This window comes from Odocoileus virginianus, chromosome 24, assembly GCF_023699985.2.
Source record: "Odocoileus virginianus isolate 20LAN1187 ecotype Illinois chromosome 24, Ovbor_1.2, whole genome shotgun sequence".
In the NCBI taxonomy this organism is placed as follows: Eukaryota; Metazoa; Chordata; class Mammalia; order Artiodactyla; family Cervidae; genus Odocoileus; species Odocoileus virginianus.
This window is the reverse complement of record NC_069697.1, coordinates 18,484,544-18,556,632: the sequence shown is the minus strand read 5'-3', so window position 1 is coordinate 18,556,632 and position 72,089 is coordinate 18,484,544. Positions and strand designations below refer to the sequence as shown.

General features: G+C 37.0%; 1 long non-coding RNA gene across 1 annotated transcript; it reads right to left on the bottom strand.

Annotated features, from left to right (window-relative positions):
• Positions 1–19,378: 19,378 nt before the first annotated feature.
• Positions 19,379–46,973, bottom strand: LOC110136221 (uncharacterized). Its single transcript, XR_002313574.2, has 3 exons — positions 46,811–46,973; positions 41,769–41,911; positions 19,379–19,433 (listed from the first exon to the last, which is right to left on the bottom strand). It is a non-coding gene; the product is annotated as an uncharacterized lncRNA (long non-coding RNA).
• Between the last annotated feature and the right edge of the window lie 25,116 nt (positions 46,974–72,089).

The window sequence follows — 72,089 nt, the reverse complement described above, 5'->3', positions numbered from 1 at the left end:
CAATAGTAAAATTCATTTCAGTAATATAATTGCAATCCATTTTCTTTCTCTAAAAATTCAGCTAGATAGTACTGGATATTTACTAGATAGATTTTAAAATCTAGGTCCAAAGATGCACGATAATAAATATTTTCATATCTGGATCCAAGGGTTAGATATTTAAGTCTGTGTATTAGGTAGCTGAAATAGAAAGGCACAAAGCAGTGAAGAAAACAATTTATGCGTGCATTTTACATCTTGGATGTTACCTTTCTCTCATGGTAGAGAAGTATATAATCTTTCTCGCTTGCTCGCTCTTTTTTTTATTTGCATGAAACCCGCTTTGCAGCTCCCAAAGCTGCAATCCAATCAGAAACATAGAGTAATTCCCTGTTTCAATGCTTCTTCCTTTAGTCTGGTTCAGAATACAAATGCGGACAATATTGCTTTCCCAGAGGCAAGCCAGAAAAATCTTTTTCTTTCTATAATAGAGGCAGAGAATAAACATTTCAAGACTGAAATGCACTCATCTGTAAACAGAAATGACATGGCTGACATTTACTGAAAAAAAAATAAGCAGAGATTATCATTTCATAGCCTGCAGTAGACTGAAACTAGCTGAAAAGCAAATACTTCTTTTAGCCTACCGTTTCCTCTGCTTGATAATGGGTGTTGATCTTTGTGTTGCAGCTCTGCTAATTGCTTTGCTTTTATTTTTAATGAACCTCCATTTCACTCACTCATCAGCCATATATGGGTGAAAATGGATGGTGATACACAATCATTTACAGGTGCACTTTCATTAAAGATAAAAAGCCTCTGGGACTACAGTCATAGGAGGTAAATGGTTTCATTCTTCCAACTTCTTTCAGCTGAATCTTTCAAGTTCTATAAACCTTCACAAAAAAAGGAATCTACAATGTGCATAAATAAGGATCCCCTGAGTAATTATTTAATTTGTATGAATACTCCTAGGAACTGAGCATATTGATTGTGTCTGTGTCTTCATGCCCTGAAAATTGGGGAGGGTGGAACCGAAAGAGTAATGTAGAGTTTGGGGCATGTCATCAAGTATCTGAGTTACCTGAGAACAAAAGTTATCTGTGATTAGCTACTTTCAAAAGGAAAATAGAAACACTCTGTCCAGAGCTTGAAACCATAAAAATCACCCAGCCAGGGTATCAGAGAAACAACCCGGATGAAACCTTAGAATGAGGGATAGAACATATGCTCTAGAGTTCAAAGATTGGAATTTGAACGCTTGCTCAGTTTGGTGAGAGCTGCTTGACCTTAAGTAAATAATTCTGAGCCTCAGTTTCTTCACATAGAAAAGGGAGGCACCAGTACTGTTTGCTGAGCTCACTTCAACAATACCACAGCTAGGATTAACCAAGAGATTATAAATGAAAACCATCAGAATCTGTGGCTGTGTCCATGAGGATTTTGCATAAAGGGGACATTTCACATCAGTGAGGAAAGGGTGCCTTATTCAATTAATTTCACTGAGACACCTGTACATTTAAAGGAAAAAAAGAAATTTAGATCCCTAGCTCACACTTTTCAGAAAAATAAATTATAATTGTATTCAAACTTAAATGTACACATCTTAACCCACAACATACTAAATACAATAAATATGTTTATGAACTTCAAGTAACAAAAATCTTAAATCAGATACAAAATGTGAAATCCTGCATGAAAAATATTTGTGATATATAACAATTTTAACACGTGCATATTCAGAAATATAGAACTATAAGGGACATATCCTTTGAAAATAATAAAACATCCCAACTGAAAATGGATGAATAGGTGAATGCATATTTAATTGGAGAGGAAATACACATGATTTTTATGCGTAATTTTAACAAAGTTTTAAAACTAGTTATTATTAATGATTATATTAATAGGAGATGAAGCTGTGGAAATGGTACTTCTATATTTTTCTGGGGTAGTGTAATTAATACAGCCACCATGAAGGATAATTTTAATCCATAAAATTTAAGTGACACTAGAGAAATACCATATAATTATATAACAAAGCATATGTATGGGTATGCATCATACTTAACTTATAACAGCAAAATATTAGGAAAACCCAAAATGTTCATCAAAATAATGGCAAAATAGCTACTTTATGTCAGTTTATAGACTATGATGCAGTACCTGAAATACTATGTTAGTTCCACATATACCAACATGGGAAAAACTGAGAGTTACCTTATTGAATATAGAAAGAAAATTACTGAATGAAATATACTCAGTGGATAACATCATTATATCAGATCATGCACAAGGCAAGACAATTAAAGTGAGCCCTATAGTTGCTCCAGATTATTGCCTTGAGAATTTCCAAGCAATGGCTCAGAAAGGGAACTCAGTATCAGGCAGATCTGGCTGAGTTCAAAGAGATAGAACTAAGGTCCAGGAAAAAAGGAGATTTCACAGGATAAAGTAATGAAAAAGAGCTTAACAGAAATCAACAGAGGGTTGTCTCGAGGAATCAGCAGAACACCAATCAGTGCATGCATATGAGAATACTACCTTTAGGAGAAGAAAGCACTAACGAAAAGAATTAGAGGGAATGGTATCCAGTGCTAATACAAGGCTGAGAACAGTGTGCATTCCAAAAATCCATAATCCATATGGGAAAACTTCTCAACTCATGGTCATCGGTTAGAATATTTAAAAGGGGTTTGCTTGAAATAATTAGGAATAATTAGCCCTAGATTAATGCTGCTCTGGTCCCACCAACCAAATATTAAAAGACCTAAATGATCAAACTGTTAGGATGCCCTTCTACTGTGTCCCAGTATACATATATATATATATATATATATATATATATATATAAATGTAAAACTATGAGGTTGCAAAGAAGGTAAAGTCCACAGTGCTAGACATAAAATCAAAATTTTTAAGACATGCAAAGAAGCAGTAAAATATGAACCATAGTGAAGACAAAAATTAGTGAACCAAAATTTATCTATAACTGACATAGATGAAAGAATTAAACACTGATATTAAAATAGTCCTTGTCATTGAATTTTATGTCTTCAAAAATGTGTCCACGAAATTCTTCAAAGTATGAAGAAGAGCACAAAAATAATATTACTTAAAAATCAAAATATTGTCTTTTTACTTATTATTTTATTTCTTTATACCCCAAATATTTATTGGGCACTTATTCCATACAAAGCTGTATGCTAGGCAATGGTCATTCAGTAGCAAGCCCAGAAGACAGTGGGCTTATAGTTTAGACTAACCAAAAATAACGACAGTGTAGTTTGGGGTTTATAACATATATAGCAGTAAAAAAAAAAAGAGGGGAATTATGAAAGTATACTATTTTAAGATTCCTATGCTTTACATGATATGATATAATACCACTTGCAGGTAGATTATGATAAGTTAAAGACATGGAATCTTAACTACTATAGCAACAAAACAAGGATTTTTAACTAATAAACCAACATAGAACATAAAATGTATCATAAAATATACTTAATCCAAAAGGCGGCATAAAAAATGAGAAAAAATCAACAATAAAGAGCAAATGACAAGCAAATGAAAACAAATGGCAAGATAATAGACTTACACCTAATCATTTTCCTAATCATATCAAATATAAATAGTTTGAACACCTCCATTATAAGGAAGAAATAGGCATAGTGGATAAAATAAACAAGATCTTGTTATATGCTAAAGGAAACTGAGTTTAAATATAAAGACACAAATAGAAAAATAAAGGAACAAAAGTAAAAGAATAGAAAACAATACGCTTAAACTCATCAAAAGAAAGCTGGAGAAGCTATATTACAACAACAAAGTAAGCTTCAGAGCAAAGAATATTACAGTGGACAAATCATTTTATTTGGTAATGATAAGGGGTCAATTCATCAAGAGGAACCAACATTTATTGTTCATGAAGTTTTGATGATGGCCATTCTGACTGCTGTGAGGTGATAATCCACAAACAATAAATGCTGTGGAGAAAAAGGAAAGTTCCTACCCCATCAGTGGGAATTTAAATTGATACAGCCATTATGGAGAACAATATGAGTTTCCTTAAAAAACTAAAAATAAAACTACCACATGATTCAGCAATCCCACTTCTGTGTATATGCTGGCAGAAAACCATAATTCAAAGAGATACATGCACCCCAATGTTCACTGCAGTACGATTTACAATGGCCAGGAAATGGAAGCAACTTATGTGTCCACCAACAGAGGAATGGATAAAGAAGATGTACATATACATACATAAAAATGAAATTGCACACATAAAAATGAAATTGTGCAATTTATAGAAATGTGGATGGACATAGAGACTGGCATACTGAGTGAAGTGAGTAAAAAAGATAAAAACAAATATTGTGTAATATTGCTTATATGTGGAATCTAGAAAAATGATGTAAATGAACTTATTTTCAAGCAGAAATAGACACAAATGTAGAGAACAAATGCATGGATACAGGGATGGTAAAGAGGGAGCAGGATGAATTAGGAGAATGGCTTGACATATACACACTTGTTTAGTCACTCAGTCATGTCCCACTCTTTGTGACTTCATGAACTGCAGTACACCAGGCTTCCCTTTCCTTCACCATCTCCTGGAGCTTGCTCGAACTCATGTCCATTGAGTCGGTGATGCCATCCAACCATCTCATCCTCTGTTGTCCTCTTCTCCTCCTGCCTTCAATCTTTTCCCCCATTAGGGTCTTTTTAACAAGTCAGCTCTTCATATCAGGTGGCCAAAGTATTGGAGCTTCAGCTTCAGCATCAGCCCTTTCAATGAATGGTCAGGGTTGATTTCCCTTAGGATTGACTAGTTTGATCTCCTTGCAGTCCAAGGAACTCTCAAGAGTCTTCCCCAGGACCACAGTTCAAATGCATCAATCCTTCGGTGTTCAGCCTTCTTTATAGAACTCTCACATCCATACACGACTACTGGAAAAACCACAGCATTGACTAGATGGACCTTTGCCGGCAAAGTGATGTCTCTGCTTTTTAATGCATGTCTAGGTTTGTCATAGCTTTTCTTCCAAGGAGCAAGTGTCTTTTAATTTCATGACTGCAGTCACCATCTGCAGTGATTTTGGAGCCCTCCAAAATAGTCTCTCATGGCTTCCATTGTTTCCCTATCTATTTGCCATGAAGTGATGGGACCAGATGCCATGATTTTTGTTTTCTGAATGCTGAGTTTTAAGCCAGCTTTTTCACTCTGCTCTTTCACTTTCATCAAGAGGCTCTTTACTTCTTCTTCACTCTCTGCCATAAGGGTGGTGTCATCTGTATATCTGAGGTTATTGATATTTCTCTCGGCAATCTTGATTCCAACTTGTGCTTCATCCAGCCCAGTGTTTCTCATGATGTACTCTGCATATAAGTTAAATAAGCACAGTGACAAAATACAGCCTTGATGTACTCCTTTCTTGATTTGGAACCAGTCTGTTGTTCCATGTCCAGTTCTAACTGTTGCTTCTTAACCTTCAGACAGATTTCTCAGGAGGCAGGTAAGGTGACCTGGCATTCCCATCTCTTTAAGAATTTTCCAGTTTGTGTAATCCACACAGTCAAAGGCTTTATTTTATGGGAGCCTATAATGCTAAAGATATAATTCACAAGATCTTTGAAAACTTTTTAATTGTATAGTCATTCAGTCAACATATTTCTTAATGGAGCACAGAGCAGATATTGTCAATTACCCACCAATATCCCCTCAGAACTCACTTGCTAAAGGCTGCTACTGAGAATTTTTGTCCTGTCTAGTTTTTTGTTTGTTTGTTTTTAATTTAATTTTTTAATTCTCATTTTGCCTGAGGAGCATATAAGCCTTCACACAGTGCAAACTGACATTAAATAGAGCTAACTTCTTGGAAGCAGTCCTCAATAAATGACAGAGTTGATAAATAAATACCCCTATTTATAAATAAATAAATAAGAGTTTTGTGGTTTGCATGGAGTAACTGAGGCACGTTCTGCACTATCTTTCATGTTGCACCATGGTACTGAATTCCCATAATGCAGATTGACTACTGCCTGGTGTCACGCTGTTTTTGACTTTCTTCTGTTCCCTGTCTCACTTCTTTTGTGTTTGGGAGTGTATTTATGATGTATCTATGGAGAGAGATGTACTCCATGTCCACCTACTCCTCTGCCATCTTGGGTCCCTCCATATCTCACTTCTTAATCCCCCTATCAGTTTTCTTGCATCACTTCTCAAACTACAGATATTCTAATCCTTGCTTCAAGATCTGGGGAAACAGCAGCAAAAAAAGAAAAAAAAAGGGATTTCCTGACCTTGTAAGTGTCAGAAAATTTATTTACAGCTTGGAAATAGGCAAAATTGATTACTGAGTGTCCTTTCAGTGCAGCCCTTGGCTTGACTTACTATCAAACTTGGTTATTTTACAACTCTGTTGGAGCGGAGGTTAATTTGCAAATTTTGTCCAGTAGAGATCAAATAATTTCTGTCCAGTGAAATAGATAGTGCCAAAGGTTATATTTTATTTCCCTGTGAGACATTAATCAGTTCTGTGTATAACCCAGCAATTCTATCTTGACATTTCTTTATTAAAAATGCCCTGTTTCACCCAAGCTTTCAAAAAGTATTCAATATCATTCTGGTTGCCTTATTTATAAAGAAATGCATAACATTTGGAACATGTTTTAATTTTATATTTGTCTGAGATTCATAGTTTATACACTTTGGAGCATTACACTTCAATACAAATGACAATAACTATATACATATATACATACACATATTAAATAAGTCATGTCCTAATGAGTGCTATAAAGAATAAAGCTGGGTAGAGGTTAGAGATTGATGATTTGGAGGGAAAGTACTATTTTATATAAAGTGATTGAGGAGGCCTCTGAATGGAGACAGGAAGAAGGGAGATAGCTGGTCACATGGATATCTAAAGCAGAAGCACTCCAGGCAGGCAAACACACACACACATACAAACAAACAGAGCGAATGTAAAAGCTCTGAAATAAGACTGTGCTTGAGAAATTCAGGTAACAGAAAGAAGATCACCACAGGGATATTGAGTGAGTTATGATGGAGGAAAGGGAAAGGGAGTGACAAGTGATGAAGACAAAGAAGTAATATGGACCAGACCACATACAACCTTCTATATTAGTTCAAGGACAGTGGCTTATACTTTAAGTGAGATAGAAGGAAACATTGGAGAATTCTGAAAAAAGTAAGGTGACCTGCTGTTTCCAAAGGATCATATGAGCCACAGAATTGAGATTAGAGGCTAGGGCACAGGTGAAGAGACCAATTCTTTTTTTTTTTTTTTTTTTTTAATTTTGGCAAGAGACTTTGGTGGCCTAGACCTGGGTGATGGTGGTAGTGAGATAAATTTTTAGGTAAAACCAACATTAATTCTCTCTGATAATTAAATGCAATTTATGACAGTGAATATCAGTCTTCATTTACCAATTCTTCACTTTTTCAAATATTTAATGCAAGGTATTAGGTTAAGCATATAATGTCAATAAAACAGCTTCTAAGATTCACATAGACTTTTGCTGCAGGCCTAACAAATTTGAGATTAATATGGTCATGTCACTTCAGAGACATTTTAATACTTAAAACTGCCACTTTCAAAAATGGTGATAAATGCATCAGCAAAAAAATCTCATCATAGTAATTTAAACACAGGTTATTCTGACATAGTCAAACTGAACCACATTCTAGTTCTCAGAGAAGATATACATATGAAGGAGAGTCAGGTTTATTTTACATTAATAGAGCAAAAATGAAACTCAGAGTATGGATCTATTTATATTAATTTTAGAACTGTGAAGCTTGGGTTGTAAATTTTAGCAATTTGTTTTTAAAAATGATATTAGTTTCAGAAAATGACAGCCCATCACTTAAAATACCCTGAATTACTAGCTTCTGTAGTATTTCTGCTTGGTATTGTTTATGATAGAATTGTTCCTAAACCAAAGGAGTTTCATTCATGTCACACTAAGAACTGACTTGTAAATTTTTCTGTCTACTGATTCTTTTATCTTTCAATAAACAAGTGTTCATTTTTATCTTCAACACTCTACAAACTGATCTCTAAAGCAAGATGTGCAAGCCAGAAATGGAGTGAAATATAGTCCATTGAATGGAGGAGAAGAAATTAGATCGCCTGCTAATATTTATTACTTTGTGTATGTGTGTGTATGGAATTTAAGTATATATTAATGCAGTAATACTTGGAAATAATTCTTAAATAGCAAATATACAATAGGAGTAAATATACATAGGAGTATATTTATAATTTTTTTCTTAGGAAGACACAGTAAAGAAGTTTGGACATATTTATAACATTGATTCATTGGAAAAGACCCTGATGCTGGGAAAGATTGAGGGCAGGAGGAGAAAGGAATGACAGAGGATGAGACAGTTGGATGGGATCACTGACTCAATGGTCATGAGTTTGACCAAACTCTAGTACATAGTGAAGAACAAGGACGCCTGGCATGCTACTGGCTATGGGGTCACAAGGAGTTGGACATGAATTCGAGCCTGAACGACAATATCAACTACAGTGTAATTACTATGAATGGTATGATTTCTTTTTATTGTTTTTATCATTCACTGAGGTATCCCAAATGGGGGGAAAAAAATCTGTGCTTAGTTCACAACAGTACTTAGTACAATAAAGTACATGTTTAATAAAAAAGATGGACTAACATTTATAATCATGTCTTCTATATTTATTGAAATGAAATCTGAGGAAGAAAATTTCCTGCCATGTAATCTGGATACATATGTACATTGTAAAGAAAACAAAGAATAAAAAAAGAGAAAGATATTAGATACTAGTTTCTGGATATCAAATACTCCAAGGTTTTACACTGGTATCACTATGTCTATAAAGAAAAACTCTAATAGAAGGCAGTATCCAACAATGGGCCACACAGTGTAGTGAAATAAAAGTAATTTGGGGTAGTTGAAGATAACACTGATAATAGGGTCACTATTGTTTACTTTGGGCCAATAAATGAAAAGTAGTATTTTTATGGATATTGTGTTTTTATCCCCCAAAACTACACATAATAGATGATTAGTAAGTGTTTATAAAAAATGAATTTCCTCTTTCAACAATCTTATCAAAGAAAGATTTTTTTAGACTTTTTCAGATTACAACATCTAAGGCTAGAGAGGTTAAGACACTCACCTCAAATCACACAGAAAGCATACATAAGTCCAGAGTTATATCAAAATCTGAGAAGAAAAAATAAACTCCTAACCCATATGGTTGTCTCTGTTTTTAATGGAAAATAAATATGATCATTGTGCAGAGATAAGTTATGTGTGTAGTATTCTATAGACAGATTAATAGATTGAGTGTGCAGACTTAATAAATCAGTTATTTATATAGAATTTATCCTTGGTGGCTCAAATGGTAGAGAATTTGCCTGCAAAGCAGAAGACTCAGGTTTGATCCTTGGGTCAGGAAGACCCCCTGAAGAAGGGATTGGCTACCCACTCCAATATTCTTGCCTGGAGAATTCAGAGGAGCCTGGTGGGCTACAGCATTGCAGAGTCAGATACAACTGAGCAAATAACACACTTATGTATAATTCTCATTTTCACCAGTCTGAAAAGTGAGGTTTGGAGTATTGAGTATGGAATAGAGTCATAGGAAAAGTAAGTGGATGATCTGCAGATCTAACTAGTGCCTAACAGATGATTGGGAGCTGTTTAGGAACTACAGAGTGACTAGAAACAACTGCTGACTTAAGCACCCTTAAACAACTGGTTTAAGTGTAGCAGAGGACAGATGAAGCTCCTGGGGAAGTAACTGTGTAATCTACAATGAGGAATTCTTACTGTCTCTACCCACATGGGGCAATGCCATACCTAGGAAAATCAAAATTTGGACCATTATTCAAATGAGGCATGAAGGGGTAATGGGGTCATATAGAATGAAGGTCATATAAAACTTAAGTTGAAAGAAAACAATTCTCTTGCCAGTTGATATGGATAGAATCTAAGAACTGAGCATTGTGCACCCATCCTCAAGTTAAGTGGAAAGAATTCCAATGCTAAGCTTCTCTGTAATAAAAGTAAAATTTCCTGTTGAAAGCCCTCAGTAGACTCTTACATGACTCCTTTAGCAGACAGAGATAAAGATTAAAAGAAAAAAAAAAAAAACAAAACAGTATGTTTGGGAGGTACCAGCCCAGGGAGATGAAGGTAAGAAAAGAGAAATCAAAGAGTAACAAGGGAATACGCAAAACTATGAGATGTCATATGTCACTGTTCCAGCCATGGCTTCACGATAAGCCACAAAAGGCAGAGAGGATCTTGCAGCAGGCTTGTTTGGTCAGCATGTGGGTCCTCCACAGAAAGGATGCAGGGAAGAACTTCCACTCAGACTATTATGAAATAAACTAAGGGAGAGAAATGTACCTGTTCAGCATCCTTGTTTCTTTCACTTTTCACTGGTCAAGATATATTTCCTAAACACCTGAGTTGCATCTCCAGCCCATTTGTGGCTAACAAATCGGGATCTATGTCATGCTTTGAAGTTTTTTATCAAAGATCAAGAGAAGAGTGTTGGCCCAATATGAGTAGTGCACCAAAAAAAATAAATAAAGGAGAAATTGAAAAGCTCAGAGTCATTAGTATCTGAACACTAAAGAAGACAGTTAAAAAATACATTACTTCATCATGCCTCTTTATCCTCACCTCATAGTGCTAGGAGTAAAAGAGGGAAGACCTCATAAAACAAGAAATTTGCCCTAACATTACCTTATGGCAAAATAGAAGTGCTTGGAAGAAAGCAAAACAGTCCAGTTCAAATAAGGGTGTGGCAAATCCAAGTGAAATCTGCATCAGTATCTACATCCTGAGTCAGATTCAAGGGTAAACTGATGTATACACTTGAGAAACTCTAGAATAAGTCAATGGGTGCTGTGAGTTTTTAAAGGAAGAAAGTTAACAAACAGGTTTGGACCCTAGGAAAAGGACTACCTGGAAAAATGAGCACGTATGAGTCCATAGATACAAGCAGAAGGGAGTCAAGCATACAGCATTAACTTCTCAGTGAAGTTTTTAATTTTAAAAATAAATACAATAATAATATTAACTAACACTTAGTTGCCAAGCTTTACAGAATCTTTATCTCTCTATGAACACAGAGTATTCTCTCCTTGGTATTTATGAAGCATGTACAATAATTAATCCATTTCATAAGTGAAAGACTATAGGACACAGTGAAGACAATGAAATTGCACCGATTACATAGCTAAAGTGAGAAATAAAGCCAGGCTTTGAACCCAGGAAGATAGGTTTCATGTTGTGCAAAGAGATGGGATGCTGGCTGCCATCAGCATTATGGAAGGACTTGACAACTCTAACTTCATGGTTTCCAAACGGGGAAACCCTATGTTACTCGCCATTCCTCAGAAAGCCTAGCAAAACAGCCTTGGATCATAGTCTGTGCAGAGTTGAGTCTAGGATTAGAAAATATGTCTCTCCAACTCATTTAACATAAATTCAATACACAAATTCCCAAAGTGACCAAATTTAAAATTGAATGCCAATTTATTTTAATGACTATGAATTCTCAGAATTTTCACATTGAAGTATATCAGGTATGAATTGAAAAATGTCCAATACTCTTCACAATCACAAATACTTATAACAAAAAATAGAAGGAAGTGAACAAAAGAAAATCTCCCCATGGCTTAAAAATTCTTATTACTCAGGCAAGTTGAAGTAATCAACAACTGAGGAGAAATGTGAATTTTTCTTACTACACTTAAGTAAATACTTCACCATCACAGGGGTGAGGCTACCATTTTATTTCTTTCTTCTCAAAGGTTTCACTGTCCCTAGGTTTTTGCCATGAGACACTACGGTCTCTTTTACAATAAGGACATCGGTGGAAATTATGCTACATTTTATATGATAAACCATTGTAACTTTGCTGGAATGCTTTTATCCAGGTAGGAGACATCTTTATAGAATCAAAGTGTCTGTCATGTAAAAATAGATGCATTTATATGATATTGTTAAAAAGAAATAACCATCCAAAATGGAGTCACTTGTGCTAAGCCCACCTCACCAAAATGAGACTCATGCCTAATCTAATTGCTGTTTCAGCTCCTTCCAGTAATGTAACTTTCTAATCAGTCCATCTAGAATTACCTGGTCAGCACTAATGAGGTCATCTGCCTAAGAGATCCCCTCCATCCTGCAAAAGGAGAGGACTTGCCTGAAACAACACTCTTCCTATCTTGCCCCTTTATTGTCTAAAAAAGGCTTCTATTTTGTACAGCTCTTTGAAGTTCCTTTCTGTTTACTAGATAGGATGCTGCCCAATTCATAAATCATTGAACAAAGCCAACTGGATCTTTACTCAGTTGAATTTTGCCTTTTTAACAGATTTACTGACTGTGGTGGAATTCCAAGTAAACTTCTGATGGCTCTTGGGGACATGAAACACAGGCAGTACCCTGCAATCCTTTAAGTTTACTGTCTTTCTTACCATTTCTTAGGGTGGTAGGTAAATCCCTCTTTGTTCTGAGCTCTGCTCTCTGTGTTGAGTCCCTGATGTAATTGGCTCTTTATACTGAAACTCCCTAGAAATCCCAGGCCCTGACTCTGTCCCTAGGCCCTTGTGGAAACCGTTAGTGGCAGCTCACAGTTCCTTATTTATGTGGAGCCCCCAGTCCACAGTCCCTATTTGTTGAAGTCTGATGGTTCAGCCCTATCCTTGGGCGCTCAGTTCTATATTGGGAATGGCTGGAGGTGTGCACAAGATCTTCAGCTGGCTAGTCTGCAGTGACATCTAAATCCTAGTTCTTGCTTATGTCCCCACATTTCCACTGGGAAATGCTGATGTATCTGCAGCTCCTCATTTGTATGTACTCAGCCCACAGTCTCGATTCATTGGAGTCTGCTGCTGCTGCTGCTGCTAAGTCGCTTCAGTCGTGTCCGACTCTGTGCGACCCTATAGACGGCAGCCCACCAGGCTCCCCCGCCCCTGGGATTCTCCAGGCAAGAACACTGGAGTGGGTTGCCATTTCCTTCTCCAATGCATGAAAGTGAAAAGTGAAAGGGAAGTCTCTCAGTTGGTCCAACTCTTAGTGACCCCATGGACTGCAGCCTACCTGGCTGCTCCATCCATGGGATTTTCCAGGCAAGAGTACTGGAGTGGCGTGCCATTGCCTTCTCCGTGCAGTCTGCTAGTTCAGTCCTTTTCCTAGTTTCTACATCATTGGTTGCGCTTCCCTGGTGGTTCATTGGGAAAGAATCCACCTGCCAAGCAAGAGACACAAGTTTGATCCCTGGGTCAGGAAGATCCCCTGGAGAAGGAAATGGCAACCCACTGTAGTACTATTTCCTAGAAAATCCAGGACAGAGAGCCTTAAGGGCTAAAGTCCAAGGGTTCACAAAGAGTAGGTCATGACTTCACAACTAAACAGCAACAATAATAACAACTTCAGGGGTTACTGCTTATATGCCAATGTGTACATGAGGTAAAAACTACTGAGAATGGGGACCTCAAAGCCAAAAAGCCACAAAAATTGATTGGCATATTAAGCATTCACAAGCTGTCACAGTATTCCCTACCTAACCCAAAGCATCTTATGTTAGGATAAGTAGGTCATGAAACAGGTTAAAATTAACACTATGTCACCCGCCAACCTCAAAGAAACTTCCTATGCAACAGGTTAGATTGTAAAATACCACACAGTTTCCAAGCCCACCACATGCTCCTTTTAAGCATTAGTTTGGCTCTGAGAGGCTCAAAAGTTTAGCTAAAACAAAGATGATCAGATCTTTAAAATCCATAGATTACTGTGCTCTGCTCAGCTGTGTCTGACTCTTTATGACCCTATGGACTCTCAGGTTCCTCTGTCCATGGGATTTTTCAGGGAAGAAAAATCAGGTGGATTCTATCCCACTGAACCATTGGGGAAGCCCTCCATAGAGTTAAGTGGGTTGCTTTCCTGCACATCTCTTTGTTTAACAGCCAAGGTTCTGGAAGCTGTAGGTATCTATGAAAAATGGCAAAATCTTACTAAAGACATCCCTGAATTGCAGTGGCCATTATGGGGAACGTTCCACTTAAGCAAGATATTTGATTTAAAAATGTACTTGAAAGGATCTGAATTAAACAGTAGGGGATATCTATGTTGGTTAGTATGCAGAAGCTTCCAAAATGCTTTAAGATTCCGAAATAGTTTTATCAAAAGGTTGACTGCAAAAGGCTGATAAAAAATTAAAGACACCAAAGGTATCTAAAACAACACCTAGGCCTTCCTCATGGTACCCACTTAATGGTTCATCATTTTTACACTGGCCAAGGAATCAATGTCTCAGTTGTAATTAATGTGGGTATTGAAAAAGAGATTGTCTTCCAAGGCCCTGTGCAGAGTCTCCAACATCAACCCAAATGGTCCAGGTCTAACTTTAAAGTAGGGCCCCCATATGAACCCCTCCCAGAGTTGATGAGACTTGGGGGATGGTAAAGTGCTATGTTACTCCCTTAAACTGCTAAGAAAAAACAAAGTTGAAATTAATGACAACCTTAACCAATTCCTGGTAGATACTGGATCTACACTCTGTTTCAATCTCACTGGGAACTTGCAGATGGGATCCTGAGAAAACTAGCAAAAGCTGGCTAAGGATGAGAATTCTTACTAGAGTCAGCTCTTCTGGATCTTGGTCTGTAGTATCTGAAAAAGAGAGAAAACATACCTTTTTCATCCTCTTTGCTTAGGACGCCTCCTCAGTTCGAGGAGTTATTCAATACTGCAGAAATATTTACCATTTGTCCTGGCTGAAAACTGAAAAGATATTTTAAAATATTTTAAAGTAACTTTTACGGTGAGGAATTGGCCAGGAGTTGGAAGCTGATATTTACAGCATAATAGAAAATCCTTTAGACTTTCTCCCTGAGTTAAAATAAAACTAGAGGGAAAGAAAAAAAAGGGGAAAAAAAAAAAAAAAAGAAAACTTCTAAGGCCCTTGTAAAAGGATTTATGGGTGAATCAACCTATGATGCCATTCAGGCTTCAACCCAATTCTCTGAGGTACTGGGAGCAACAGCACTTACATTACCAGTCTCTGCCAAACTAGAAACGCAGCTCTAGGGGTAGTTCAAGGTTTGCCTGTTTATTTTTCCCAATCCCCAAGCCTCCTTTATTTATTAACAGGCTTATAACTTGTATTTTTTCGCTGTGCCTTTGAGAAATGAATTTAAAGTGCAAACTTCAGGGAGGTAATTTTTATCAGAAGAAAAACAAAAGGGGGAAGGTCATTTGAAGCTTAGCTTTAGCCATTTCACCAGGTGGCCTTAACTTACCCCAGAATCAACCAGAATTACAACTTAGATGCAAATTCTTTTGTAACTAGTAAAATGGAACCTACAAGTTTTCTGTTTCCATCTATGTGTGTGTGCATGTGTGCGTGCATCTGTGCGTGTGTGTGTAGATACACGGTGTTTTTCTGCCTGATATTGACAAAATTAATTTGTAAAAGATCCTTACTTAATTGACTTAAAAAAGTAAATGCTTGTATAAATTTAATTCTCTGAAATATAATAGAAACTAAGCCAATGTCATAGGATCCTGAAAAATATTTAGTAATGTGAAGTAAAATTCATACTTTATAGCAAGATAAGAAAGATTTAGACATAAAAAAATTTCTCTGCCCTTTGGCCTTCTCTCTTCTTCCTCCCGTGCACTGTGTATCTGTATTGACCAAACCTCCCCCATTGGCAGAAATACCTGCTCAACCATAAACAGCAACATTCTCCTAGCATCAACAAGACAACTCCTTAAAAGATAACATTCCTTCTTGATCTTGTAAGGGGTCACAATGATGCTTAGATCTAATTGTGTAAACTATCAATAGTATATCATTTAATGTACACCCCACTGTCTCAGAAAATTGTGACTTGACTTCTAACAAGCTGACCAGTTTTCAGAGCTTTCATCTTGGCTTATAATCTTTGGATTTGGCTTGTATAAAATTCTTTATTTCCTTCTTAGATTGACTGATACATTTTTATTTGATGATATAAAAGCCAGTTTAAGGTTGTTGTTTTAATTAAAACAGGCATATCTATCAAGTTATAAGCATTAAATATAAAATTTTATTTTACCTGAGCTTACTAATCAAATAAGTTCCTGCTATCTCTTATGAAAACTGCCAGCAGGAAAAATCACTTATCATGATGACTGATCCTATCTATTGCCTAATGAAGATTTTGTGGTAATCTAAACATAATTATTAAGAACAAGTAAACTAAATAGATTTAAGTAAAATAAAAAGTTTTAGGTGAACAATTTAAGTAGTTTCCCCCAAACTTTATGGTAACCTGAAACTGTAAAACTTTGCTAAGATAAATTAAATGATGGATAGTCATTAAGTATATAGATCATTTCTAAGTAAGAGGAAACACTGACCAGTGTTTATTCACTTTGGGCTTCATTCCACAGAGAAACTAAAATATACTTGGATCTATTATTAAATATGTTTTGTGTCACACTAAAAAACTTACTATGATAAAGTATATTTTTCTGGAAATTATAAAGTGTACTCATAAATTTGTCAAGCCACAGAATGACAATGTAGACACTTCACAATTGCTTACTTCTTTATTTTCACCGAAGATTAAAAAGTCTAATATATGTTATTGAAACTACTAGAAATAAAAAGAGAAATATTTCTATATGTAGGGAAAGTAGGATATGTGTTTTCTGTAAAAGAAGTTATGAGAAATGAAGATACGTTTTTGTTGAGGAAAAAGAAAATAATTTTGTTCTGACGTGAAACTGGTTATTTCAGAATGGGAAATAGAATAAATAACAAATCAAACAGAAAGTTGAGAGGAGAGAGACAGAATATTACCTTGTATAATCAAGTTGTCTAAAATCCATTGAATTTACTATGCGTCCTAATTCGCTTCATGGACTGTAACCCACCAGGTTCCTCTGTCCATGGGATTCTCCGGGCAAGAAAACTGGAGTGGGTTGCCGTGCCCTCCTCCAGGGAATCTTCCTGACCCAGGGATTGAATCCGCATCTCTTACGTCTCCTGCACTGGCAGGTGGGTTCCTTACCACTAGTGCCACCTGAATAACCAACTGAGCTATCAGGGAAGTCCGAATATACTATAAGGGATATAAAATAAAGATTTAACATCCATAGAGCACTTATGCAAAAATAAACCTTAATAATTTACATCTGTTAAAAGAACAAATTTTCTTAGATTATCAGTCTATTCTTATAAGAAACTTACAACTACTTAACTTTCAGTATTTGCCTGTGAAGTCTTTAATTGTTATCATGCTTAAGTAGATAACTAAGTATTGTTTCAGTGACCTATGATCATATCTGATCGAGTGTTTTAAAACCTTTCGATGTTCTGACAAAGTTCCCCAAATCTAATTTTAAGTGAAGTCTTTTTGACCCTAACTAAATCTGGAATTTTCCAGATGACCTTTGGAACATCTCAAAAGGTTTGTTCTCTGCCTTTATAAAAAGAGAGATATTAAACTAGGCTTATTTGATGTGTTAAATTACATGTCAAGTAGAAAGTTATATATTGTCTTTTTATTTTGTATTTGTATAATTCTATAAGTTTTCCAGAAATTATATGAAATTCCTAGAGTCTGGTTGGTCCAGGTATATCATTATTAGTCATAAACCCATGTATTATATTAAATGGTTATGTGTCACAAAATAAAATTCCCTTGTCAATTTCCACTTTTAATGAACTCTCATCAGATGGCTTACAATGAACAATTTTTAAGTCTTCTTATAGACAATTATTGTTTTACTTTGACATAAGTGCTCCTGCAGAAGTATTTTATCTTCAAAGAGATTCAAGGAAATGTCTTTTGGAAAGTATAGGTTTTCTGACAACTTTAAAATCATAAAACTGAGCTGGGTAAGCAATTTCAGAACTAATGGAAAAGCTGTATTAACACAGAATAAGTATTAATTATATGGGACTGGATGAACTGATGAAGAGGATCACAATTTTTATGATGTTTTGTCTGAAACACTTATGTTCCTTAATGTTTTATTTTTCCAGATTTAAAGAAACATTTTCTCTTAAGCTATCTATGACATACATCAATTTCATAAAGCATACCTTTGTAAACACAGATGAAACATTTATTTTTTCTCCCTGCCTGCTGTCTCCAGAGTTCAGAAACTCTTAAATTTTATTTTTATGGCAATATAGTTAGTTGCATAAGTCTGATGAGAATCTGTTTTGCTGGTAATAGGACACAATTGGAAATACTGGCTAGATAAGCAAGACTTTAACTAAACTGTCATATTTGAGAGACATGCATATAGACTCAAAATGACTAGACAGTTTTAAGGAACTAAAGTTGACTTTATGGAGCCAGTAAAGCCCCTTAGAAAAAAATGACCTGGTATCTTGCTTACAAGGTTTTGCCAAAGCAGTTTTAAAAAGGATTTATATGGTCAATTACTATTCTTGCTGCACATATGTAAATAATCAAACCATGTCTAATGTAAACAAATTAGTTTTACTGTGATTATCCTTAGAAAAAAAGGAGTGGGAATATTTGTGAAGAGAAAATTTATGTTTGTATTTTTGTCTATTTCAGATTTTGATCCTGCTAAGTGTCTTTGAAGTTTTGTTATATACATGTAAACTTGACTAAATCCTGAGTCTTTCCAATTTCCTTAAATATCTGGTTACACCTCTCTAAATTAACCTCTTCAATTTTCTCCCACTCTTCTGATTTGGAATCACTGAGAACTCACAGAGTCGGACATGACTGAGCAAGTGAACTGAACTGCAAACAAAGACTGCCCCGATCTCCTTAGAAGAGACTGTATCAGATCCTCCTCACTGACTAGATGATGGGCAAATTTCAGAGAACTGAACCTTGGATACGCATCTCACAGCTGAAAAAGTCTCCAACTGACATATGATCCCGAGCAGATGTTGGAGACCTCTGAATCAAATTGATGAGGAGAAGTAGCTGACAGAGATATAGACTACTTCCTCCTAAGATACCATATCAAGACTTCATACTTAAAATAGGAAACTTTTTTTTCTTTACTATGGCATTGGCCTGGAAATATGCCATCATCTATATCCCCAGGCCATTATTAAGGGGGATAAACTTTCAAACAAATGGATCTGTCTATAATGCTGAAATCCATTAACAGTGCAATGTTAGTGGGAATGGTTTGGGCCATTCTTTATCTGGAGTGGTTCTCACTCTCTGAGAGCCTGTGAATGCCTAAATGGTTGGTGCATAACTGTTGGTGCCTCTTAGATAATTGGACTGGCTCCTGATTTCTCATAAACAATCTAAGATACCTTCTTAGTAGATTCCCTGAATTTATATCAATGAGTTAAAAAAGGACTTACCAGGATGGGCTCATGATTCAGAATTTGCTTCCTTTGACAGGATTCTACTTCCCTGGTGAGGAATAAGTGCAAATAAAGATATCATCAATATTCTCTCCTTCATTCTTGAAGATATTACAAAACCTGCTGCTAAAACAATAGCCTTTCAGCAGAATTCTTTAGACCCTCTGGCCAAAGTTGTTCTGGATAATAGAATAGCCCTTGATTATCTTCTAACTGAGCAAAGAGTTGGCTGTACTGTGGTCACTGCTACCCGCTGTACCTGGATTAACACTTCCAAGGAAGTTGAAACTCAGCTGCATAAGATCACTGAACAAGCCACTTTACTTAAGAAGTGACTCATTCAATAGGATCTTTTTTTTTGACTTATATAATTTTGACTGGTTTGGGTCTTGGGGACCATGGCTCTTGAGTGAACTCCAGACACTAGAATTATCCTCCTTATGAAAATCATAGTAATCTCCTTGGTGTGTTGTGTTCTCTCAAAAGCTTTAAATGCATGTTCACAGATGCTAACCACCAAGTGAATTATCTCCCTAAGACTGGAATGTCAAAGAAGGAAAAAAGAAAATGATCAACTAAAACAATTGCGCACTTGATGTCATGACTTGTGAAAATTACGGAGATTCAGTAAAAACTTTCATGACCTGTGAATGTCTCAAAAAGGATCAGAAAAGCTGTAAGAACTACAGAACAGTAGCTGAGAGTGGCACTAATACCTTACATTTTGATCACAGATGTCAGTTAAGCTGAGTCTGATCAAGAGGGATAGTTGTTAGCAAGAAGTAACAGGCCCAAAATGGAGTCACTTGTGCTAGGCCCACATCACCCAACCAAGACTTACTATGTAACTTAAATATAGCTTCAGCCCCTCTTAGGAATATAACCTGATTCATGCATTGCTGAATAAAGCCAATTTGATCTTTAAATTTATTCAATTGAATTTTATTTTTAACAATATTTAGGATTTTCTCTCTTCAAGACATCATACTGAGACCAGCTATTTTAAATATTTCTTGAATAAATTTAAAATAAGATAGGAATATGCTTTACAGAGACCTTGATTTTGATAGCAATTAAATATAAATTAACTTTTTCACTTTCACAGTATTATTAGGAGGCTGCCTGCAATTTAAATTTCATCAAGGGTTGATTTGAATATTTAAACATCAAAGCGTTAATAATCACTTGTAAAACAATCTTTACACGTGTTTTTTTCTCTTATACTTTGAACAGAAAGAGTATTTCTCTTTTGAAGAAAATGCTTTAAGAGAAAGTATGAATGCCCATTTCATGTAGAAAATAAAACCAATAAAGAAATTCATAGCTACCATGAAACTAAAGGTTTATTTGGAAAAAAAGCAAAGATGGGTGGGAGAAATTCAATGTATACCATGTCTTTCAAACCCCTTTCCTTTAATTTGACAGAATGACAACTAACAGAGAGATTTGTCTTCTGTTAAGAAAAATAACTTTTAGCCCCAAATTTAAGATCCCCACAGAGCTTTTGCCAGCCATTAGTGCTTCTTCAAATATCTTTTAGAGATTTGTCCATCTGGAGTTGCAAATGAACAAAACATTTAAAATATGGTACCTTTTTCTTAAAAGAAATATCACATTAATAACTAGCTGATAATTGAGAGAAAGTCCCTATTATATTTTTTAAAGAAATATCTATGGCCCTGTGTATAGCTGGTTCAAAGTATTACCTAAATGTTTACATACTACTTTCTCTGCCAACAACTCTGCAAATTTTTACTACTTCTTTAATTCATTTTCCCTTCTCTCTGTTTCTCTATCCACAAGTTTTCCCCATGTGTTTCTTTATTGTATCTCTTGTATCTTCTTGGAGCAATGGAATTGCTACTGTCCAATTACTCTGATGACTTTTGTGATAGAACTATACAACAAATATTAGCTATTTTTCCTCTAATAAGTTACATTAAATTAAAGAGATGAGAACTTCCATTAATGAATGAAGTAGCACATTTAAGAAAAATGGAAATTTATGATTTATCATTCCATTTCCTAGCTGATATTTTGTCCAAGAAACATTTGTGCACCAATTTTTTTGTCTTCTTACAAAGCAAAAATGTGAAGCTCAAGGTCACTGGAGCTTTCTTTAATTTAAAAAAAAAACAGTCAATTTTGACATCTATTTTATTGATCCTAATCATCATTGAGCATTTACTATGGGACAAAAAGTGTCTTATGTGTGAAAGGGAGTAGATATTTGTCACCTTCTAACATGCCTTTTCGGCATAAGGATTATTTTAGGCTGATTATTTTTAAGAACATCAAACATAGAAAAAGCTCTTGAAAATTAAGTACAAATTATAGTTTTGTGAAAGACATTTGCATTTATAAGGGAAATTTCCATTTTTAAAGTTGCTTCCCTCTTTGTACCAAGAAAAGGATGACAAAAATCTCTAGAAACTCTTATCAATGGAGAAGGAAATGACTTAAATCTGCACAGCCTCACTCTTGCTTATAGGGCTTTTCCTGGTAATCTTCCAAAACTGGCCTCTCCCTAGTCAACACCTTCTTTTCTCTTTAGCTAGAGGCATTATTTAAAAAAAAAAAAAAAAAGCAAAAATTAGGGCTTTCTAGATGGTGCTAGTGTAAAGAACCTTCCTGCCAATTCAGGAGACATAAGAGACATGGGTTTGATCCTTGGGTTGGGACAATCCCCTGGAGGAGGGCATAGCAACCCACTCCAGTCTTCCTGGCCAGATAATCACACGGACCAAGGAGGCCTGGAGGGTACAGCTACAGGGTCACACAGAGTGAGACACGACTGAAGTGACTTAGCATGCATGCATGTTATTTACAACGGCAGCCTGGACCACTCGAGGAAGCTGCTCAGTTCCTGGTTCTCTCTCCTACACGAGGTATGCGTGTGGGGGTGTGTTCAGTCATTCAGACACAAAGGTTCGACTCTTTGCGACCTCATGGACTGTAGCCCACCAGGTTTCTCTGTCCGTGAAATTCTCCAGGCAAGAATACTGGAGTCTGTTGCCATGTCCTCCTCCGGGGGAATCTTCCCAACCCAGGGAGCGAAACTGCATCTCTCGCATCTTCTGCACTTGCAGGCGGGTTCTTGACCACTCACAACCTGGAAAGCCTATACAGAAGGTATACATGCGATTAAACTTTTGTTTGCTTTTCTCCTATTAATCTGTCTTTTAAAGTGACAAGGATGTCTCAGATGGTTCATGTCAATGTATGACAAAAACCACTACAATATTGTAAATTAACTAGCCTCCAACTAATCAAAATAAATGAACAAAAAAAAGAATCTAGAAAAAAAGAGGGAAAAAAAAATTTTTTTCCCTCCCAAGTGTTTATATGTGTAAACACAGTCAATCTTCATAACAGCCTTTCAAGGTAAGTACTGTTATAATCCTTATTTTACAGATAAGGATAATAAAGGAATTATTATTATAACAAAGGTGAAGTAAAATGCCTAGATTTATATAGCTGATAAGTGTGGAGAAGGATTCAAACCCAGACTGCCTGGTTCAAAAACCTCAGTGGTTGACTACTACACTATATTGTCTTTACCCCTGTGTTCTTAGTCAGAATTCATATAGAAAAATTTACATTAAAATAAATGCTCCAAATACAGCTGCCAACCAGCTATGCAGACCCTGTAGAAAATGCATATACTCTTATGTTGTTTGCAGACATGAATAAAGCTATTTATTAAGATTGATGTTAAAATAAACATTTTTGTCACTTTATATTTCCATATGAATATGAAATAGGCTCATCCTCACTCGTGTTCAAAGTAAAGTTTCCTCCCTATAAGTCTGAACAAAAAAAGAAATGATGATTTGTGTCTGGATGAGCTACACATTACCAGGTGCTTTTAATAGTTAGGTTTCACATTACGAAAGCATTTGCCATGGAAACATCTGGAAAACAGACCACACAAACAGCATTTTACACAAGGGAATCTACTGAAATCAGTTGCTCTTTTTAAAAATTGGCCACCCTGTTCATGCCAACTGTATACATTTAAAAGCATATGAGCTATAAAAATGCCTCATACTTAAGAAATCAGCTTTTCATTATTCTCAAATATTTTATCTGCTAGCTGGTGACACACCATAGCCAAGGCCTTTCCTTTTCCTGTTAACAATTCTGCCATGAAACAAAGCATGGTTAGGAGCACTCTTCTCATTTGCTATGAAAAAAAAATTATCAAAGAGAACCTGAAAATGGCAAGGAACAGGCTCAAGAAAGAAAAGATCTATGTAGGCATACCTTGGTGCAAGGGTCCCCAGCCTCTGGGATTTAACGCTTGATGATCTGAGGTGGAGATAATGGAATAACAATAGAAATAAAGTGTATTAGTCACACAGTTGTGTCTGACTGTTTGTGACTCTGTCGATTGTAGCCCGCCAGGCTCCTCTGTCCATGGGATTCTCCAGGCAAGAATACTAGAGTGGGTTGCCATCCCTTTCTCCAAGGGATCTTCCCCACCCAAGGACTGAACCCGTCTCCTGCATTGCAGGCAGATTCTTGACCATCTGAGCCGCCATGGAAGCCCAATAGAAATAAAGGGCACAATAAATGTAATGGGCTTGAAACCATCCCCGCTTCCATCTCCCCACCCCTGGTCCATGGAAAACTGTCTTCCATGAAACCAGTCCCTGGTGCCAAAAAGGTTGGGGACTACTGACTTGGTATATAACTGAATAGCAACTTATGAAGAATAAGAAAGTTTGGTCTAAAACAATGGTTCTTAACTGAGAGTTAGTGTAAGAAATATTAGGTTGGCCAAAAGGTTAATTTGGATTTTTCCCTAAGGTGTTACAGGAAAACCCAAGTGAATTTTTTGGCCAATCCTATAGTTATAGAGAAACCACAACTCCTTCTGATTCATAAATTTGGGAAGGACCTAATAAATATATATTCAAAAACTTTCTCAAGTGAGTTTGGTGTATGCCTAGCGAAAAATAAATGTCTATAAAGCAATATTTCCAAATTGCTTTATTAATGAGTGGTCTGGGTCACATGTTAAAGATGCAGGTTGCTAGGACCTTCATCTTCAGAATATGAATCAGGTGAGTTTGGCAGTGGGGGTGGGGGGTTTATTTTCTCGTTAGGTAAGAATACTACGTTTCACACTGCACTAAATCAATATTTTATTACACAGTGTCCTATAAGATATATTGCCAGAAAATAATTGTATTGTCAATCACTGCATACAAGAGGCCCCTCTGTGGAGATTTCTAAACAAGGACTAGGATAATAAAGATTCTTAATAACATTTTGCTGGTAGCAAAGAAATCCCTCAAACAAATCCCTTGTTTGACCTATATACTAAGAAACACATCTTCTCAACTGACAATCTCTTAATATTTCTTGAGTTAATGTTCCGAAACCCATACTTTGGGAAATTGTGTGTGTGTGTGTGTGTGTGTGTGTGTATAAAAATCACCTACCTAAAACTATAATCAATACATTTTGTCCAATCATACAAATTAGAAAAAGACATTCCATTTGGGTGGGAAATCAAATAAAAATTATAAGATCAACAAAAATGTACTCTTCCCCCTAAACTTTTAGTCCCACCTTGTCTCCAGGCTATATATACAACCTATACAGTTGTCCACAGTGATCCTGCTCACCAGAGCAGAGTAAACTTTGTTATTGTTCAGTTGCTCAGCTGTGTCTGACTCTTGTGACCCCATGGACTGCCCCATGCCAGGCGTCCCTGTCCTTCACCATCTCCCAGAGCTTGCTCAAACGCCTGTCCACTGAGTCAGTGAAGCCATCCAAGCATCTCGCCCTCTGTTGTCCCCTTCTCCTCCTGCCTTCAGTCTTTCCCAGCATCAGGGTCTTTTCCAATGAGTCAGCTCTTCACATCAGGTAGCCAAAGTATTGGAGATTCAGCTTCAGCATCAGTCCTTCCAATGAATACCCAGGACTGATCTCCTTTAGGATGGACTGGTTGGATCTCCTTGCAGTCCCAGGGACTCTCAAGAGTCTTCTCCAACACCACAGTTCAAAAGTACACACTTACTTTTTACCAAAATGAGACTGCTCCTAAAGGAACATTTGCTCGCAGTCCCAACTTTGAAGAGATGTGAGGTAATAACACTGACGTACAGTCAAACACCATCAGGGATACAAGGAGCACTCAAGTTGTAACCATAGGGACACTGGGTGTGGTTTCATTATGGGACAAGTCAAAGTAGAGCTGAATAGGGGTAGAGTAGATGTGAGCAATTGTGAGGACACACAGAAGTCCAGTTGCCAGCTTGTGTATAACAGATGTGCAGAGATTACTAGTCACCACAAAATGCTTTTTCATTCTCTCTTTTTATATGATAGAATCCTTGATATTTATTTGGGTGAATGAACACCTGGAATAAGTTACACAACTTATGGATTCCCTTCCTTGGATTTGTGGCTATAGCACAAAGGGATCACCAATGACATACGAAAGAAAAGAGAAAGTGAAGGTTGCTCCATCGTGTCCAACTCTTTGCGAACCCATGGACTGTAATGCATGGAATTTTCCAGGCCAGAATACTGGAGTGGGTAGCTGTTCCCTTCTCCAGGCGATCTTTGCAAGCTAGTAATCAAACCCAGGTCTCCCACATTGCAGGCAGATTCTTTATCAGCTGAGACACCAGGGAAGCATATAAAAGAAAACTGTGTGTGAAAGTTACAGGCAGTGTTCTTAAAAGGAGAAAGTGCATCCTTATCCTACTTTTTTCCTTCTAACTTCTCAGTAAAATTAAGAATGCTTTGACTAAGTGTGGCCACCTTGGATGATGCAATGAACTTAGGAATGGAGTCTAGGCAAAACAGACTGAAAAAGAGCTTAGATGCCTGAAAGCATAAATGGACATATCATCTGTCTTTTGACCACCTACCCCCAGACTGTTTTATGAGAAAAAAAATTAAATTTTATCTGACTTAAGTCACTATTATTTGCGTTTTTCTGTCACTTGCAACCAGATTTAATCTTCAAAAAATTCAGTATGTGTGGTTGATACATGAATTCCCAAGCCAAGTTATTTTAATTTTTAAAGATTATTTTTATTGCTTCCTGCTTTCCATTAGTAGCACTAATTAAAACTTGATTTTGCTCCTATAATTCTGTCTAAATTTAAAAGGATTTTTATGTGGTTTTATATGCAGTAACAGCTAAGTTTCAGGAAAAGACAAAGTGTCCATCTTAGCAGCCATTTAAGATTCATTAAGAGTCTTAAACTCAGAAAAAAGCATATCTGCAATATGAACATAATTGCTCTTTAAAACTATTTCCTGACTGAAAGAAAAGATCAAAATATTCCTATAGTAAGATTTTTTTCCAACTTCTTAATTTATCTTGTTGTTGTTCGGTCACTAAATCCTGTCCAAGGCTTTGCAACCCCATGGGCTGCAGTATGCCATACTACTCTACCTTCCACTATCTCCTGCAGCTGGCTCAAATTCATGTCCATTGAGTCAGTGATGCTATCTAACCATCTCATCCTCTGCTGCTGCTTTCTTCTTCAGTCACTGCTGAGTTTTCCAAATTTGCTAGCATATTGACTGCAGCACTTTAACAGCATCATCTTCAAGGATTTTAAATAGGTCAGCTGGAATTCCATCACATCCAGAGCTTTGTTCATAGTAAGGCTTCCTGAGACCCACTTGACTTCACACTCCAGGGTGTCCAGTTCTCGATGAGTAACCATATCATCATGGGTATCTGGGTCATTAACACCTTTTTTGTATAGTTCTGTCTATTCTTGCCACCTCTTCTTAAATGTTTCTTTTAGGTCCTTATCATTTCTGTCTTTTATTGTGCCCATCTTTGCAAGAAATGTTCCCTTGATAGCTCCATTTTTTTTTTTTTAAGAGATCTCTAATCTTTCCCATTCTATTGCTTGCCTCTGTTTCTTTGCATTGTTCATTTAAGAAGGCCTTCTTTTCTTTCCTTGCTGTTCTCTGTAACTCAGCATTCAGTTGGGTATATCTTTCCCTTTCTCCTTTGCTGTTTGCTTCTCTTCTTTTTTCAGCTCTTTGTAAGGCCTTCTCAGACAACCACTTTGCCTTCTTGCATTTCTTTTTCTTTGGGATGACTTTGGTCAGCGTCTCCTGTACAATGTTATGAGCCTCTGTCCATAGTTTTTCAGGCACTCTGTTTACCAGATCTAATCACTTGGATCTAGTCATACCTTCACTGTATAATAATAAGGGATGTGATTTAAGTCATATCTGAATAGCCTAGTGGTTTTCCCTACTTTCTTCAATTTAAGCCTGAATTTTGCAATAAGGAGCTCATGACCTGAGCCCAGTAATCTCCAGGTCTTATTGTTACTGACTATATAGAGCTTCTCCATTCTTGATCACAAAGAACATAATCAGCCTGATTTTGATATTGACCATCTGGTTATGTCCACTTGTAGTCATCTCTTGTGTTCTTGGAAAAGAGTATTTGCTAAGACCAGCATATTGTCTTGACAAAATGCTGCTAGCTTTTGCCCTGCTTCATTTTGTACTCCAGGATCAAACTTGCCTGTTACTCCAGGTATCTCTGATTTCCTACTTTTGTATTTCAGTCCCCTATGATGAAAAAGCTATCTCTTTTGGTGTTAGTTCTAGAAGGTCTTGTAGGTCTTCATAGAACAGGTCAGCTTCAGCTTCTTTGGCATCAGTGGTTGGGTCACAGATGTGACACAGTGGTTGGATTACTGTGATATTGAATATTACCTTGGAAATAAATTGAGATTATTCTGTCATTTTTGAGACTGTACTCAATTATTGCATTCCAGACTCTTTTGTTGACTATGAGGGCTACTCCATTTCTTCTAAGGGACTCTTGCCCACAGAAGTAGATAAATTTATTTAATTTGCCTATTTTGTCCATTTTAGTTCACTGATTCCTAAGCTGTCGAAATTCAATCTTGCCATCCTGTTTGACCATGTGCAATTTATCTTGATTCATGGACATAACATTGCATGTTACTATGCAGTGTTGTTTTTATAGCATCAGACATTAATTTCACTACCAGACACATCCACAACTGAGCGTCATTTCTGCTTTGGCCCTGCTGCTTCATTCTTTCTGGAGCGATAGTAATTGCCCTCCACTCTTCCCAAGAAGCATACTGAACACCTTCTGACCTGAGGGACTCATCTTCCGATGTCATATCTTTTTGTCTTTTCACACAGTGCATGGGGTACTGGAGTGGGTTGCCATTTCCTCCTACAGTGGACCACGTTTTGTCAGGACTCTTCACTACAGCCTGTCCATCTTGGTTGGCCCTGCATGGCATGGCTCATAACTTCATTGAGTTATACAAGCCCCTTCAGCATCACAAGGCTATGATCCATGAAGAGGTCTTAATTTATACATCAAAAATTTTTCTTATTCCTCATTATATTTTGATTTTATATATAGAAAATATAGAAAGAAATAAAAACAATCATCACATTTAACAACCACATAGCTTCAAGGAAAATTCTATACTTCAGTATTTATGAGCTACTCGTATGACAGTCCTCTCTTTTCTTAGGAATACTTTCTCCTCCACAGTTCTATGTCATGTTTTTCTATGACCCCATTTCCCTAAAGGCAGTTAATTAAATTGGATACATTTCCTAAGCTTTTTTGAAGTTGAGACCAGAAAATGTCAGTCATTTTCCTCCTGTTCACTAAAGCTGTGAACTGTAAAACTCAGCTGCCAAGATCACATTTCTTTCCATTTGAAGAAGGTTAAGTTTGCAATGAAAGAAAATAATGCTAAGTAGACTAAGAATAGGAGAGTCAAGGGGACGAAAGAGAGGGAGTTCTAGAGCATTCAGTTCCTGGTTCTGACTCTTCCTGAGGCCTAGATGCACCACTGCCCTGCCTACGGTCTGACCATCTAAAGCCTCTGTGCAATCAATGGATTCATCTCTATGCCCTTGCTCTGAACCTCCCTTGATTAGGCTTGACTCATTCCAAATAGGCTGCATCATGATCTAGTAACAAACAACTCCCAATTGTAATGACTAATAGGAAAAATCATTTCTCTCTTATATGACCCTCAGAGATTGGCAGGGAAACCTCTGCTTATCATAGCCATTTGGGAGCTCTAGTAAAGATTATAGCCAGTTGTCATGCCAGAGTGAAGAAAGAGAGCTTTAGAGGGCCTCGCAGTAGCAATTAAATGCCTTCAACTCAAGCCAGAAAGTGAACCACATCATTTTCATTCCCAATTCTTTCTGAAGAATTGGTAATAAGACCCCAGCCAACACCAAGAAGCCAGAAAGCACAGTCTATTCACATGCACGGAGATGGGGGAGAATGGGAAATAACACATTAGCAACCAGAGTCATGATTAATATAGAAGCAAAAGTTTTCTTTTGCCTAGGCAAACCAAAAAAAAAAAAAAAGGTTAAGGTGTTTGGAATCTTTCTTTGCAGTGGTCATGAATGTTTGAGAGTTTAGTTATAATTCCAAATTTCTTTTTTTGTGCAGCTAGAAGTTTGGATTTCCATAGGTCTTCATAATCATGATTCTTAGAATCATAGAAAAGTGAGGCAGGGTTCTTGCAGGTGCTAAAATAGCAACATATTTATGAGATACAGACCTGGGTTTGATCCCTGGGTTGGGAAGATCTTCTGAGAAGGGAAAGGCTACCCACTTCTGTATTGTGGCCTGGAGAATTCTGTGGAATGTATAGTCCATGGGGTCACAAAGAATCGGACGTGGCTGAACAACTTTCACTTTCACTTCACTTTCACTAGTAAGATACAGTAAAAATATTCCTCAGGTTGGAGCTTCAGAAGAAACCTCTGTCTGGATACTGATGATATTTTTCCTGTCCAGGTTTAACTAAAGAATTGAAGGAGATGTCTAAAGTGTTGAGATAGCAGTAAAAGACTTGTGTGATGGCTTTCTGATGAACAAGAACAAGGCCCTTATTCTGCTTGGTCATCCTTTAGCTTGAGGCATTAACTGTATCACAGGCAGGGATATATGAGCTGAGTTTTCCAAGAGTCTATATGAGCTGAGTTTTCCAAAGAAGCTATATGAGCTGAGTTTTCCTTTTTTTAACTCTTTCATGGAAGATCCCTCCACCAAACCTCACTTACATTTAATTGGCCAAAATTATGCCACAAGAGAACTTGAAAGACAGAAAATATTAGCCTTACAGCTCCTGACAATCTAAAACACTTTATCTTCCAGAAATGTCTGTATGCAAATATTAGAAATTCACATATTCATTGGGAACAAGGTGGGGGGGAGGGCATTTTGTGCGAAACAACAGTAAGTTCCCTAGAAACAAACAAGGACACTTAGATTATTTCCATATTTTGGTGACTGTAAATAATGCTGTTATGAACATTGGGTGCATCTATCTTTTCAAACTGCTGGGGCTTTTTTTTTTTTTTTCAGATATATATTCAGGAGTGAAATTGCTGGCTCATACGGTAGATCTATTTTTAGATTTTTGAGAAACTTCTGTACTGTGTTCCACAGTGGCTACACCACTGGCTTCTCATCAACTAAGTAAGAGGGTTCCCTTTTATTCATAATCCTGCCAATATCTATTACTGTACAACGTAGCTCTGGTGTAGAAAGCCAAGAATAAAACAGATTTGCAGTATTGACCTTTTAGATACTGCAACACTGTATAATATATATTAGGCATTTTATGAATTTTACTAAATTGATTCCATTTTGGGGGGCACAGGGGTACTAAAAACAAGTAAAATTTGAGATGGAAAATAAAATACAAGGGACCACTTCTTCGCTTAGTAAGTTGTACAATTTTAGAGAAGACTGAAGTGACAAAATTTTATTGGCTTCTAAGCAATATTGAGGAGTACGCCAAGGCTCTATGTTGTCACCCGGCTTATTTAACCTATATGCAGAGTACATCATGAGAAACGCTGGGCTGGAAGAAGCACAAGCTGGAATCAAGATTGATGGGAGAAATATCAACAACCTCAGATATGCAGATGACACCACCCTTATGGCAGAAAGCGAAGAGGAACTAAAAAACCTCTTGATGAAAGTGAAAGAGGAGAGTGAAAACGTTGGCTTAAAACTCAACATTCAGAAAACTAAGATCATGGCATCTGGTCTCATCACTTCATGGGAAATAGATGAGGAAACAGTGGGAACTGTGTCAGACTTTATTTTTTGAGGCTCCAAAATCACTGCAGATGGTGATTGCAGCAATGAAATTAAAAGACGCTTACTCCTTGGAAGGACAGTTATGACCAACCTAGACAGCATATTAAAAAGCAGAGACATTACTTTGCCAACAAAGGTGCATCTAGTCAAAGCTATAGTTTTTCCAGTGGTCATGTATGGATGTGAGAGTTAGATTGTGAATAAAGCTGAGTGACGAAAAATTGATGCTTTTGAACTGTGGTGTTAGAGAAGACTCTTGAGAGTCCCTTGGACTGCTAGGAGATCCAACCAGTCCATCCTAAAGGAGATCAGTCCTGGGTGTTCATTGGAAGGACTGGCGCTGAAGCTGAAACTCCAGTACTTTGGCCACCTCATGTAAAGAGTTGACTCATTGGAAAAGACACTGATGCTGGGAGGGATTGGGAGCAGGAGGAGAAGGGGACGACAGAGGATGAGATGGCTGGATGGCATCACTGACTCGATGGACATGAGTATGAACAAACTCAGGGAGTTGGTGATGGACAGGGCAGCGTGGTGTGCTGCTATTCATGGGGTCACACAGAGTCGGACACGACTGAGTGACTGAACTGAACTGAACTGAACTGAAGCAATATTGAAGAGATATTAGTGAAATGCCTTTAGTGATTACATTACCTGTTGGTCAGCTCACTTCAATTCAGTCACTCAGTTGTGTTTGACTCTTGGCGACCTCATGGACAGCAGCACACCAGGCTTCCCTGTCCTTCACCAACACCCGGAGCTTGCTCAAACTCATGTCCATCCAACCATCTCATTCTCTGTCGTCCCCTTCTCCTCCTGCCTTCAATCTTTCCCAGCAGCAGGGTCTTTTCCAGTGAGTCAGTTCTTTGCATCAGATGGACAAGGTATTGGAGTTTCAGATTCAGCATCAGTCCTTCCAATGAATATTCAGGACTGATCTCCTTTAGGATGGACTGATTGGATTTCCTTGCAGTCAAAGGGACCTTCAAGAGTCTTCTCCAACACCACAGTTCAAAAGCATCAATTCTTTGGCACTCAGTTTTCTTTACAATCCAACTCTCATATCCATACAAGACTACATACCATAGCTTTGACTAGATGGACCTTTGTGTGCAAAGTAATGTCTCAGCTTTTTAATATGCTATCTAGGTTGGTCATAGGTTTTCTTCCAAGGAGCAAGTATCTTTTAATTTCATGGCTGCAGTCACCATCTGCAGTGATTTTGGAGCCACAAAAACTAAGTCTCTCACTGTTTCCATTGCTTCCCCATCTATTTTCCATGAAGTGATGGGCCCAGATGCCATGATTTTAGTTCTCTGAATACTGAGTTTTAAGCCAGCTTTTTCACTCTCCTCTTTCACTTTCATCAAGAGGCTCTTTAGTTCTTCTTCACTTTCTGCCATAGGGGTAGTGTTATCTGCATATCTGAGGTTATTGATATTTCTCCTGGCAATCTTGATTCCAGCTTGCACTTCATCCTGCCTGGCATTTCTCATGAAGTCCTCTGCAAGTAAGTTAAATAAGCAGGGTGACAATAGATAGCCTTGACGTACTTCTTTCCTGATTTGGAACCAGTCTGTTGTTCCATGTCAAGTTCTAACTGTTCCTTCCTAACCTGCATACAGATTTCTCAGGAGGCAGGTCAGGTGGTCTGGAATTCCAATCTCTTTCAGTATTTTCTAGTTTCTTGTGATCCATATAGTCAAATGCTTTGGCATAGTCAATAAAGCAGAAGTAGATGTTTTTCTAGAACTCTCTTGCTTTCCTGATGATCCAACAGAGGTTGGCAATTTGTTCTCTGATTCTTCTGCCTTTTCTAAATCTAGCTTGATCATGTGGAATTTCATGGTTCACGTACTATTGAGGTCTGGCCTGGAGAATTTTGAGCATTACTTTGCTAGAGTGTGAGATGATAGGAATTGTGCAATTGTTTCTACATTCTTTCGTATTGCCTTTCTTTGGGATTGGAATGAAAACTGACTTTTCCAGTCCTGTGGCCACTGCTGAGTTTTCCAAATTTGCTGACAGATTGAGTGCAGCACTTTCACAGCATCATCTTTCAGGATTTGAAATAGTTCAACTGAGATTCCATCACCTCCACTAACTTTGTTTGCAGTGATGCTTCCTAAGGCCCACTTAACTTTGCATTCTGGGATGTCTGGGTCTAGGTGAGTGATCACACCATCATGGTTATCTGGGTAATTAAGGTACTTTTTGTACAGTTCTTCTGTGTATTTTTGCCACCTCTTCTTAATATCTACTGCTTCTGTTAGGTCCATACCATTTCTGCCCTTTATTGTGCCCATCTTTGCATGAAATGTTCCCTTGGTATCTCTAACTTTCTGGAAGAGATCTCTAGTCTTTCTCATTCTATTGTTTTCCTCTATTTCTTTGCATTGATCACTAAGGACTGCTTTCTTATCTCTCCTTGCTATTCTTTGGAACTCTGCATTCAAATGCATATATCTGTCCTTTTTTCCTTTGCCTTTCTCTTCTCTTCTTTTCACAGCTATCTGTAAGACCTCCTCAGACAACCATTTTGCCTTTTTGCATTTCTTTTTCTTGGGGATGATATTGATCACTGCCTCCTATACAGTGTCAGGAACCTCCATCCATATTTCTTCAGGCACTCTATCTATCAGACCTAATCCCCTGAATCTATTTGTCTCTTCCAGTGTATAGTCATAAGGGATTTGATTTAGGTCATACCTGAATGGTCTAGTGGTTTTCCCCACTTTCTTCAATTTAAGTCTGAATTTGGCAATAAGGAGTTCAAGATCTGAGCCACAGTCAGCTCCTGGTCTTGTTTTTGCTGACTGTATAGAGCTTCTCCATCTTTGGCTGCAAAGAATATAATCAATCTGATTTTGGTATTGACCATCTGGTGATGTCCATGTGTAGAGTCGTCTCTTATGTTGTTGGAAGAGGGTGTTTGCTATGACCAATGTGTTTTCTTGGCAAAACTCTGTTAGCCTTTGCCCTGCTTCATTCTGTATTCCAAGGCCAAATATGCCTGTTACTCGAGATATCTCTTGACTTCCTACTTTTGCATTTCAGTCCCATATAATGAAGTTGACATCTTTTTGGGGTGTTAGTTCTAAAACATCTTGTAGGTTTTCAGAGATCTGTTCAACTTCAGCTTCTTTGGCATTATTGGTTGGGACATAGACTAGGATTACTGTGATATTGAATGGTTTGCCTTGGAAATGAACAGAGATCATTCTGTCATTTTGAGATTGCATCCAAGTACTGCATTTCAGACTCTTGTTGACTATGATGGCTACTCCATTTCTTCTAAGGGATTCCTGCCCACAGTAGTAGATATAATGGTCATCTGAGTTAAATTTTCCCATTCCTGCCCATTTTAGTTCACTGATTCCTAAAATGTCAATGTTCACTCTTGCCATCTCCTGTTTGACCACTTCCAATTTACCTTGAATCATGGACCTAACATTCCAGGTTCCTATTCAATATTGGTCTTTATAGCACTGGACTTTACTTTCATCACCAGTGACATCCACAACTGGGCATTGTTTTCACTTTGGCTCCATCTCTTCATTTTTTTCTGGAGTTATTTCTCCACTCTTCTCAATATCATACTGGGTACCTACTGAACTGTGGAGTTCATCTTTCAGTGTCCTATTTTTTTGCCTTTTCATACTGTTCATGGGGTTCTCAAGGCAAGAATACTGAAGTGGTTTGCCATTTGTTTCTCCAGTGAACCACATTTTGTCAGAATTCGCCACCATGATCCGTCCATCTTGGGTAGCCCTACACAGCTGGCTCATAGATTCATTGAGTTAGACAAGGCTATGGTCCAACACTGTAATGTAAAGCCTTTGACTGTGTGGATCACAACAAACTGGAAAATTCTTAAAGAGATGGAAATACTGGACCACTTTACCTGCTTCCTGAGAAATCTGTATGCAGGCACCCCTTCCCAACAAAATTTCTTGCTTTTTCAGCACATGTGTCTCCTCAGACAATTCATTTCCGAGTGTTAGACAAGAGGCCACTTATTTCTTCATGGTTCTTCCTTTCTTCTCCAACCTTACTCTGGTTCACTGTGGGTGAAGAAAGCCAACCTGCCTTGTTGTCTTTCAGCTTAGACATATGAGAAAGTACCACATGCTGGTTCAATTTAGAGACAGCAATAGTATCACATGCGTCTGCTGGTCACTCTCTTTGCTTCTACCATCCAATGTAAGAACAGCATGGCCAAATAATGTTTCTGGAGTTATTTCTCCACTCTTCTCAATATCATATTGGGCACCTGCTGACCTGTGGGGTTCATCTTCCAGTGTCATCTTTTTGCCTTTTCATACTGTTCATGGGGTTCTTAAGGCAAGAATGCTGAAGTGGTTTTATTTTTTAGCCTGGGTCCTTATGAATGTGAATCAAAGCCACTTTCAGCCAAGCCTAGTTGAGCTACATCGGAGCTGCAGTCCAGATTCACTGTTGCAAGCCTCCGAGATTAGGGAGTTATTTAATGTCACAGAAGCAGTTGACTAATAGACTTCCCATTTCACAGGTCTAGGTGGACTCATAAAAGCAGTTGATAGAGCTGAAAAAGTGACCCTGAAACACTTGTGCAGTGCTTTTCTGGTAGGCAACCAATCCCTTGAAAGGGACAACATCATCCCTGAATAATTATAAGCTGAATTATAACCTGACTGATAAATGTACTGAGATTCAGAAGAACACTCTACAGGAAAGTTTGGGCCTTATAATCTGACATCAAGAAATGTCCAGTTTTCCCTTCTGCTCACTTTACTCTCAAATAAAGAACTCTGACACAACATAGGTAAAATGGAGATTTACTAAAGAGCTGACCAGACAAGTAGTATTTACATCCAAAGTCTTAGCTAGTTATAATGAGTATATATTTGCCTTTACTAAATTAGAGTGGTTCTTTGCATATATCAATTAAAGGTGTTTCAGAATTGGCAGGCATTTGAGGATCCTGACCACAAACTTTCTGGTATGACCAAAATAATTTTATGAACTACTGTTAGTATTGTAATTACTACCAAATGATAATCATCTCAATATTCAGTTTAGGCAGAGAAAATATGTGAGATACACATGGCTAGACTCTTGTGTATAAGACACATGCCAAATAGTCTCCATAAGGAAAGGACTTATATCTTATTGCTTTACCATTGGATATAAAGTGCTCATCACAGAGCCTGGATCCTCAGGTGTGCTAAATAAATCATTGTTGAGTGGATTAGTGAAAGAATCTTTATAAGTTATCTTAAAGTCTTTAAGTTGAGTTCCCTTTTTAGTAAAATGGAGATAATAATGACTGCTCGGGATTTTTGAGAGGATTTAGTAAGAGTAAAATCTTAGTACAAGGCAAAATGCACACAGAAAGTACTCAATACATTACAGTGTTGGCTTATTATTTTTTTCATCTTTATTATAAAGTCAATGGTGCCTGGGAAAAAATCTCTCTGTATAGTATACCTCTATCCACCTATTGACATAGGGGGAAAACTTAGACTTTGATATTTCATCTTTAAGTGAACATGATATTTACTGAGTGTTAGAATAGAATAGAATAGACGACCGAGGATGAGATGGTTGGATGGCATCACTGACTCGACGGACACGAGTTTGAGTAGGTTCCGGGAGTTGGTGACAGACGGGAAAGCCTGGCACGCTGCTTTCCATGTGGTCCATGGGGCCACAAAGAGTCCGACACAACTGACTGACTGAACTGAAGTGAACCGAGACTAGGCCCAGCAGGGTTAGGTAGTACAGACAATTCAGTTTACTCGTAGGGCTAACCATAACCTATACTATACCAAATTTAAAAGCAATTATTTTTATGTGAGCAAAAAAGTATAGTTTAAAGAAAATTATAATTTCACTTTCAATTTGTGTTTAATGTAAGTGGTCATAACCATTATTAAATCTCACAGGGCAAAGTTTAGAAGATTTCATTATTAATATTAATAACAATATTTTTGCCTTACCTAAAACCAAAAGATTTTAATGAGGGGGTAATAATTTAGAGGTATGAGGCTTAAACCTAAACACTTTGGTTTAAGCAGTGCTTCCTTTTCTTGCGTTAGGCTCCCTGTTCATTTGCTTTTACTGATAAACATCAGGCAATGGTGAAGAGGGTCATAGATTCTGTACTCATTGTTTTGTGAACACAGAAGCACATGCCTGAACTTTTTAGTCTGCCAACTTTAAGGAAATAAAGCTGCTGTTTATTTTGTTTGATCTCAATCCTAAGGAAAAAATTATGGTACTTCAATGTATCTGAAATACTATGATTAAAAAAAAAAAGAAAAACTGCCATATATACCACTAAGATATTTAATGTTATTTCTAATTAAACTATGACATGTTATTAATTGTCAAGACAGATCATGATTTGCATTAAAGTGTGGAAAAAATGTGGATCTCAGAATTAAAAATTATATTTCACTAATTTGGAAAATGAAGTTTAACCTGAACAGAGTTAAATATCTTCATCATTGTTAAAGTCATTGTGGTAAAATAAATTTAGACATCAGACACACTCGGATTCAAATTCTTAACCTGTTTTCTTGTTAGTTGCATAACACCCCTGTGTTTCTTAAGTTTTTAGTGAGCCCCAGATTTTCCTTTCTATAAAATAGAAATGATTTCAACCTTATTCTATGGTTGGTCTGAAAACTGAATGAAATTACATACGAAAGCACCAAGTACCGTTCATTCCTTTCTATTATATGAAAGCTAAAATGAGATGCAGCATAGAGGTCAGGCAACAATCAGTGATTAAGGAGGCATATGGGTCTACCATGTTCCTGGGCTAGAATTTCATCAACACATTTGTCATTATCTCCTAATATTTATGTGATGCTTCCTGTGCCATGCACATATTCTCTATGAGTTTTCCTTAACTATTTAATGTATTTTTTGCTAAGTTTTGGACTACAGGTTTGTTTGCTTCACAAGCTTTCCCTGATTCATTCCCTTGGTGCTTGATGATATTTACACAGCATCTGTTCAAATTTTCTTTCTTGCCCAGTGACTATTTGCATTTTACCTGTCTTGTTATGAATTTCTTCCAAAGTAGTGGTAAGGTTAAAATCTCTAGGAGTTGTCATTTCTGCTACATATGTTTTAGGTAGTCTACAGTACATTTTAGTTTCTTGAACGATCAGTAAAAGTTCCAATATCTTTTAATTCTCAATAAAACTTGTCTAATTTTAAGTTTAGACATATACCAGACATTATTGGGCAATCAATTCATAAGTAATTATTGGTCACAAAATTCCTTTGTTCAAATGATAAGAAAAACTGAAATTCAGAAGAATGTGACTTGTCAAACATTTTATAGATAGATGACCTCTCTCACCTTTAAGACTAAATAAGAAGGATATAAAAATATGAAAAGAGCAAAGAAAAACTAATCTTAACATACATGGCTCAGACCAGTAGCAAAAATCTAAGATCTTGAAGAAGAGGCTAGTGTATCATAAAATATTTCTACATGGATTTTTTTTTATGTAAGAATGCTTAATAAGGCCTTTAATTTCCATAAGTCAGATTTTTTTTTCATTTATTTTTATTAGTTGGAGGCTAATTACTTTACAATATTGTAGTGGTTTTTGTCATACATTGACATGAATCAGCCATGGATTTACATGTATTCCCCATCCTGATTCCCCCTCCCACCTCCCTCTCTACCCGATCCCTCTGGGTCTTCCCAGTGCACCAGGCCCGAGCACTTGTCTCATGCATCCAACCTGGGCTGGTGATCTGTTTCACCATACATGGATTTTTTAAAAGGTGACTAACTTGGATAAAAGAAAGTGCTTCATTTTTAAGAGACAGTGTAGGGGAAAATATGTATTTGAAAACACAAGACTTGAATTATTTTTATAGTGCAATTTTAATCTGTTTCTAGGCAGCCATTGCTCTTTACTCCTACAAACAATTCCTGCCAGGAGATTTTACCAGACAGAGCATGCACACTGTCATTTGGACTTTCTTTTCCCAATTCCTAAGGAATTTTCTTTGAGACTGTAACAAACCAATTAATGACAAAGATAAGTAGGTAATTCAAAATTGTAAATTCATTAAGACACTCTTCAGGTCTTAACTTTTTAATACAAAAATTAGATTAAAAATCACATATTTACAATATTAAGCTAAATCCAGAACTTATATAAATAATTGTAAACATAATTCAACAAACCCCAGATAGGAGTTAAAGAAGAAACTTAAAAACAAAACAAACAAACAACAAAAAAACCCACAAAGATTGGGTGACTAAAAGAAGCCAAAGCCCATAGAATTGGATTAGAAAAATTTGTTGCTCAAAACCAATGACTAAATATTTGTGCAAATACAGTGAGTTAATTCTAAATATGTTTGTTTAGAGAGGGACATTTTGTATAATCTCTGGCATGTATCTTTTGTCAAATTCTATTTGTTTCTTTACATAGCAGTGTTTCTGAAATGGCAGAGCATATCCATAGATGGTTCTCAACTTCTGAGGATTTGACTTATGATTTTTCAAATTTAAGATAGTGTGAAAATAATATGCATTCCATAGAAACCATAGCTTGGATTTTGATCTTTTCCTGGACTAGCAATATGCAATACTTCCTCCTGATGCTGGTCAGTGAGCCACGCTTCCAGTGAGCCATGTCATCATGAGAGTCAGCAACCAATACAAACTATTCTGGACCCATACAACCATTCTGATTTTCACTCTAAGTATAGTGCTCAATAAATAACATGAGTCATTCAGCACATTATCATAAAACAGGTTTCAGGCTAGATGATTTTGCACAATTGTAGGCTAATGCAAGTGCTCTCAGCACATTTAAGGTGAAAGTGAAGTCGCTCAGTCGTGTCCGACTCTTTGCCACCCCATGGACTGTAGCCTGCCAGGCTCCTCCATCCATGGGATTTTCCAGGCAAGGATACTGGAGTGGGTTGCCAGTTCCTTCTCCAGGGGATCTTTCCGACCCAGGGATTGAACCTGGGTCTCCTGCACTGCAGGCAGACTCTTTACCATCTGAGCCACCAGGGAAGCCCCGCATTTAAGGTAGGCTAGCCTAAACTACAATGTTCAGAAGGTTAAGTGAATTAAGTGCATTTTTGACTTAGGGTATTTTCAATTCACAGTGGGTTTATAGGGTTAGACCTCCATGTCAGTCAAGGGTGATCTGTATTTTTTGTGACGGTTATTACAGAGAGGTGCTTTTTCAATTTGTATTCCCCCTCATGCTAAAAGAACAAGTTAATTCAGAGCAGTTTCTTTGGTTCGGGGATAAGAGAAATCACTCCATTGGTTACAGCATATAAAATTGGCATCCCTGTTCTAGAAAAACGTTATAATAAAGTAGTGTGTTTTTTCTTTTTTGCTTAACAATGGGAGGCCTATCTTTAACCAAATGGTTTGCAAGAGACTAAAGCTGTTGAAAAGATAGCAAGCAAACATGCAAAAAGGGTAAAGAGAAATCTTAGAAATGAAAATTCCTTGCTCTGGGTAGTTAGGGTTATCAGAATATTTCTGAAGGATTGAGATTTTCCCTGAAATAGGTTATCTGAAAGAAACTGAAACAAACAGACAAAAAAATGCCAAAAGACAAGTCCATGGAGGAAGTATACAGCTAGATTTGCAACTAACAAAGATCAAAATTTTATGAGGACTGATAATTAATTGACAGATGGATAGCTAAATCTGCACACCTTTATTGAATGGCCATCAGAGAATTGTGAGTTTGCTGAGGAAATACACTGTATGTGACTGTAAATAAAAGGCCAAGAGGTTCTGAATCCAGGCCTGCCTTGTCTGGAATGAGCTGAAGGACAGGCCTTCTCTTCCCTGCTGCCCATAGTTAAAACATAAGTCCTGCCCGACATTCTGGCAATGACATCACCACTGAAGCAATGCAAGAAACAGAACTGGACCATTCATTTGATGAGACATGAAGGTTCTCAAGCGTTTGATCTGCAATGAGTCCTTGGCACCAAGACTGACACTGTGGGCCAGACAAGTGTTTCAGATAAGAGTACTGTGTCACAGGGCTCAGATGAAGAGTCCTCACCATCAGGAAGTTAGACACAGTTATGCGGGGAGAGGCAAGGTGTGACTTGCCACACACACAGGGCCAATTCTCAGGTTATTTCCACTGGATTCACACTCCAGTGGCAAGTATGATGACAGTAATGAAGACAGAATCACTTTGCATTGGCCAGATAACTGCTGCTTACACCATTTGGGGATCATACCAGAGTGGCGGCTGATTCTGTAGCAACGGACTTCCGGCAGCGCTTGTAGTATCTTCTAGCTCCATTCATGAGGTTGGAGTGATGATACGAAGATGTCAGTAAATATCCTGGAGATTTGAGATTATTAAAGAAGTGCTGACTCACTGGAGGAGAGAAGGAGAAAGGAGGGTTGTTAGCTTTGATTTGAATAATAATGATAATAATCTATGATTGAGAACTGGGTCATATTAAATAAAAATGAAAGCACTTCATTATGGGTAGAAAGATATGTGGAAAGAAAACATAAGTAGAAGTGGTGTAAATTAATGGAGAAGAGAGTCTGTGAAGTTGTGGGAATTCACATCTAATATTCATCTAATTTTATCTAATGTTAATCAACTTTCAAAGAGTCAATCTTGATTTCCCAGAATTACTATTTCCCAGCAACTTTCAGTCTGGGGTGGGGAGGGACTCTAATATTAATAAAGCCTTTGTAACTAAAGATCTGTGGAAGCTAACTTCTCCTGCTGTCTGAAAGGAAGAAATTTTCCTCTATCCTTCTAGGTTCTTCTGGCTGGCCTAAGAATTACACTGACTCAAGACAGAATAACAGGATAAAATCAAAGGAGAGTTTGATAACATGCATACATAGAGAGACCCAGGAAAACTAAGCAACTCTCCAAAACAGTGGAAACCCTCACCTTAATTACTACCTTCAGCTAAAGATATAGAGGATATTATGAGTAGTGGTTTGGGACTTCAAAGGGGAAGAAGGAAATTCACATGAAGATGGAAAAGCAAATGTCTGGCAGACAAATGTGTGCTGGGCAGGTAGAGACAGAGAGCACACAGAGGAATTTTAACAACCAGAGTTTGCCAGGTTCCTCCCTGTCTATCACACCAAGCCATACTGTACTTATCTATGGTGATAGTACCCTTCCTGAACTAGGCCCTCTTTCTACATTCTCCAGATACCTAAGAGGGAGCTATAATGAAAGACTTTGGAGTCATGTTTCTTAAAAATAAGCAGGCTAAGTGACCTGTCATCTCTCATGACAACGAGACGTTCGGGGTCAGCAAGTTTTCGTATAGTTATCCGCCTACACAGCAATAGGTGGATAACAAGTAATTTGAGTCTTGTGGGCCATAAAAACTTCTGTTGCTGCTAAATGTAGCCATTTTAACTTGAAAGTTACCATGGACAATGCATAAATGAATAAATATTGGCTATGTTTTAATAACATTTTATTTACCAAAGCCTGGATTCTGCTCATGTGAGGGCCACAGTTTGTGGACGCCTGTGTTAGATGGAAAATACACACTCTAGCATGACAATTACTTTCTTAACTTTTAAAGAATGCTCTAGCCTTTTTAAAACTAACATTTATGGAGTTCCTGCTATGTTCATGTTATTATGCTTCTGCCTGGAAACAAAAGGAAAAGTAAGATGTTGCTTTTAAGAATCCAAGAACCCAACAATTTAAAAAAGAAAAAAGAAAGACAAAATCACCGGGCTCTAGTACCATGCTGTAGGTGAAATTATAAAGCAGTACAGAGTGAGAATTCAGAAGAAGAAATATTAATTTTCTCAAAGTGCTTCAGGAAAATCTTCATAAACAAAGTGAAACAAATAGAATTTTTGGATTAGTTACTGTTTGCTAAAAACGTTAAGCAGTTACTTCTAGTAGAGCTAAAAGCATGAAAAAAGTACTGGTAGTGGAAAGTATATAGAAGATTGGCAAATCAACTATAGTGTCCCAATGTACTTGGACTTTCATTCTATAGATAATTATGATGAATGATGATAGCAATAAAAATGATGATAAATGGTAAATATTTATTGAAGACTAACTAGGTAATCTCCCCCAAATCAATTTCCTAAAACATACTTTTTGCATAATTAATATTCTAAAATTCTGATTATTGATTTACTTGAAATACTTTTAAGTGCTCTAATAGGAATATTCAATTTCTGAAGCAATATATTTAGTATCCATCATTGGATAAGAAATTTGTTCAAAACATTTTGGGACTTCTTTGTCAATATCTTAATATTTATCTGTTAACACTTTTAGAGAGTTTTATATATGTTTATATTTCTTCTCAATTTCATACTTATGATTAAAGGTGACCATATTCGAGATAGTTTCTTTAAACTATATGCAAATTATCTATCAGTTGTCTCTCAACTCTAAATCAATCATTCTATACTATGCTTTGAGATATAAGAGACTTTGAGATATAGAGGTTCTATAAGAAATCTTCCTCTTCACTAAGCTGGCTCCACATGAGGGTGTGCTAGAGGAAAACTGCAAGGGGAGAGAAGAAATCAGGGGTTGCTCTTTTCTGTTTTCTTTCTGCTTTCTCCCTGCTTTCTTTCTATTGCTGTCATGCCTGTTTTTGCAATCCAGCAGGATCAGTTTTTTCCAGGAACAGCACTTGAATCTAGTTTCCTGTTTTTCAAACACCAATCTGAAGTAGACAGTTCAGCATTACAACTTTTCTCAAGAAGTGGTATCTTGGTAATAGCTTGTAAAGTTATTTGATAATGGGATCCTTTGGGGGAACAATTTATTCAAAATGCATTCCATGAAATATGCTTACAACAACATGATCAATGAATGTTTAATAATAATATTCACTCATAGCCTATTAGTATTGGCAGAGTCATTTTAATTCAGAAAATATTAACAACTACTCTATGAGGCAGGTGCATGCATGCATGCTAAGTCACTTCAGTTGTGTCCGACTCTTTGGACCCCATGGACCATAGCCTCTGTCCATGGGATTCTCCAGGCAAGAATACAGAAGTGGGTTGCCATGCCCTCCTCCAGGGAATCTTCCCGACCCAGGGATTAACCCAAGTCTCTTATGTCTCCTGCACTGGCAGGAAGGTTCTGTACCACTAGCACCATCTGGGAAGCCCCTGTGAGGCAGGTACTGTATACCAATGTCAAAGATTAAAAAGCAGAGGCAAGAGAAGTAACCTGACTTGTCCCAAATGACTGAGCTACTAAGCAGCAGAGCTGGGATTCAAATCCAGTATACGAAAATGTAACTGACCACCACATTATATTGCCACTTAGATTACTGTAGCAGATTTGATAGAAGTGAAAATATTACTACTACAAGTTGAGGTAACAATAATTGTTACTCAGCAATAGCTTAAGAGGAAAAACATGCATGAGACTTTGAATTAAGGTGGTGGCAATAGAAGTAAAGATTCAAATAACCACTAGAGGTTAAATACTAAGGATCTGGTAACCTACTGGATATGAGTGTGGGGGGTGGTTGGTAAAGAGGAGAGAAGGGGAAAACAGTTGTATTGTTATCTATTGCTGTTTTGCAAACATTCACATCTTAGTGGTTTCCAACAATAGCATTTATTTAGTTATCTGCATTCATCTGGCAGGCTACTGTGAGTTAATTTTGCTGATCTTGGCTGGATTTTCTACTGTCTCCAGAGCCTTAGCATGTATCCAGGAATGCCACCATACTGAAAACTGAGATTTCCACTTTGAATGGCTAGTGCAATAGTAACCATAAACTAAAATATCAAAAAGAAGAGAAAGGAGAAAATTTAAGAGGTAAAGTGAGTGAAAGTATTAGTGCCAAATGGATATATCAGACTTGAAGTAAGATAGGTAGAGAGATATCTCACAGGTATTTAAATATGGGTTTGGAGGTTGACAGAAAAAGAAAAATCTAGAAATGGGGACATGGAGATTAATTCCAAAAGCCATGGCTTTCTGTAGTATCATTAATGGAGAATGTGTAGAGCAGAAGTCAGGACCATTCTGAAACTGGCCAATAATTTGCTTTATCTTGCTTCTAATACCTTAGATAATCTAGTAATGGCTGTACATGAAAGGGCTATTTAATATTATTGAGACTGAATGCTCATGATTGTTACCATCTAGTCTTTCAGCAAAATTAGATATATTTGACTTATCTTTCAAGAAAAAAAAAAAAGAATTTCTTCTACAAAAGAAGAAATTAGAGAAAATAAACAGATAAAATAATCTTCAATTATCAACAGCTATAAAATAGGAGAAATACAACTGACAGAGGAGAGCAAGCTTTCATTTGCTTAGAATACCTTCTTAACATTGAGCGAATGATGCTGTTATCTATAGGATTGAAGGCAACCTTTTTCAGCATGTTTATAAATGGTATTTCAGGGATTCAAGGGAATATATTAAGTGAGTTCTTATGGTTTTTACTAGTTCCATAACTCCATAAAATCAGTTTAATCAATAATCTAAAGGAATGTGTTTATCACTGGTTTGATGTAATAAATACCATATTTAGAGCCTACATTTAACAAGCTTTCATGAATTTCCTAATTTAAAACTGAAGTATGTGACTTAATTTAATTAAAATTTAATAACAAGCAGAGTAAATAATACTCATTTTGAGTATATGAAAGCATTTTAAGTATTATCCTTCACCACTATTTCTTACATTATAAGAAGTATAATGTAATCTCTTTCCTTTTGCAATAATTAGTACATACACATACCAAAAATGCTGACATATTTTGGTGTAAAGAGAATGATATCCAAGGGCTGTTCCCTTTTAATTTTCTTTTATTTGGCCATCCTCATCAATAACATTCTAGAGGCATGAATTTGTCTCATGAAGGATCAGGATTGTGCAACATGTATGCAGTGGAAAAAAGAAGTCAGATTCTAGTGTTGGTATCTGGAGTAAAAATTCTTCAGCCCATATCAAAACAACAATTTTGAAAATCTGGCTATGTTTTTGAAAAAGTTTTTAAAAAATTGTTTTAACTGCTACAATAACATTTAAGTTTGCCCACTATATCATGGATTTTGTTATCTATAAACCAGAGATGGAGGGAATTCAGATCATGACAAAAGGAAAGATTGGTGAGGGAAGCACATTTCTTCAAGCTTAGAATATTATGAGAATAGGAAAGGAGACAGTGATAGGGGAGGCAGATAGAACCATGTGCCTGACCTTCCTAAATATGTCAGACAGATTGATGAGGAACCTAGAACCAAAACATGGTCTGCTGAGCTTTCTACTCAAAGCCCTACCAGATAGGCTTGCCCAGGCCAAACCCATAGGATGATGGTTCAGCACAGCCAAGAGAAGTGTTCAGATAGATGAGTATTAAGCATCGTTTCTGGATCTCCACAGACTGCATATACCATGGACATGTCCTCCTTGACTAAGACGAAGTAGAGGTCTTCAGCTGACCAGTAGGCTGGAACACAGAGACAAAAATGTAGAAACTTTGTGTCAGAGACAATCAGAGAAGACTACAGACTCCAGTGATAAGAATCAGCATGATGCCTGAAAATAAGCTACTTCACTGGGCTTCTCTGGTGGCTTAGATGGTAAAGAATCCACCTGCAATGCAAGAAGCCTGGGTTCAACCCCTGCAGGGAAGATCACCTGGAGAAGGAATGGCAACCCACTCCAGTATTCTTGCCTGAGAATTCCATGGACAAAGGAGTCTGGTGGGCTAAAATCCAGAGTTGCAAAGAGTTGGACATGACTGAGCAATTAACACTTTCAGTGGTCATTAGTCAGACTAGATTGAGTCACTACATGAAGTAGTAAAGAGGATATGGAAGAGCATTAGCATACCATTACTGGGGTAACAAATGACCACAAACAATGGCTTAAGCAAAGAAATATATTATCTTACAATTTTGAAAGTCAGATATCCAAAGTGGATCTTACTGAGCTAAAATCAAGGTATTGATAGGGCTACATTACCCTAGAGGCTTTAGGTGAGGATACATTTCCTTGCCTATTACAGCTTAGAGACTGAGCACATTCTTTGATTCATGGTCCCCTGCCATCTTTAGGGATTTTTCACCTTGCATCACGTGGACACTGACTCTCCTGCCTCTCTTTCGCTTATGAGGATCCTTACAACTACAATGAATCCACCTAGATAATCCTGGATAATCTATTTTAAATCAGCTGATCAGTTCAGTTCAATTGCTCAATTGTGTCCGACTCTGCGACCCCATGGACTGCAGCATGGCAGGCTTCCCTGTCCATCACTAACTCCTGGAGTTTGCTCAAACTCATGACCATTGAGTCGGTGATGCCATCCAACCATCTCATTCTCTGTCATCCCCTTCTCCTCTGACCTTCAGTCTTTCCCAGCATCAGGGTCTTTTGCAATGAATCAGTTCTTCCCATTAGGTGGCCAAAGTATTGGAGTTTCAGCTTCAGCATCAAATCAGCTGATAAGCAAGCTTAATTCAATCTGTAACCTTAATTCTTATTCTGTAACTGAGTACCGTCATAGGTTCTCTGTATTATGGGTATTTTTGGGGGGCAGGAGAATTATCAGGGCTTTTGTTGTTAGGTTTTTTTAATCATTATAAACCAGGTCTTTATTTAACCATGTAAATCTACATACCCAGGCACCATCTTGGAGAGAAACAGGGAAATGTAGAGGTAATGTAAAAGACAGACTTCCTTAAAAAGAGAATGAGTCATGCCGCCAATGACACTATTTAAAGCTTAAGAGAAATGCCATTGATTGCCTTGTTGAGAATTTCTTTCCCTCTTCGCTCCTCGATGCAGCCACTTCCACTTTCAAATCACTTTCCACGGAGGAATAGAGCCTCTTGAGGAAGCTTAGATCAATTACAAAAACAAAGCAGCTCATCTTCCTTACACATCAGAGGAATGTGAGTTAAAATTTTGAATCTGCAACATTATAACTAATCACAGTAATTTCCCCTAATAATAAACTTCTAAAACATAACAGGTTTACTTGACACCACACAGACTCTTCAATAAGAAATTCAAGCGTTATTACTTGACAGAGGGGGCTCTCATGTGCTAACAGACTCGCCAATAAAATTAAATAACAGAGGAGTTTGAAGAGAGGACAAAACTCTGAATCCCTGGCCTCTAAGCTCGGTGTTACTATCCTGAGCAAAAGATTTAAACTAATTTTCCAAGAACTTATTATCCTTATAACAGGTGGTCCTCTTCAATTTTCAGGAAACCTGTCACTTTGTTTATCAGAACGAAACAACAGAGATGGAAAATTAAACATTAACCAAATACATAGCACAGTGCCTAGACCTTCCATAGATACTCGCTTGAACATATATATGAAACTATTAAGTAGAGAAAAGCAATTTAAGAGCTAAGTACAACCTAAGATAATGTCAAAAGAGGTGCATTTTGGGGAAAAAAAATACAAGTACTGACAGTTTTCTGAAGTTATTGTGGATAGAAACTTAGAAAAAGTAGTTCAGAAAATAAACTAGAGAGAAAATTTCAAAGTACTAAATCCAAAGAGTGGCACTGAACTGTGAAATTAAGAAGAAAAATTTCCAGCAGTACATAAAAGAGTCAAAGTGGTAGTAATGGGACCTTATTATCACCCGGGTCCGCACTTGAGTACATTAAGGCGCTGGGAAGGTAGCTGCAGCATGTCTGTGACGCTGGTATAGGGAAAAGATGGAGTGCCTCTTCCTTTAATTGGCAAATTAAAGGCAAAAAGGAAAACAGTGTTCTCCAATTTTAACCACTTTCTTTCACTCCACAGGGACTTTGACTCGAGTGGCAATCCATCAAGAGATAGAAAACAGGACCCAGATTCTTAAAGACTGCCAAGGTAAATAACAGCCACAGAGAAAGATACTTAAAATCATGTTAGAATTAATGAATCTTAAATCAAGTTAAAAGCATTCTGAACTGTGATGAGAGAAGAAAAGTATATTCTAGTACCTGTGGGATGCATAGTAAAAATAACATGTTTTCCTAAGTCCCACTTGTTAGTAAGTCTGCAGTGACTTGAAAGATGTCAGTTGCTTTGCAGAAGACCTCATGTGGAAGCCACTGCAGAAAGAATTATCCAGTCTTAACTTAACTACTCTGAGCAAAGACAATTTATGAGTACTCCAGAACTCTCCAAAGATGGTCCTTACTCAGGACCACTTTTTACATACAATGTAGCCTTAGTGGTTTTATTCACATATCACTATATTCATTTTCCAATTTTTGCTTTTTTATACCAAAAATTTAGTTGACATCACTGCTACAGTTACCCTATTATCCTTTTATTAATAAAATTTAACCATGTGATGAAAAGATATTCTGGAGGCTTATGTTTTTTCTTAAAATAATAAAGTCATGTAAAATATTTGGAGATTTTTTTATTTACCCAGAGAATTATTACATATGAAAGATATTCCAGTTGAAAATACTGTAATAAACACAAAGTGATTTAATGTATTATTTGTTTTTAAAAAAACCTAACATTTTTTGTTCTCATGGTATTTGTAAGTATACATTGATATTTAATAACATCTAATATTTTGTATAAGAGCATTAAGTACATTATCAAATGCACACACACATGCATACACACACACAGATGGAGTGTTATCAAGGAAGGTTTATGAGAAGAGAATGTTTGAGCAAAAACTTGAAGAAAGTGAGTGACTGAGCCAGGTGGATATATGGGGTAAGTTCCCTCCATGCAAAAGGAAAGGTATACATAATTCCTATTCAAAATTGGTACTCAAGAAATGAATAACTTCTTAGCTGTTTAGCTAGCTCAATTCAATCTTTTGACAAGTCCCTCAACCTTTAAGTTTGCTTTGCTATAAGTAATAGATACTGACTCTCTTCTATTTCTTTTGAATGCTATGAGAATCAGCTCTATGATATGTAAAGCATATGTGGTGGGAGAAGTCAGAAAAACTATTACCCACTTCCTATATCCTTTCTATTAGAGTAATTCTTTAATCAAGATGAGTGTCTTTTTCCTCAACCAGAGAATAGCCATTAATATCATCAATATAGACTTTAATTTTTAGGAGCAATTACATGCATTACACAACTTGAAATCATCTGCCTACATTTACCTAGAAAGGTTATTTTAAATATAACAGTAAATATAGTAAGACTGTCTTTCATACCCCTTTGATTGATGAAATAATAAAAAAGTAAAATGCAACAACACCAAATGTTAGCAAAGATGTGATCAACTGAGACTCTATCTTACACTCACTCTCTCATTTAATTGTTGTAACAGTTCTCTCTGAAAGACACTATCATTGCTCCCTTTTATACATAGGGAAATGAAGCACAAAAAGGTAGGTAACTCGGTCAGTGTCACATAGCTAATACATTGGGGCACTAGAATTTTTTTAATTTTTTTTTTATTTTTATTAGTTGGAGGCTAATTACTTTACAGCATTGCAGTGGTTTTTGTCATACATTGAATTAGCCATGGATTTACATGTATTCCCCATCCCGGTCCCCCCTCCCACCTCCCTCTCCACCCCATCCCTCTGGGTCCTCCCAGTGCACCAGGCCTGAGCACTTGTCTCATGCATCCAACCTGGGCTGGTGATCTGTTTCACCCTAGATATACATGTTTCGATGGTGTTCTCTTGAAACATCCCACCCCCGGGTTCTGGGGCACTAGAATTTAAACCAGAGAGTTTGAGCTTTCAACGAGTCACAAACCACCCTTGGTAAATGTGTCTATATTAGAGCAAATTTCTCACAGGGTCTAGCAACACCAGCAGCACCTGGAAATTAGAAATGCAAGTTCTTGAACTTCACCCTAGATCTACCAAATCAGAAACTCTGGGATCGAGTTTAGCAAATGTATTTAAAGCAAGTCCTCAATGTGTGAAAGCAATCTGCAGTCCTATAGATCCCACTAATGGGAAACTAAAAGGAAATTAGAATGTATCTTTCCCCATTGTTTTCACCTCAGTTGAAACCTGATGCTACTTGACTCACACTTTTAAATTGTGTGAGCTGCAGAAAAGTTTCAAGAACAAATGTATCTACTTGGGAATAAAGTAAAGTTTTTGTGGTAGGAGGGCAGAATTTTCTAGAGAGTGAATTTGAGAAAGAGGATACATGGAGAATGTGTTAAACTGAAGCTAGGAGACTCAGATTAACATAAAGATGAGATTCCCTTACCCCTATGAATTTCAATCCATAGATCTGTTAAAAATTAATAAACAGAAACCTCAATTAAATATAGTTGGGAAACCAAAAAGGAGGGTGCTCTTCCCCTAGCAGAGCCCAACGGGAAGGAGAGGAAGAAGAGAGATTTTTCTTTCCTAGCAAGGACTCAAGCAATGAAAAGCAAGGACTCTTATTTGCTATAGCTTTTATACATTTTTTCTCTATATAAAGTACTTCTTTCTCTTACTTTGTGAGGATTTGCACCTGACTCACCATGGATGCAGACCCCAAACTGTAGTTCTCTACTGATCCCCAATAAACCCATTTTTGCTGGAGAAATATCTGGCAGTATGTTTCAGGTCAGCAGATCTCTTTTTGTAGGAAATTTAAGGAAAACCACATCAGTGCAAATCAATATCTTTATCCTATGAACCATAAACACTTTGGAATTAAACTATTTTTTTCAATAAAGAAATCTGCATTTATGAGTTGAATTTGATCTGGCAATATTGTAAATTTTGTAGAAACAATGTGGTGAAGAAAAAGAGTATTGGAACGTCACAATCCATACCCCTACTCTTATTCCAGAAGTATCTAAAGACACTGCCCACTGAGTGTGCTAAGGTGTGGAGTCCTACATAATGAAATGTGGAACTGAAAGTGAAATCAAGGTTAGAGAAAGGTCTATGAACCCGATAAAGCATTTGGATATGGATGCACACCAGGGAATGTATTCAACTATTGTATTGTCATAGCAAACATCCTCTTCCAACAACACAAAAGAAGACTCTACACATGGACATCACCAGATGGTCAACACTGAAATCAGACTGATTATATTCTTTCCACCAAAGATGGAGAAGCTCTATACTGTCGGCAATAACAGGACCAAGAGCTGACTGTGGTTCAGATCCTGAACTCCTTATTGCCAAATTCAGACTTAAAGGGAAGAAAGTGGGGAAAACCACTAGACCATTCAGGAACTACCTAAATCAAATCCCTTATGACTATACAGTAGAAGTGAGAAATAGATTTAAGGGACTAAATCTGAATGACAGAGTGCCTGATGAACTATGGTCGGAGGTTCATAACATTGTACAGGAGACAGGAATCAAGACTATCCCCAAGAAAAAGAAATGCAAAAAAGCAAAGTGGCTGTCTGAGGAGACCTTACAAATAGCTGTGAAAAGAACGGAAGCAAAAAGCAAAGGAGAAAAGGAAAGATATTCCCATTTGAATTCAGAGTTCCAAAGAATAGCCAGAAGAGATAAGAGAGCCTTCCTCAGCTATCAATGTAAAGAAATAGAGGAAAACAACAGAATGGGAAAGACTAGAGATCTCTTCAGGAAAATTAGAGATACCAAGGGAACATTTTATGCAAAGATGGGCACAATAAAGGACAGAAATGGTATGGACCTAACAGAAGCAGAAGATATTAAGAAGAGGTGGCAAGAATTCACAGCAGAACTATACAAAAAAGATCTTCATGACCCAGATAATCACGAGGACATAATCACTCACCTAGAGCCAGACACCCTGGAACGTGAAGTCAAGTGGGCCTTAGAAAGCATCACTACGAACAAAGCTAGTGGAGGTGATGGAATTCCAGTTGAGCTATTTCAAATCCTAAAAGATGATGCTGTGAAAGTGATGCACTCAATCTGTCAGTAAATTTGGAAAACTCAACAGTGGCCACAGGACTGGAAAAGGTCAGTTTTCATTCCAATCCCAAAGAAAGCAATGCCAAAGAATGCTCAAACTACCGCACAATTGCACTCATCTCACACGCTAGTAAAGTGATGCTCAAAATTCTCCAAGCCAGGCTTCAGCAATACATGAACCGTGAACTTCCAGATGTTCAAGCTAGTTTTAGAAAAAGCAGAAGAACCAGAGATCAAATTGCCAACATCCAATGGATCATCGAAAAAGCAAGAGAGTTCCAGAAAAACATCTACTCCTGCTTTATTGACTATGCCAAAGCCTTTGACTGTGTGGATCACAATAAACTGTGGAAAATTCTGAAAGAGATGGGAATACCAGACCACCTGACCTGCCTCTTGAGAAATTTGTAGGCACGTCAGGAAGCAACAGTTAGAACCGTAAGTGGAACAACAGATTGGTTCCAAATAGGAAAAGGAGTACATCACCCTGCTTATTTAAATTATATGCAGAGTACATCATGAGAAACTCTGGGCTGGATGAAGCACAAGCTGGAATCAAGATTGCTGGGAGGAATATCAATAACCTCAGATATGTAGATGACACCACACTTATGGCTGAAAGTGAAGAACTAAAGAGCCTCTTGATGAATGTGAAAGAGGAGAGTGAAAAAGTTGGCTTAAAGCTCAACATTCAGAAAACTATGATCATGGCATCTGGTCCCATCACTTCATGGCAAGTTGATGGGGAAACAGTGGCTGACTTTATTTTTCGGGGGCTCCAAAATCACTGCAGATGGTGATTGCAACCTTGAAATTAAAAGACGTTTACTCCTTCAAAGGAAGTTATGACCAACCTAGACAGCATATTAAAAAGCAGAGACATTACTTTGTCAACAAAGGTCCACCTAGTCAAGACTATGGTTTTTCCCTGGTCATATATGGATGTGAGAGTTGGATTACAAAGAAAGCTGAGTGCAGAATAATTGATGCTTTTGAACTATGGTGTTGGAGAAGACTCTCGAGAGTCCCCTGGACTGCAAGGAGATCCAACCAGTCCATTTTAAAGATCAGTCCTGGGTATTCATTGGAAGGACTGATGTGGAAGCTAAAACTCCAATATTTTGGCTACCAGATGTGAAGAGCTGACTCATTTGATAATATTTCTCTTTTTTTTTTTTTCATTTATTTTTATTAGTTGGAGGCTAACTACTTTACAGCATTGTAGTGGTTTTTTCCATACATTGACATGAATCAGCTGTGGATTTACATGTATTCCCCATCCCGATCCCCCCTCCCACCTCCCTCTCCACCCCATCCCTCTGGGTTTTCCCAGTGCACCAGCCCTGAGCACTTGTCTCATGCATCCAACCTGGGCTGGTGATCTGTTTCACCCTTGACAGTATACTTGTTACAATGCTGTTCTCTCTAAACATCCCACCCTTGCCTTCTCCCACAGAGTCTAAAAGTCTGTTCTGTACATCTGTGTCTCTTTTTCTGTTTTGTATATAGGGTTATCATTACCATCTTTAAAATTCCATATATATGTGTTAGTATACTGTATTGGTCTTTATCTTTCTGGCTTACTTCACTCTGTATAATGGGCTCCAGTTTCATCCATTTCATTAGAACTGATTCAAATGAACTCTTCTTATTGGCTGAGTAATATTCCATAGTGTATATGTACCACAGCTTCCTTATCCATTCATCTGCTGATGGGCATCCAGGTTGCTTCCATGTCCTGGCTATTATAAACAGTGCTGTGATGAACACTGGGGTACACATGTCTATTTCAGATCTGGTTTCCTCAGTGTGTATGCCCAGGAGTGGGATTGCTGGGTCATATGGCAGTTCTATTTCCAGGTTTTTAATGAATCTCCACACTGTTCTCCATAGTGGCTGTAATAGTTTGCATTCCCTTCAACAGTGTAAGAGGGTTCTCTTTTCTCCACACCCTCTCCAGCATTTATTGCTTGTAGACTTTTGGATAGCAGCCATTCTGACTGTTATGTAATGGTATCTCATTGAGGTTTTGATTTGCATTTCTCTGATAATGAGTGATGTTGAGCATCTTTTCATGTGTTTGTTAGCCATCTGTATGTCTTCTTTTGCACAAAAGGAAACTATATAAGCAAGGTGAAAAGACAGCCTTCAGAATAGAAGAAAAGAATAGCAAATGAAGAAACAGACAAAGGATTAATCTCAAAAATATAAAAGCAACTCCTGCAGCTCAATTCCAGAAAAATAAATGACCCAATCAAAAAATGGGCCAAGGATCTAAACAGACATTTCTCCAAAGACTCATTTGAAAAGACCCTGATACTGGGAAAGATTGAAGGCAGATTGAAGGAGAAGGGGATGGCAGAGGATGAGACGGTTAGATGGCATCACTGACTCAATGGACATGAGTTTGGGTAAGCTCTGGGAGTTGGTGATGGACAGGGAGGCCTGGTGTGCTGCAGTTCATGGGGTCGCAAAAGGTTGGACACGACTAAGTGGCTGAACTGGACTGATTGTATTGTTCCCATGAGTTAGAGATGCTGGGGTGGATTTCCCATTTGTATTTAGTTTTATGTAGCATTTTACTAGCAGAGTCAGGTGTGGAGGGTTCTCATGAGCATGGACTGTGTGGAAGAAAAGAAAAATAAAAAGGAACTTTGTTCATGCGAGATTTCTGTTATTCAACCATTGCGAAAATTTTCAAAGTGGGGGGCTCATAACTTAATCTCTCTGCTTCCAGCTGCATTACTGTTTTGTGTAATTTATTTTTGTTGTTATTTTTAATTGCTAAGATATGAAAGAGAAGGATGAGACTTTCTATCACCTTAACCTCATTTAGTACCCAATTAGACAAATACATTTAAATAGATTTACAGTGAAAATATTCAGCAGATAATTCTCTCCAAGATAAGCATTCTTTCTTTTCTCCAACCTTTGTAAACACTTAAGTATATTAACAGGGACTAGATAAGATTCTGTCCAAAGAGATAGTGGTTCAAAAAAACCCCAAAACTGTCTTCTGGAATTATTCCCACTTTGCCTTGGACACCTGCTAGCTTCAATTTGTGCCTACTGCAATCTCTTTCCCAATACAGATTTATCTAGTTAACATGATTATTTAAATATGGGTGAAAGTCCTTGCATCCTTTTGAAAATATGGCATGATTATACATAATTTGTACAAAAACCTTGGGTTAGGGTTGATTTGGCAATGCTATCTCAGGCTTTTATTCTCTCCTAACTGATGTCAGCAAGAGAAGCATTTTGTGTCTTACTCTTTATTTGTTACTTTAAAATTATTCTCTGTCCCTATAAAGTTTTATTATTCCTTAAGTGTGTTCCTTTGACTTTTTTCCTGAATGTTTATTGAGTATTAGCCATCTTGCACACATGTCTATCATATTACTAAGATAGATATTATGATTCAAATGGATGATTTGCTAAAGACGATGCAGCTAGAAAATGCTAAAGCTGGATTCTGGAGCCAAGATCAGATGGCACATTCTGTAGTCCTCACTATTATACCACAGTACCTCTTGGATGAAAACAAAAACAAAAAACTAATACTGATATCAAAACATATTTTAGGATCCTGAAGACCAATAATAAGGTATATTAGCCTTTGTGTCATGAAAGTAAGCTATAACATTTTCAGTTTTGGTCACTTTTTTGATGACTTAGTTACCAATTTGTGTCCTCAGCAGGGCTATACAATTTCTCACTCATGATGAATCTTGTGACTCAACCTACCATGTATGAGACAGTAGGAAGAGAGAAGTTGGCTTATGAAGTTTCATGTTTCTTTTCTTGAAAACACGTTCATCCAATGGGTATATTCTGTAATTGATTGATCCTGCAATATTTATTGTTAGTTAGAAGGTAAACACTTATAGGGAAGAAAATGTAGAGTGATGTAATCAACCTCTAGATAAGTAGACTTGGATTAAAATCTTGACTCAACTTCTTAGCTCTGTGAACTTGTGCAAGACTTTCAGATTCTTCATTTGTAAAGAATTTGAAAAAGATATCATCATCTGCCTATCACATGGTTAAAATGGAGTTATATAAAATAGCTGAAAAATGGACTATACATTTAAAGAATTAACATTGTTTTAAAAAATACCAGTCTGCCACTGTTTAGGATGGATTAGGCTCACCCTAATTCCAAAACCAGACAAAGATGCCACAAAAAAAGAAAACTATAGGCCAATATCACTGATGAACATAGATGCAAAAATCCTTAACAAAATTCTAGCAAACAGAATCCAACAACATATTAAAAAAATCATACATCATGACCAAGTGGGCTTTATCCCAGGAATGCAAGGATTCTTTAATATCCACAAATCAATCAATGTAATACACCACATTAACAAATTGAAAGATAAAAACCATATGATTATCTCAATAGATGCAGAAAAAGCCTTTGACAAAATTCAACATCCATTTATGATTAAAACTCTCCAGAAAGCAGGAATAGAAGGAACATACCTCAACATAATAAAAGCTATATATGACAAACCCACAGCAAGCATCAACCTCAATGGTGAAAAATTGAAAGCATTTCCCCTGAAATCAGGAACAAGACAAGGGTGCCCACTCTCACCACTACTATTCAACATAGTTTTGGAAGTGTTGGCCACAGCAATCAGGGCAGAAAAAGAAGTAAAAGGAATCCAGATAGGAAAAGAAGAAGTGAAACTCTCTCTGTTTGCAGATGACATGATCCTCTACATAGAAAACCCTAAAAACTCTACCAGAAAATTACTAGAGCTAATCAACGAATACAGTAAAGTTGCAGGATCTAAAATTAACACACAGAAATCTCTTGCATTCCTATACACTAACAATGAGAAAACAGAAAGAGAAATTAAGGAAACAATACCATTCACCATTGCAAAAAAAAAAAATAAAATACTTAGGAGTATATCTACCTAAAGAAACAAAAGACCTATACATAGAAAACTATAAAACACTGATGAAAGAAATCAAAGAGGACACAAACAGATGGAGAAATATACCGTGTTCATGGATTGGAAGAATCAATATTGTCAAAATGGCTATACTACCCAAAGCAATCTATAGATTCAATGCAATCCCCATCAAACTACCAACGGTATTTTTCACAGAACTAGAACAAATAATTTCACAATTTGTATGGAAATACAAAAAACCTCGAATAGCCAAAGTAATCCTGAGAAAGAAGAATGGAACTGGAGGAATCAACCTGCCTGACTTCAGACTCTACTACAAAGCCACAGTCATCAAGACAGTATGGTACTGGCACAAAGACAGAAATATAGATCAATGGAACAGAATAGAAAGCCCAGAGAGAAATCCACGAACCTATGGTCACCTTATCTTCGACAAAGGAGGCAAGGATATACAATGGAAAAAAGACAACCTCTTCTTGCATTTTAAAAGTTAGATATCATCCTAAAGCATGCAAAAATGGTAGTAAAAATCCACATGCCAAAAGCCCATGTACCTACTACACAGCTAATAGTTCATACACAAACATAGGTAAAACACAGTTTTAGCCTCTTGCATATCCCTCCTTATCTAATTATTTTCTCTTATTATCTGAAGAAAACCATTGTCATGAAGTTGGAGGATCTCATCCCAGTACAGGTTCTCAAACTCTACTAAATATGTATAAGCATAATTTCAGTGTCTTGCTATTAGAATTAATATTATGATAAACCTTGTACAATTCCCACCTTCACACGACAAGAGTTTCCCTAAATCTTGCTAGTTCATGGATTAGCAGCATTGGCATCAACAGGGAACTTGTACTCAGGCCGCACTCCAGGCCTTATAAACAGAATCTGCATTTCTCCATTGGAAAAATAGCTCCATTGGAAAAATATCCAGACACACAATAGAGTTCGAGAAGCACTGTTCTAGGATATATAAAAAGGAGTGTAATTGTTGAGCACATGCACTCCTTCAAACACTTTATTCAGTTCAGTTCAGTCACTCAGTCATGTCCAACTATTTGCGACCCCATAGACTGCAGCACGTCAGGCCTCCCTGTCCATTACCAACTCCTGGAGTTTACTCACATTCAAGTCCATTGAGTCGGTGATGCCATCCAACTATCTCATCCTCTGTCATCCCCTTCTCCTCCTGTCTTCAATCTTTCGCAGCATCAGGGTCTTTTCAAATGTGTCACATCTTCACATCAGGTGACCAAAGTATTGGAGTTTCAGCTTCAGGATCAGTCCTCCCAATGAATATTCAGGACTGATTTCCTTCAGGATGGACTGGTTGGATCTTGCAGTCCAAGGGACTCTCAAGAGTCTTCTCCAACACCACAGTCAAAAGCATTAATTCTTCAGTTCTCAGCTTTCTTTATGTCCAGCTCTCACATCCATACATGACTACTGGAAAAACTGCATCTTTGATTAGATGGACCTTTGTTTGCAAAGTAATGTCTCTGCTTTTTAAGAAGCTGTCTAGGTTGGTCATAACTTTTCTTCCAAGGAGCAAGTGTCTTTTAATTTCATGGCTGAAGTCACCATCTGCAGTGATTTTGGAGCCCCAAAAAACAAAGTCTCTCACTGTTTCCACTGTTTCCCCATCTATTTGCCATGAAATGATGGGATCAGATGCCATTACCTCAGTTTTCTAAATGCTGAGTTTTAAGCCAACTTTTTCACTCTCTTCTTTCACTTTCATCAAGAGGCTCTTTAGTTCTTCTTCGCTTTTTGCCATAAGGGTGGTGTCCTCTGCATATATGAAGTTATTGATATCTCTCCTGGCAATCTTTATTATAGCTTGTGATTCATCCAGTCAGGCATTTCTCATGATGTCCTCTGCATATAATTTAAATAAGCAGGGTGACAATTTGCAGCCTTGACATACTCCTTTCCCTATTTGGAACCAGTCTGTTTTTCCATGTCCAGTTCTAACTATTGCTTCTTGACCTGCATACAGATTTCTCAGGAGGCAGGTCAGGTGGCTTGGTATTCCCATCTCTTGAAGAATTTTCCTCACTTTGTTGTGATCCACACAGTCAACAGCTTTGGCATAGTCGATAAAGCAGAAGTAGATATTTTTCTGGAACTATCTTGCTTTTTCAATGATCCAACAAATGTTGGCAATTTGATCTCTGGTTCCTCTGCCTTTTCTAAATCCAGCTGGAACATCTGGAAGTTCAGGGTTCATATACTGTTGAAGCATAGCTTGGAAAATTTTGAGCATTACTTTGCTAGTGTGTGAGATGAGTGCAACTGTGTGGTAGTTTGAGCATTCTCTGGCATTGCCTTTCTTTGGGATTGGAACTTTATTAGAACTTTATTAGATTTTGCAAATTGTTCTCCAAAGCGGTTATATAAAATAAAATCCCACCAGAAGTCAGATTTATCCATTTTTACCAGGCAGCTGGATTTGAAATACTGTGTCATTATTGCTTGACTTATACGTCCCTCATTTCTCCTGAGTTTGAGCATGTCTTCACAACTCTGTTGCCCATTGTTCCCTTTTGTGAATTCCCTGGTCGTTTCCTTTGCCAAAGATTCTGTTGGTTTTCTGTTTGTATTTTGTCTTTTATGTCATGTCCAAGCATCCTAAGGCAGCCTTTTCATCTTTACTTTCCCTTTCCTTCATCCTTCCTTCTCTCTCTTTGCTAGAAGAGGTTGCAGGGTATGGAGGTTATTCAGCTATTCTAGTTGTCATGATATCAGATATCATGAACATTCATTACTAAAACACTTCATTATTATCTTCTTGGGCCAAGACAAAATAATACAAGAATAATAACAAAAAAATTTTTAACTTGTCTATATGTGAAAAGAACAGAATTTGAAGACAGTCCTGCCTGATCAAGTTCTGTGCTCAAAGGCTCTTTCAATCTCCAATTATTTCTTGTGATCAAAACATTATGATTATTTTATAGCTGAAATCTACCACTTTTCCTCTCTTTAACATATATTATGTTAAATCTAATAGTATATAATATGTATACTATATACATGTTTAATAGACTATATATATAGCATATATTGCATTTATAAATAATGTATGTAAAAGTACAATCTTTTTATAACATTAATGGATAGCAAGGCTAACCTCTGAGTTAGCCTTCAATAATGAGTAGGTAAGAGTTCTAAAGCAATTCAAAATATTTTTATACCATTATCCTTCCACCAATATTTTAAAAAATTATTATAGGAATCATCAGCGGTATCTGATTAATAAATAATTTGTTTATTTGCTTGTAATTGTTTTACTAAGCCACTCCCCTGAAAATTCTGATTCTGTAGGTCTGGGCTGGAACCCAGATAACTGTAGATATCTGAAGTTGTACAGATATAGACGTAAGTATTTTTTCATAAGCAAGTTTGGGGAGAAAATTTTCACTTCTTAGGTCATAGATATATCTGCTCCCTCTCACCTGAACAAGCATAATTCAAAATATGTGTAAGATCAGTGCACTGAGGCATATGTTTTGGAAAGAACATTTTGGTCGATTTTGCTAAGGGAGGACATATCCTCCAGGTCCCAAGAGGGTATCTTCTAGTCAAATGTCAAGGCAATCCCAACTAGGATCCATTTAAACACTGAACAGCTTACTGTCCTGTCCCACAACACTGATATAGTGACCAAAGAGCTGACTTTGTTTATGAGCCACCCACTCTCCCTGCATAGCTGCTACTTCTCTTATTTCTGTGTAACCTCTAAGCCAAGTGCAGATGAGGGAGGGATTCAAGGCAGCAGCAGATCTGGGCTCTACCAGGTCTCCTGGCAATAGTCTGAGCTGGGTTTACCCTTTTCGCTTCAACTTTATTCTCAGTCCATGTGGCAGTTTTAAGTTCTAACATCCTGGCTACAGTCTCTGCACATCTGTAAACTTGTGTCATTTTTCATTTCAAAGTTATGAGATGCCTATTTTGGAAAAATAAGGATAATTGAAAAAGCAGTGGATTTGATTTGATGCGACAGAAGAAAGCAATTGGAGAGGATATTATAACTACTCAAGCTTGCAGGAACTTTTTTATTGCCAATGAAGAACTTTCTCAATTTGGACAAAGACACAAGCATGACGTGTTCTTGATAAGTGCTTTTCTTTCCAAAAATCTAAAAATGGTTTACAATTAGCCTGTCATGCATTTATCAGGGTGCTGGTAAATGCTACCATCCCTTCAGAAAAAAGAATGAGGAAAGAAACTACACACACACACACACACACACACACAAGTTGAAGAAGAGAGGATTTCCAGGTATGGAGCCCCATACCCATTAATTGAGTAGTAAATATCCATTCAATAACAAACAAAATAAAAAATACAGTACTGGCTGCTGAAAGAATGAAGGGTAGGGAATGTAAGATAGTAATGGCTTGATACACAGGTTGTTAAAAGCGTTGAAGGAACATACATGAAAGCTCGTAGAACAGAGCTGGATACATAGAAAAAGCTATCAGTAAACGCCTCTCATTTTCACTAATTATTTTCTTTTAAGAAACTAAAGATAAACATATGCAAAGGTACCTAATAGTAATCCACTCCAATACTAGAAGAAAGTTTTACATATGTTAATTCTTTTTTGCATCCCTAGCAACTAACTTGGGAGGGATCAATAATATGTACAGGATTCAGGTGCAGTCAGCAATATATTAACTACAGATCAATGCAAGAGGCAGTAAATATATAAAACAATGGTTGATTTTTCCCCAAATCACAGAGAACATTTAGCAATGTTTGGAAATATTTTCAGTTGCCGCCACTTGGAGGGAAGGGGTTCCCACTGGTATCTAGTAGGTAGAGGCCAGGGATGCTGCTACCCACTGTACAATGCGGAGGACAGTGTCCCCACACCCCAGTTAAGAATCATTAGGTCCAAAAGGCCAGCAGCGACAAGGAGTCTAAAGACTTTGCACCTCAAGATTAAGACACATGTATCAGACACAAGACAGGGAAATGCTAATATAAAAAGCAATAATAAAAGAATTAAAAGCCCACAAGAGGAGTTCAGGGAACAGTGTGAAGCACACTTTGGATTGTATGTTCCCATCTCTTGTAATTACCAGTGTGTGTTTCTCCTCCACATTCCTTTTGTGCCCTGGGTCATTCAACAGAGCACCTAGTCATGTGACTCTGATCCAGGAATCTACTCCCACAATCAATTCCATTTACCTTCAAGAAACCACGATTTATTCCCTTGGTTTGCCTGTCTGTAACAAATACAACAACTCTAGAGTTCTTTAAGACAATTTCATTCTCTAATCCCCATGATTGCTTAATGCAGACATATGAAGAGCTCCCTCCCTCTTTAACACCTATTTCACTCAACAAGGGGAAAGGCACTTTACAATTCTCTGAGATGTCCAAATGTCCATTAAACCCATTTCAATAGGGAACCTGAAACTAAGTGTAGAAATAAGGATGATTACCAGATCTTAAGGAATTTCCATTTTCAGCCATATACATTAATATGAAACAAAATATATTAGGCATATATCATCTCAAGCCATTATCAGAGACACATTTTTTCTTTAATCAGTCATTTCTTTGAGTATATGTGTTTTCTCTGTTAAGTGGTAAAATAAATGAGACCTTGTTCCTACATTTTGAGTTCTCACTTGTAAGAATTTCATTAAAAAAATATCAAATGTTTGAGCACATTTCTTCCATTACTAGGATCTTATTAATATCTTATTTTCCCCTTCATGTCCCAATATTGAAGAATACACTTAAATACACTCAACAAACAGCACTTCAGGAAAAACCAAATTAATTACTAAAATTTAGGAAATGAGGATTAGACGGTAATTTCACGATTAATACATATTTGGTTATCAATGTTTGATTTTAATTCAACTAAAAAGATGATATTTTTCCTATGTTTTGCTATTTTAAACATTCTAGTAATTTTGTGCATATCTGATAGAGAAGCCAGAACCACGAAATTGAAAGAATATGAAAAAAAAAAAAAAAAAAACCTAGCAGCTGCCCGATATAATAACCCTGAAGCAAAGAAGTTGGTCAGGAGTGCAATTCTTTTGTTTACTTTTAATTTCCTTCTAGCTTTTAAAAATATATCTTGTGTTCAGATAAATGCTACATCAAAGCAGTCATAATAAATAATTAGAGTGTTATCAAAGACCGTTTTGTTCTTCCAGCTGCCAGAACTGTTTTATTTACATAGTATTGTGAAGTGATTCAAAAACAGCTGCTATTTTATATGAGCTATTCCATGATTTGATTTGAAATGCTTTCCTCAAATATAACCAATGTCATTTTAAAAGCAATGACAGACTCATGACAAAACAGTTTTTGGACTGCCGTGCATCTCAGAAGGAAAATAAGTGTGATCGATGAGTGAATGTTGTGAGTGGAAATGTATGGTTTCCCAAGGGAAATGTTAGCTTAAAACTGCATGCTCTCAGGGTGAGTGTGTGAATGTCACAGCTGAGGAAAATGTGCACAGGTCAGACACCTAGAAGACTTTCCCGGAAATTCATCCTGCCTCAGAGCAGACAGTTCACTTGCTAATTTAATTTACCTCGCCTCTGGAGTCAGCTACTCTCCCACACCATGTAACAACAGAAATAGTGAGATGCATGTGTAAACTCTCCTGTATAGAAGTTAACATAAGCAGGACAAGGCAAGATGAGGAAGAGAAAAACAAAAAACAACAGAAAAAGCAAAGTGCATCAGCACAAGCAAATGAGTAAGGCAAAGAAAAAAAAAGAAAGAAAGAAGGAGGAGAGGAAAGGAAAGACTATTACTCCAACCGCCTCATTTATCCCCCTACTCATGGCAATGGCGTTCTTTTTAATTTCTTTGTTAATATGGGTGCCTGTGTTTCTTTGTAATGTGGGTACCTGGTTGGTTGATTTTCTATTCCCTACACCATAGAAATACTTCTTGTTTTTCTCAGAGAGAGGGATACAAGTTGAGGAGGACTTTAGGATTTTTAATTACAGTTAAAATATGCTATAAGGTAATGCAACAGGAATGACCAAGACACTTCAGAATGTCACTTATTAATTAGGGGATTTATTTACTTATGATGCCCCAACTCAAACTCTTTTAGTGATGGGAAATCCAAGCTATGTTCTAGAGGTCTAATCAATACATTTTTTCCCCAATCAGCTTGTCAAAAATTTATTATTGATATCACTTAGGAAATCACAGCTTTGTCTATGTCAACAGCTTCTTGCCACCAACGTGTTTCTTCAGATTCTTTCAAGATATTTTATCTTTGGGAGATACAATGCACAGAATACATAAACTAATAAGTTTTTCATGTCATAAAATTATATTGAATGCTGTGTTTAAAATAACCTTAAAGATATGAGTCCATAATAAATAAATCATAATTTTTCAGTTCATAATTATTACTAAGTGCCTGTTTGATTTTCTATTATTTGTTGATGTATAATATATATATATATAAGATAAATACTTAAATAGAATGCCTATGAGTAGCAATTTAGTTAATTAAATTCTGAAAAGTACATTAAATGGAATAGTATATAGCTATTAAAAAGACTAAATTACTACATTTGATAAAGGCTTCAGAAAGAACAACAAAAAAAGAGATGGAGAAACTGGAAACCATAAACTAAATGAAATGGGAGCATTGAATATGGAATAGAAAAAGTGAAACAAATAATTAGGTAAAAAATCATCATATAATTCAGTCATGTTTTAACGTAGCTGCTCATTAGAATCAAATCTGGAGTTTGGAGAAAAAAAAGAAAACCTAGACATTTGTATTATTCAGAAAATTCCAAGACAATTCTAATGTGCAAATGAACTTTAAAAAGTGATTGCAGGTTTTTTCTATTAAATGGTAGCTTTAGTGATATAGAATTCTATTATTTTCTATTGACCAATCATGATATAATGGTATTAAATAATAATTACATAATCACAATAGTACATCTCACAATATTGCATCATGAGAAATGCTGGGCTGGATGAAGCATAAGTTGCAATCGAGACTGCTGGGAGAAATATTAATAAACTCAGATGTACAGATGACACCACCCTTATGGCAGAAAGTGAAGAAATAAAGAGCCTCTTGATGAAAGTGAAAGAGGAGAGTGAAAAAGTTGGCTTAAAGCTCAACATTCAGAAGACTAAGATCATTGCATCCGGTCCCATCACTTCATGGCAAACATATGGGGAAACAGTGGAAACAGTGGCTGGCTATTTTTTAGGGGCTCCCAAGTCACTGCAGATGGTGACTGCAGCCATGAAATTAAAAGACACTTACTCCTTGGAAGGAAAGTTATGGCCAACCTAGACAGCATATTAAAAAGCAGAGACATTGCTTTGCCAACAAAGATCCATCTAGTGAAGGCTATGGTTTTTCCAGTGGTCAGGTATGGATGTGAGAGTAGGACCATTAAGAAAGCTGAGCACTGAAGAATTGATGCTTTTGAATTGTGGTGTTGGAGAAGACTCTTGAGAGTCCCTGGGACTGCAAGCAGATCCAACCAGTCCATCCTGAAGGAGTTCAGTCCTGGGTGTTCATTGGAAGGACTGATGCTGAAACTGAAACTCCAATACTTTGGCTACCTGGTGTGAAGAGCCAACTCATTTGAAAAGACCCTGATGATGAGAAAGATTGAAGGGGAGCAGATTGGGAGGAGAAGGGGACAACAGAGGATGAGATGGTTGAATGGCATCAGTGACTCAATGGACATGAGTTTGAGTAAGCTCCAGGAGTTGGTGATGGACAAGGAGGCCTGGCGTGCTGCAGTCCATGGGGTTGGACATGACTGAGTGACTGAACTGAACTGAACTGAATCACAATAGCAAAAGACATTTATCAGTTTCCACTGTCAATAGCCAGACAAAAATATAAAAGATTATTAAATTGCAAGCCATAATGGAAACATGATTAACCTTACAATATAAAATATTACATACAATTTGGGGAGTTAAGTAGGGTGATGTGGTAACTAGAAAGTGCATACATGTACATGTTTTCATTTTACCCAACCAGTGTATGTCTTTTGGTTGGTGCAAGTAATTCATTTACATTTAAGGTAATTGGGGGCTTCCCTGATAGCTCAGTTGGTAAAAAATCTGTCTGCAATGCAGGAGATCCCGGTTTAATTCCTGGGTCAGGAAGATCTGCTGGAGAAGGGAAAGGCTACTCACTCCAGTCTTCTTGGGCTTCCCCTTGTGGCTCAGCTGGTAAAGAATCCACCTGCAATGAGGGAGACTTGGGTTCGATCCCTGGGTTGGGAAGATCCCTGGAGAAGGGAAAGGCTACCCAATTCCAGTATTCTGGCCTGAAGAACTCCATAGTATAGTACATGGAGTTGCAAAGAGTCGGGCATGACTGAGTGACTTTCCCTTCACTTCATGATCCTATTCCATCTTCTTTACTGTTTTGATTTTTTTTTAAATAATATTTTCCTTCTCTTGTGTTTCCTGCCTATAGAAGGTCCTTTAGCATTTGTTGTAAAGCTGGTTTGGTGGTGCTGAATCTCTTAACATTTGTTTGTCTGTAAAGATTTTTACTTCTCTGTCAAATATAAACAAGATTCTTTCTGGGTACAGTATTCTTGATTGTAGATTCTTCCCTTTCATCGCTTTAAATATCATGCCATTCCCTTCTGGTTTGTAGAGAGTTTCTGTTGAGAAATTAGCTGATAACCTTATGAGAGTTCCCTTATATGCTATTTGCTGTTTTCTCCCTTGTTGCTTTTAATATTTTATCTTTGTCTTTAATTTTTGCCAGTTTGATTACTTGTGTCTTGGGGTGTTCCTCCTTGGGTTATCCTACCCTTAGGGCATGCTGGGCTTCCTGGACTTGGTTGACAATTTCCTATCCCATGTTAGGGAAGTTTTCAGCTATTACCTCTTCAAATATTTTCTTGGATCCTCTCTCTCTCGCTTCTCCTTCTAGGACCCCTACAGTGCAAATGTTGGTGCATCTAATTCTGTTCCAGAGGTCTCTTAGGCTGTCTTCATCTTTTTTCCAACCTGTTTTTCTATATTCTCTTTTGTGGCAAAGACTTCCACCATTCTGTCTTCCAGGTCACTTGTCCATTCTTATGCCTCAATTATTCTGCTATTGATTCTTTGTAGTGTTTTGTTCAGCTCTGTTCTTTAAATTTTCTAGGTCTTTGGAAAACATTTCCTACATCGTCTCCATTCTTTTACTGAGATCCTGGATCATGTTCACTATGTTTATTCTGAATTCTTTTTCTGGAAGGTTGCCTAAAGCTTTTGTATAGACACACACACACATATAAGTAGTATGTATAATATAATGTATATTTTAGAAAACTTAGGAATTTTTGCTTAGCAAAATGTTTATGACATTTTGGTTCCACCTGTTTAAGTATGAATAGAATGCTAGATTTCTAGTTTACATTCATTCAAAACTTTGATAATAGTTTCAATTATTCTGGCATCTGGTATTACTGCTAAAAGTCTAGAAAGCTTATTATTTTAGTAATTCAAAAAAATTGAATGAGGCTTGAAAGTTCTAATCCAATTCTGAGATATGAAGAAATACTATGTTGTTAAAAACAGGAAATTAACATGTGATAGAGTACTATTAACTACAAAGTACAAATTTTGTTCAAATTTCATGGAATTTTATGCTAGTGTCTATTTTCTGTTTTCACACCTTATTCAAGATTCCACACTGTAGATAGTTGCATTGAGCAGCTTCAGCTCCATGCAATAAATTCTGATACATTCTCTTTTCATTTTTAATCTGTTACAAACATTTTCTAATATTCCTTGTAATGGCATCTTAGGCACACCTGTTATTTAAAAGTGGGCATTTACTTTCCAAATACATGGGGTTTTAAAGTATATTTGATATTAATTTCTCATTGAAATGCCTTCTTTTCTACAATAACCCTCTGTGTTTTTTTCACTCTTTTAAATATATTGAGGCTTTCAATGGCTAAGTCAAAGATTTCTCTTGATAAATATCATATGACCATGAAAATATGTGGATTATTTTCAAATATTTTTGATACTGATTTTCACTATAACTCCACAGTGATAAGAGAACAAACTCTGTATGATTTCAGGAATTTAGACCCTGATATTTTTGCACATTGTTTTATGTCCCTAGATATGTTCCAGGTAGCTGGTTTATAGTCTGTTGGAACTTGAATAGAATTTGTATCCAATTGCTGTATGAAAATTTTATGAATATTAATTATGTTGAATTGACTTGTAATGTTTTTCAGATCTACTACATCCTTCTACTTTTCTGTCTATTCATTCTATTAATTTTTGAGAGTTTGATATTGAAATTCCAACTAACAATCTTAATCTATCTACTTAAAAAAATTGTAATAGAGAGAGGATCTATACATAACTTTGTTCTGTATTTTCAAGTCTCCTATAAATGTTATCATACTTTCATAATTAAAAAAACATGAAATTAATATTTGGAATACTAAAAAAAAACAACAACAAAAAGAGAGAGAATGAATTAAATCCCTATGTGGCCCTGGGGTAAAATCAAAGAGTAGTATACATAACATTTCTGCATTAGTTTTTAAAAAGCAAAGCAAAGGAAAAAAATGAAGATATACACATTTGTATGAATGTTTTTCTAAACAAAAAGGAATATAAATGAACTCAAGTTAGTTCAGGAGTATCGAGGGGGAATCAAAAAGAGAGATTCAGCTTTTTATTTATTAGTTCAGTTCTTTTCACTCACTGTCATGTTCGACTCTTTGCAACCCCACGGACTGCAGCACACCAGGCTTCCCTGTTCATCAGCAACCCCCAGAGCTTGCTCAAACTCATGTGTGTTGAGTTGGTGGTGTCATCCGATCATCTCATCATCTATCGTCCCATTCTCCTTCTGCCTTCAATCTTTTCCAGCATCAGGGTCTTTTCAAATGAATCGGTTCTTTGCATCGGGTGGCCAATGTATTGGAAATTCAACATCAGTCCTTCCAATGAATATTCAGGAATAATTTCCTTTAGGATTGACTGGTTTGATCTCCGTGCAGTCCAAGGGACTCTCAAGAGTCTTCTCCAACACTACAGTTCAAAAGTGTCAATTTTCTGGCACTCACCTTTCTTTACAGCCCAACTCTCACATGCATACATGACTACTGGGAAAACCATAGCTTTGACTAGATGGACTTTGTTGGGAAGTAATGTCTTGAGAGTCCCTTGGATTGCAAGGAGATCCAAGAAGTCCATCCTAAAGGAGATCACTCCTGGGTGTTCATTGGAAGGACTGATGCTGAAGCTGAAACTCCAATACTTTGGCCACCTCATGCGAAGAATTGACTCATTCGAAAAGACCCTGATGCTGGGAGGGATTGGGGGCAGGAGGAGAAGGGGATGACAGAGGATGAGATGGCTGGATGGCATCACCAACTTGATGGGCATGAGTTTGAGTAGACTCTGGGAGTTGGTGAAGGACAGGGAGGCCTGGTGTGCTGTGATTCATGGGATCTCAAAGAGTCGGACACGACTGAGCAACTGAACTGAACTGAATGTCTCTGCTTTTTAATATGCTGTCTAGGTTGGTCATGGCTTTTCTTCCAAGGAGTAAGTGTCTTTTAATTTCATGGCTGCAGTCACCATCTGCAGTGATTTTGGAGCCCCTAAAAAATAGCCACTGTTTCCACTGTTTCCCCATATGTTTGCCATGAAGTGATGGGCCCAGATGCCATGATCTTAGTTTTTTGAATGTTAAGCTTTAAGCCAGCATTTTCACTATCCTCTTTCACTTTCATCAAGATGCTCTTTAGTTCTTCACTTTCTAAAATAAAGGTGGTGTCATCTGCATATCTGAGGTTATTGATATTTCTCCCTGCAATCTTTATTCCAGCTTGTGCTTCATCCAGTCTGGCACTTCACATGATGTCTTCTGCATGTAAGTTTAATAAAGCAGGGTGACAATAAAAAGCCTTGATATACTCCCTTCCCAATTTGGATCCAGTCTGTTGTTCCATGAATGGTTCTACTGTTGCTTCTTGACCTGCATATAGATTTCTCAGGAGGTAGGTAAGGTGGCCTGTTATTCCCATCCCTTCAAGAATTTTCCAGTTTGTTGTGATCCACACAGTCAAAGCCTTTGGCATAGTCAATAAAGCAGAAGTACATGTTTTTCTGGAATTTTCTTGCTTTCTCAATGATCCAACACATATAGCAATTTGATCTCTGGTTCCTCTGCCTTTTCTAAATCCAGCACAAACATCTGGAAGTTCTCGGTTCATGTACTATTGAAGCCTGGCTTGGAGAATTTTGAGCATGACTTTGCTAGTGTGTGAGATGAGTGCAATTATGTGGTAGTTTGAACATTCCTTGGCAATGCCTTTCTTTTGGATTGGAATGAAAACTGACCTTTTCCCATCCTGTGACCACTCCTGAGTTTTCCAAATTTGCTGGCATATTGAGGGCAGCATGTTCACAGCATCATCTTTTAGGATTTGAGATAGCTCAACTGGAATTCCATCACCTCTACTAGCTTTGTTCATAGTGATGCTTCCTAAGGCCCACTTAACTTCACATTCCAGGTTGTCTGGCTCTAGATGAATTATTTTATTTATAGAACTGTTCATTTTTAGTTACCATTATCATGTGCTGTAGTTTTATTTTTACAATTTTAAAAACAATAAAGTTTAAACAATTGAATAGACTATGTTTTAATAAATTTGTTGGTGTTTCTTCAATATATTTCAATAATGTAATTAAATAGTAAAATATGGAAATTATATTAAGACCATAAATATACACTTTTGCCTAACATAACACATTAGACTAATTTAGTTAATAGT